At 31.1% G+C, this 72089-nt stretch overlaps 4 protein-coding genes across 4 annotated transcripts in view; 3 read left to right on the forward strand and 1 right to left on the reverse strand.

The window, feature by feature from the left end:
• Positions 1-506: 506 nt before the first annotated feature.
• On the reverse strand, positions 507-3810 carry LOC119608271 (26S proteasome non-ATPase regulatory subunit 11). The gene is made up of 5 exons (XM_037962629.1): positions 3592-3810; positions 3194-3518; positions 1471-1977; positions 1199-1411; positions 507-1125 (listed from the first exon to the last, which is right to left on the reverse strand). The coding sequence occupies exons 2-5, from the start codon at positions 3506-3508 to the stop codon at positions 895-897; spliced, it is 1266 nt and encodes a 421-aa protein (XP_037818557.1). The 5' UTR covers positions 3509-3518; positions 3592-3810; the 3' UTR covers positions 507-894.
• Positions 3811-3891: 81 nt separating this feature from the next.
• Positions 3892-4728, forward strand: LOC119608268 (protein aveugle). The gene is made up of 2 exons (XM_037962622.1): positions 3892-4170; positions 4246-4728. Exons 1-2 carry the CDS (start codon positions 4024-4026, stop codon positions 4450-4452), a joined length of 354 nt encoding a protein of 117 aa, XP_037818550.1. The 5' UTR covers positions 3892-4023; the 3' UTR covers positions 4453-4728.
• A 1673-nt stretch (positions 4729-6401) lies between these two features.
• On the forward strand, positions 6402-49520 carry LOC119608267 (7SK snRNA methylphosphate capping enzyme bin3). Its single transcript, XM_037962621.1, has 8 exons — positions 6402-6794; positions 34621-34963; positions 36147-38493; positions 42312-42501; positions 42564-43900; positions 43971-44117; positions 46359-47083; positions 49414-49520. The coding sequence occupies exons 3-7, from the start codon at positions 36238-36240 to the stop codon at positions 47064-47066; spliced, it is 4638 nt and encodes a 1545-aa protein (XP_037818549.1). The 5' UTR covers positions 6402-6794; positions 34621-34963; positions 36147-36237; the 3' UTR covers positions 47067-47083; positions 49414-49520.
• A 5081-nt stretch (positions 49521-54601) lies between these two features.
• The window catches only part of LOC119608264, a gene marked incomplete at its 3' end in the record, with an annotated part of 31490 nt that continues 14002 nt past the window's right edge, over positions 54602-72089 (forward strand). Inside the window, exons 1-2 of the mRNA XM_037962613.1 lie at positions 54602-54881; positions 57976-58434. The remainder of the gene's footprint in view (positions 54882-57975; positions 58435-72089) is intronic.

The following is a 72089-nucleotide window of genomic DNA, read 5'->3' on the forward strand; positions in this document are numbered from 1 at the left end:
TAAACTTTTTATTATAAATTCCTAATAAATCATCTTTACTTACCTCATAATAGAGATAAATTTATATTTATTAACATAATTATTCATGTTTAATATTTTATGACGGGGTAGTCCCCATATTACTGGCAAATAGAAAAAGTACCTTTAGTTTTAAAACCTCTTATAAGAACAGTATAAAATCTCAGATTAAACACAGATAAGACATCACTATAACTTTAACAACTTTATATAAAGCTACGAAAATGAAATTTAATATTTTAATCATAGTTTCATTAGCTCTCTTAGGAGTTTTAATAGAAGCTTTGCCTCAGAGTGCTTACTATCAAAATTTGCTGTACAATCAAGCACCTACCCTGCCAACGCTATATGTAAGAGTACGTAGAGCGGATTTGGGTGATAAGATATCAACGATTCAGGGTATTGGTACTCCCGGAACATAGGACATTAAAAACACTTTAAATTACGTTTTTTATAAGTTTAGTATTTTTTTATTTATTTTTTTTTTCTTTTTTTAAATGTTAATTTAATTTTATATATAATTTTCTTTTGTAAACACGCCAATTTGCAGAGATGGAATAAATTTCGTATCGTATTTTTAGAAACAGCAGTATTATTTATCAAAAATTGTTTTTCTTTTTTATAATGAAACTAAAATTCCCTTTAACGTTTTGTATAAAAAATAAAGATGATAAAGAAAATAATTAAACAAAAAACAAACTATGGACCAGATAATGATAAAAATTTTGGAATTTTTTTGTTTAATAGTATGATTTGAAGAGAGAAAGTGTTTTAAAACTATAGATTATTGATTTGTTTTTTATAAAAAAAAAAGAAGTTACAATTTTGTTGTTGATTTATAAATGTTTGTTGCTTCTTATTTAAAACGTTTTATATCTATGATAATTTCTTGGCCTTTTGATAGAGAGTATCGACAACTTTGCCCATACTGTGTATGGTTTCTAAAACTCTTTCGTAGGTTTTGTCAACGGGAGTCTCTTCGAAAACGATTAAAACACCTTCACCCTGATCTAAAATGCCACTGAATTTCTTATCCAAAATCATTTGTGACAATTTCTTTTCCACCTGAGGCATGGGCAATTTAATGCATTCGGCAACATGTGAGACCTAAAGCAAAACCAAACATTAAAAATTATAAATTTCTAAATAAAGAATGAAATTTGTTTTTTTTTCAACTTACTTGTACACGTGAGTAGGGTTCAATGATGCGACAAAGATTTTGTTCCAACATTGTGTCATACAAAGTGCCCAAATGTGCCTGAACAATAACATCTTCGGCCAATTCTTTGTGATAATCCTTTAAAGCAGCCTGAAAATCAGCCAAAGATCTTTTGTGTGAAGCCTCGGCCACCGCTTTCATGGCATCTATGTCGCGACCCGAATAAGTAATAGCCTTTAAGTAAACATCATTAATATACTATACAAAACACAATTTTCTTCCCATTTACTTACCAATTTTCCACTGACAATTTGATTGACATCATCCGAATGACCCAACATGATTTTGCACAATAACATATATTTGAGTGCAGTCAAAGCTTTAGCATTATCTGCACTATCGAAACCCTCAAAGGCCTCATAGAAATAGGAGAAGGCGGTTTTGAAATCACGCTCATCGGCTGCATGCAATATGCCCGATTGTAAATCCAAAGATGCCTGCACTTTAGGTGGACAATAGATGGCATTTGCTGTGGTGCGTGCCGATGTGAGAGCAGCCCTAGCTTTTGGCAAATTACTGAGAGCATGATAAGTTTTACTTTCTAATAGTTGCACTTCGACCAAAAGATTTTTATCATCTAGTTTCTTCAGTTCCTTGAGAAGTTGTGAACCCAATTGTAAGGCATCTGTGTACATGCCGGTATCAAAGTAGAGTGCAATCAAACGGGCCTCCAAACTTTGACGCAAGAATGTACGTTTTTCCTGTTTCGACCATTCAATGCAATCTTTGCAGAGTTGGACCTGGTGGAGGGAAAAGAAAAAGAATTGAATTTTTTTAGTTTTAGACAAATATGAAGATTTTGACTTCATATAGACTTTTATATAGTCTGTGATTTAGTCTATAGTCTTGTTTATAACCTAATCAATGGTCTAGTCTATAGATTAAACTGTAGTATAATCTGAATAGTCTAGTCTGTCGTATAGTCTATAGTATAGTCATTAGTCTAGTCTATAATCCAGTCCATAGTCTAGTCTATAATCCAGTCCATAGTCTAGTCTGTCGTATAGTCTATAGTCTAGTCTTTAGTCTAGTCTATAGTCTAGTCAATAGTGTAGTCTATAGTCTAGTATATAGTCTAATCTATTCTATAGTATAGTATAATCTATAGTCTATTCTATAGTATAGTCTAGTCTAGTCAAGTTTATAGTCTAGTCGATAGTCTAGTCTATGGTCTTGTCTTTATTCTGGTCTATAGTCTAGTCTATAGTATAGTCTATAGTATAGTCTATAGTATAGTCTATAGTATAGTCTATAGTCTAGTCTACAGTCTAGTCTACAGTCTAGTCTATAATCTAGTCTATAGTCTAGTCTGTAGTCTAGTCTATAGTCTAGTGTATAACCTAGTCTATAGTCTACTCTATGGCATATTCTAGCCTATAGCTCACCATAATCAATGTCAATCTTTCACCAAAACAAAATTTCACCACGAAACAAATATTTCACCCAGAAACCAATATTCCACCTCAAAATCATTATTCCACATATTTCACCTCAAAATGAAAATTTTGTCTCAAAATCAAAATTTTACCTCAACATTAATATTTCACCACAAAATCAAAATTTCACCAAAAATTAATATTTCCCCACAAAATTCCAATTTTCACAAAAAAATCAATATTTGGCCACTAAAACAATATCAATATTTCATCAAATAATTAAAATTTCACCACAAAATTTAAATTTCGCGAAAAAATTTAATTTTTACCAAAAATTCTAATTAGTACCAAAAAATTCTATAAAAATATATAGTGTTTTTATTACTCGTCGGAAAAAAATTTTGCGGAAGATTCTAGAAATTTTACAAAATTTTGCAAAAATTGTAACAAAAATTATTTAAAATTGTACCAAGTCCCTCTTGCACCTTCTGCAATTGTCCTTCTAAACAAAAATTCTGATTATGATGGCCATTTTTCCATAAAAAAACCTATACCATGACCTCCTTCGCCAAAAACTCACCTCTATACCCGTACCAGCATCCATATCCAGGAACATATCCACCAAAGAACGCACCAATTTTGCCGCTTTAGCCTTGCTTATAAGACTCAAAAACGGGCGGGTTACTTTAATCAAATCGGCCAATTCCTTAGCCTTACCCTCTTGTTTATAGAGTTCACCCAACTGTAAGATGCCCTGTTCCTTGATACGTATAAGTTCTTCATCATTTTCAGCCACCTCCTGTTCGCGTACGATTTTATTTAGCAAAGAAATGCCTTCCTCACGGTTAACATTTGACAAGGCTTGAGCCCGTTCGAATAAAGTTGCTCCGGCCATTTTTCTTTTACTATAAAACAGCAAGACAGCAAAGAATTTAGTTTTCTTTTTTATTAACAAAAACTAATTTTTAACAAACTTACTTTGTTTTAGGGGAACGTTATAAAAAGTAATAATGCTCACTTGCTAAATGTTAACTCAATTTAGTTTATTTATGAATTTAAATTTTATATATTGCGAATTTTCGCGATGATTTGTATAATTTCTTGCTTTTTTACTTTTTCTTTTGTGTTTTACAAATGTCAATTTGTTGTTGTTGCTCTCTGGCTAGTGCCAGTCATGTTATGCAGTGCTGCCAACTATAAAAACAATAAACTAAGAAAACAATCACAATAGTGTAATAAATGAAAATAAATCACAATAGCTTTAATCAAATGTCTATTTTATTATTCTCTTTTTGTTGTGTGTTGTACGTAAACATTGTTGTCATTTTGCATTTTTTAATAGTTATGATGGATTTTTACAAGAATTTATAAATTTTGTTGAAAATTTATTAAAAATAATTAAGAAAAAATATGGTAGAAGAGACCACAACCAGTAATAGGCCCAGATCTAAACCCGATAGACCAAAACCAGTATATCTATGGACAGTGGGTGATGTATTGAAATGGTATCGCAGGCATTGCAGTGAATATTTGGAATACTTGGAATTATTTTCCAAGGTAAGATGACTAAACTGGTTATTTATATAAAAACGAGTAAATAGAACTTATTGATGCATTATTACACTGTTCCAGCATGAAATCACGGGCCGTGCTTTGTTGCGTATCAATGACTCCTCCCTGCAGCGTATGGGTGTTACAAATAATCGTGATAGGGAAGCTATTTGGCGTGAAATTGTCAAACAGCGCCTTAAGACTGATATTATGGAAATACGTGATATGGAACGTATAGTGAATCAACATTCAATGGCCAAAATATCTCATGCTAAAGCTCAAAAGTAATTTGTTATCCCTTAAACAAAAAGGTGCAACGAATTATGTATTTTTTTTTTTCTAAATTAAAATAGATGATATTGTTAGTAAGTTTATTATTATTATAGAAAAACACCAAGTGATTGTGGTTGTACAAACAAAACAAAAATAATTAAAATATAAAATTTAATCTTTAATATTTAGTAAGTAGATTATGAAAACAAATTTAAATTAATTATTATACAAAAAACAAACTTAAATAAATACAATTTTAAAGCAAATATTAAATTAGAAGAATAAATTAATAAAATTAAAAAGAAAATGTGTCTTATTTTTATATGAACGATCCTCCTGCTCATTGTATTTAGAATCGGCAAGCAGACTTTCGGTCTGTCCGCAGTAGACTTGTTCTGAATCAAAAGTTGTACTCTGCATTAATGTTTGCTCCACCGAATATTGCTTGTATAACATTTTTTACATAAAATATTGACAGTATAACAGTATGTTCTATAAAAATATTATGTTTAGTCCTGTCTGTAGTCTAGCTTATAGTCAATTCTATTGTAAATTCTAGATCTATAGCCTATTCTATAGTCAAGAATATAGTTTCGTGTCTAGTCAATAGTTTAGTCTATATCCAAGCATAGTTTGTTATATTATCTAATCTATAGTCTAGTCTACAATCTGGTTTATATTCTAGTCTATAGACTAGGTAAGTGTCTAGTCCATAGTCTAGTCTATAGTATAGTTTATAATCTAATAATACTTAAGACTAGTCTTTAGTGGAGTATATAATCTAAGTATAAGAGTTTACATATTTACACAGTTTTTTTTTCATAAAATGTTCTGTATAAGAGTTTCTTTCACAGATTATTGTTTGTATAACCGTTTTTTACACAAAATTTAGCCTTAATAACAGCATTTTCAGTAGAAAATCGTCCGTTTTCATTTATTTCTATAAAATTGATGTGTATAACAGTTTTATGTAGAAAATAATAGTTTATACAGAACATTTTTATATAAAATTTTGTTTTCTAGCAAATGTTCATAAAAATAACTGTTATAAAAACGTTTTATATTGAAATAACTGTTATAAAGGAAATTTTCTACGGAAAAAGCTTTCGGAGGGAAAGTTTTCTATATAAGAAACTATTATACAGACATATTTCTATATAGAAACTGTTGTTAAGAAGATTTGACACAGTTTGAGTTTAGCCGTAATTTTATCTGTTGATAGTAATTTCTATTACAAGCTAACGCCGTTGAACAAAATAGTCTTGACGCCGTTGTTATTACATCAGCTTTGTTCTCTAAACTCTAGTAGTTGTCAATTTAACTATTCTTTTTATCTTAGTTTGTTTTCTTATTATCTTTCGTATTTCCAATTGTATAAAGAGTTGCCTTTACCTAAACATATAACATTACACATTTCTAGGCAAATTAATAACATGTATTAATCTATAAAATTCTAAATAAATTTTACAATAATTAAACAAATACTAAAAATATATTATGGCTTTAATAATAAAGACAATTAGAAGAAAAATTGTAATTAAAATTATGTCATGATAAAACTGTATTAATGTTTTCTGGCTTTTTAATGGAATTTTCTATTTTTTTTTTTTTCTTCTAAAAGAATGGCAACCATTTCTTTAAATTATCACCAACTATTGACATAGAACTGCAGTCATCTCCCTCTTACTCTTGTACAAAGCTATGCATTAAATGAAGAATACAGCAGTAACTGCAAGTAGAATTCACTAAAAATGTAGTTAGTAAAACAGCTGTTTAATCGTTGCTCCCTTATAAGACTGTCAAACTTTATATATAAAAAAATCCCCTGTAAACGTTACTGTCAAATGACATACATGAAAAAAATCCAACTTTCTGACAAAATTATCCCCTGCTGTCAACTAATACAAATTCTCTTGTTTCTTGTGTAAAGTGTCGAGAACGAAGCAAAATTTTTTCTCAGTTTACTTTTGGACCTCGTAGTGTTTTGTTGTTGAGAAATTTTTCTAGTGCAGTGAAAAAAGGCGCACACGGAAGGAAATTTATTTTTCTTACTTGGCTCATGTGAAAAAAATTAACAATTTATTAAAAGTGTTTTACTAAAAAAAATCCATAAAATATCCCAATAAATTTTAATTAAAGAAAAATTATATAGAAATTAAAATTAACACACAAAAGTTTCAATTTTCTTTTATCCAAAAGAAAATCCAACAATTTTTCGCAATTTTTTTTTCTTCAATTTTCAATCATCTCTCCTTTTAAACGTTTTCAGTGTGTGAAGAAAAGTGTAAAAGAAAAAATAATTGTGTTTGTTTAAATATCCGTAAGCGGAAATGAGTCAAAACTATAGAGTTTAAAAGGTAAGTTGGACTATGGTGATCTCTTTCTTTTTTAAGCAAAGTTTGTGTAAAACAGTTGTTGTTTTTGTGCGCTTATTATGTTGAAGTTTTTGTTTTTATTTTAATTTTTTCTCTCTTCTACTATTCACAATAGGCAGGCTTGCCATGTGGCTAAAAATTGTAAGAGATAAATTTTGACAGCCGTTGTGAGTAAAATGAGAAATATGGCAAGATAAGAAAGTTCAGTTTCAGTTTTCTTATAAAAAACGGAATTTGATTGAAATTGTTAAAGATTTTGAAAAATATTTATTTGTTTTTCTTTAATTAGTTTTTATTTATAATTTAACACCCTGCAGTTGATTTTTTATGCAGGGTTGGGAAAATAGTTTTTTTTAATATTTTTTTTTACTTTTTGTTGAATTAATCATATATAAAAGTTTTGAATGCAAATATTTCCTAACATAGTGAAAATTTCAAATTATTTTTCATTTCGTGTAAAACTTGTTAGACACTATTGTTTTGAAATTCTTTTAAAACACCTGTCATTTGAGAACTATTTATATTAATTATTCGAAATGGTGTAATTTACCCAGTTTACATTTAAAAATTACGTCAAACTATTACATTTTTAATGGCCAATCAATCAGACTTTACATATTGAAATAAGTGAATAAATAATATACTAAAAATTTTAAACGGTTTTCTATATTAAATCAATTATTTGATAAAACTTAATAGATTTTGGTGATTTTATTTAAATTCCTAAATGTTTAGAATATTCAAATATGAAAATTTCCGCTTGAGTAATACATTTTTAATTAAAAAAAAACATTACTTTGTATTTTAAAAATTTTAAAATGTATGGTTTTAATGAGCGATATTATCTCATGTAATCAATTAACTACAGTTTACAGTCTTGATTTTATATCAAACTTGACTATAGATTTAGTATATAGTCTTAACTCTATATAGTCTTGTCTATAGTCTTGACTATAGAACAGTCTATAGTCTTGACTTTAGAACAGTCTATAGTCTTGACTATAGAACAGTCTAAAGTCTTGACTATAGATCAGTCTATAGTCTTGATTATAGATTTGCCTGTAGATCAGTTAATAGTCTTGAATATAGATCACTTTATAGTATTGACAGATCAGTATATAGTTTTGACTAAAATCTTGACAGAAGACTATTTATCTAGTATTTAGATCAGCCTATAGTCTACACTATTGATCGGTTAATAGTCTTGTCTACAGCTTTATAAAAGCCTTGACTACAGATCAGTCTATAGTATTGATTATGACTCAGGTTATAGTGTTGACTTAAACCTAAAGTATTGACTAAAGACTATAGATCAGTATAATGATTATAAATCAGTCTATAATCTTGATTTTAGATCAGTCTATAGTCTTGTCTTTAGATCAGTTTAAAGTTTTAATAGTTCTATTGTCTTATTTATAGATCATACTAAATTCTTAACTAATGACCAATCTATAGTCTATTCTATATTTTATTCTATATTCTCAACTATAGATCAGTAGAGCATTACACAATTCTTTAATAGCGACTGCATTTGTTACTTTATCTTTTTTAATTTCCTTTTTTTTTTTAAGTATTAATAAATTTTTGTAGTTGTTGTTGCTTTTTTCTACTATTTGCTTTGTTTTTATTTGCTTTTTCAATTCTGTTGCTGTTTTTATTATTGTTGTTGTTTAGCACGTCAACAATAAAAAGCTAATATACTTACGCATACATATTTAAAATCAGCTGTTTACTCTGACTGCCACATGAACGAGTTTTTCTTGTTTAACAACGTCACGATACGTTTACGTTATAAACACTTAAGAACGTTTCTATATACGACTGTAATGAATATTAAATAACCAATGAACGATTGAGCAACTATTTTTATATATTTTGATTTAAAATCTTAAATCGGTTCCATGGCATAATAAAAATTTCTCTCTAGTTTTGCTATGATCGGTTCAATCTAAACCTGAAAAATTAAAATTATCTAATTCGCTTCTTTTAGTCGCTATTTTTTAGAAAAATAGACTAAATTTTCAATGTCAAAAATTTCCGACTGACACAGAATTTTTAGGAAAAATTTCATTCTGCTATTTCCTCTCTTCTTGGTCTAAATGCACCCCCAATTAACAGACGAAAATACAAATGATTATAGGTTAATATAAACTCGTTATAAGGCTCCACAATCGCTATTTCAAAATGTGTTACAAAAGGAATGAAAAATTCAATATGTCGAACATAAAAAAGTAAATACTTGTGTGTGCAAGTCAGCCAGCACTTCAATGAACTATGTATGTATTTCAACTTGTCGATCAGCTGATGCATCATCACGTTTACGTTAAAGTTTTAAATAAAAACGTTATCTACACTGTTTCGATAGGCTTAATAAAAACAGTAATTTCCCGAAAGCTATAGAATTTAAAATACAAATACACTTTTTTCGATTAAAAGATATTGACGCAATACTTTTCACTCAAATTTATAATAAAAAGTGGAAATATCTTTGTAAACATATGTTTATGAGATAATTTAAAACATTAAAAAAATTAAAAAGGATGAAACTATTTCGTTACTCAAAATGGAGACAAAAGGTATAATCGTATGTAAATATATTTAAAACATTCAACCCTATTTGAACTCTGTGGTAAAATTTTCATTTTTTAATAGATAAATAAACAAATTTATAAACAATTATTTAAACCATACATGATAAATAGCAGTTCAGTAATATGTAATATAAAATTATATTAAATAAAATTACTATGTACGATATGGACTATCATTTTTAGTTAGTAACTAAACAACCATTCTTTATTTCTAACCATTTCATTTGATACAATTATTTTTAAAAATAACTGTATAAATATGTACAATATTTTAGTCATTTCATTAAACGAGAGTAGACTTAAAAGTCTTTTCAATAAAAAGTACATATATAAGTCTTTACTATAGAAAATTAAACATAGTCTAGTCTATAGAAGGGACAGTAGTTTGAACTATAGAATGAACTATAGTATGGACTATATCATAGACTATATTCTGAATATAGAATAGACTATAGTCTTAATAGGATAGACTATAGTCTGGACTATAGAATAGAATATATTCTGTTCTATAGTCCAGACTATAGTCTATTCTACAGTATAGTTTATTCTCTAGTCCAGACTACAGTTTATTTTATTAAGACTATAGTCTGTTCTATATTCATACTATAGTCTGTTCTATATTCATACTATAGTCTATTCTACAGTCCAGACTGTAGTCTATTCTATAGTCCAGACTATTGTTTATTCTATAGTCCAGACTATTGTTTATTCTATAGTCCAGACAATAGTCTTTTCCATATTTTCCATATTATTATAGACTATAGACTTTTCCATATTTCAGACTACAGTCTATTCTATTGTCCAGACTATAGTCTATTCTATAGTCCAGACCATAGTATATTCTATAGTCCAGACTATAGTATATTCTATAGTCCAGACTTAAGTCTTTTCTATAGTCCAGACTTTAGTCTATTCTATAGTCCAGACTATAGTCTATTCTATAGTCAAGACCATAGTCTATTCTATAGCCCAGACTATAGTTTATTCTATAGTCCAGACTATAGTTTATTCTATAGTCCAGACTATAGTTTATTCTATAGTCCAGACTATAGTCTTTTCCATATTTCAGACTACAGTCTAATCTATAGTCCAGACTTTAGTCTATGCTATTGTCCAGACTATAGTATATTCTATAGTCCAGACTATAGTCTATTCTATAGTCCAGACTACAGTCAATTCTATAGTCCAGACTACAGTCTATTCTATAGTCCAGACTATAGTCTATTATATAGTCCAGACTGTAGACTATGCTATAGTCCAGACTATAGTCTATTCTATAGTCCAGACTTTAGTATATTCTATAGTATGGATTATAGTCTTGACTATAATCTTTACTATAGAATAGACTATGGTATTGACTATATAATAGACTATACTGAATAGAATGGACTATAGTTTTGGCTATAATCCAGACTATAGAATAAACTGTAGTACAGACTATAGAATATACTATTGTCCAGACTAAAGAATAGTCTACCTCTTTTAAAAGAAAATTAAAGCCTACCTTCGTATTTAACTTATTTTCACAAAACAATAGTTTTATTATTTGTTCTCAAGCCATGAAGACTACTAAAACAATAGCAATATAAATATTAAAAAAAAAAAAACATTTATAAATAAAAACAATAACAACAAATATAACAACACACAAAATTGAAAAAAAAAAACTTGTTTTATTTTTAAACATGTTTTTCCATGTTAAACTTATGGAAATTATGCAAATTTATTTTTAACTTTGTAAACGGCATGAAACACAGACAGACAGACGGGCAAGATACAGGGCACAGTTTAGAACGCAAAAAAATATAAAATATACAAAATTAAGTAAAATATAATAATGTTTTAATTATGAATAAAAATTAGGTAAACTTAACAACAACAAACAATTTATAATTAGAAAACATTTTTCAAATAAACAAAAAGCTTTATGGAGGAATTATTAGAAAATGAAAAAGGGTAAAAATGAAAAAAAATATTTTTAAAGTTACTTTTTTATGTGAAATTAAGAGCAGCTGAATTAAATTAAAAGAGATAAAAGGATGAAAAAGGGTAGTTGAGATGTGAAAAAGTTCAGATATTGAGTTAGGATTTTATAGAATATCGAGAGCATTGTCAATCAAGAGCATTGTCAAAACTAAACTATAGACTAGACTACAGACACGACTGTAGACAAAACTATTGATAATAATATAGACTAGACTGTAGACAAGACTATAGACTGGACTATAGATTAGACTAGACTATAGATTGCTCTATAGACTAGACTATAGACTAGACAATAGATTGCTCTATAGACTAGATTTTAGACTAGTCTATAGAATAGTCTATAGACTAGACTATAGACTAGACTATAGACTAGACTATAGACTAGACTATAGACTAGACTATAGACTAGACTATAGACTAAACTATAGACTAAACTATAGACTAGTCTAAAATCTATAGACTGGACTATAGATTAGACTAGACTATAGATTGCTCTATAGACTAGACTATAGACTAGACAATAGATTGCTCTATAGACTAGATTTTAGACTAGTCTATAGAATAGTCTATAGACTAGACTATAGACTAGACTATAGACTAGACTATAGACTAGACTATAGACTAGACTATAGACTAGACTATAGACTAAACTATAGACTAAACTATAGACTAGAAGACTATAGACTAGACTATAGACTAGACTATAGACTAGACTATAGACTAGACTACAGACTAGACTATAGACTAGACTATAGACTAGACTATAGACTAGCCTATAGACTAGACTATAGACTAGACTATATACTAGACTATAGACTAGACTATAGACTAGACTATATACTAGACTATATACTAGACTATAGACTAGACTATAGACTAGACTATGGACTAGACTATAGACTAGACTATAGACTAGACTATAGACTAGACTATAGACTAGACTATAGACTAGACTATAGACTAGACTATAGACTAGACTATAGACTAGACTATAGACTAGACTGTAGACTAGACTATAGATTAGACTATAGACTAGACTATAGACTAGACTATAGACTAGACTATAGACTAGACTATAGACTAGACTATAGACTAGACTATAGACTAGACTATAGACTAGACTATAGACTAGACTATAGACTAGACTATAGACTAGACTATAGACTAGACTATAGACTAGACTATAGACTAGACTATAGACTAGACTATAGACTAGACTATAGACTAGACTATAGACTAGACTACAGACTAGACTATAGACTAGACTATAGACTAGACTATAGACTAGACTATAGACTAGACTATAGACTAGACTATAGACTAGACTATAGACTAGACTATAGACTAGACTATAGACTAGACTATAGACTAGACTATAGACTAGACTATAGACTAGACTATAGACTAGACTATAGATTGGACTATAGACTAGACTATAGACTAGACTATAGACTAGACTATAGACTGGACTAGACTATAGACTAGACTATAGACTAGACTAGACTATAGACTGGACTATAGACTAGACTAGACTATAGACTAGACTATAAACTAGACTATAGACTGGACTATGGACTAGACTATATACTAGACTATAGACTAGACTATAGACTAGACTATAGACTAGACTATAGACTAGACTAGACTATAGACTAGACTAGACTATAGACTAGACTATAGACTAGACTATAGACTAGACTATAGACTAGACTATAGACTAGACTATAGACTAGACTATAGACTAGACTATAGACTAGACTATAGACTAGACTATAGACTAGACTATAGACTAGACTATAGACTAGACTATAGACTAGACTATAGACTAGACTATAGACTAGACTATAGACTAGACTATAGACTAGACTATAGACTAGACTATAGACTAGACTATAGACTAGACTATAGACTAGACTATAGACTAGACTATAGACTAGACTATAGACTAGACTATAGACTAGACTATAGACTAGACTATAGACTAGACTATAGACTAGACTATAGACTAGACTATAGACTAGACTATAGACTAGACTATAGACTAGACTATAGACTAGACTATAGACTAGACTATAGACTAGACTATAGACTAGACTATAGACTAGACTATAGACTAGACTATAGACTAGACTATAGACTAGACTATAGACTAGACTATAGACTAGACTATAGACTAGACTATAGACTAGACTATAGACTAGACTATAGACTAGACTATAGACTAGACTATAGACTAGACTATAGACTAGACTATAGACTAGACTATAGACTAGACTATAGACTAGACTATAGACTAGACTATAGACTAGACTATAGACTAGACTATAGACTAGACTATAGACTAGACTATAGACTAGACTATAGACTAGACTATAGACTAGATTATAGACTAGACTATAGACTAGATTATAGACTAGACTATAGACTAGACTATAGACTAGACTATAGACTAGACTATAGACTAGACTATAGACTAGACTATAGACTAGACTATAGACTAGACTATAGACTAGACTATAGACTAGACTAGACTATAGACTAGACTATAGAATAGACTATAGACTAGATTATAGAATAGACTATAGACTAGATATATATAGACTATAGACTAGACTATAGACTAGACTATAGAATAGATTATAAACTAGACTAGACTATAGACTAGACATTAGAATAGACTATAGATTAGACTAGACTATAGACTAGACATTAGAATAGACTATAGACTAGACTATAGACTAGACTATAGAATAGACTATAGACTAGATTATAAACTAGACTATAGACTAGACATTAGAATAGACTATAGATTAGACTAGACTATAGACTAGACATTAGAATAGACTATAGACTAGATTATAGACTAGACTAGAGTATAGACTAGACTATATATATAGATTAGACTATAATCAAAGCTATAGTCCAGTTTATAACTTAAAGTCATTTATTTATTTTATAGCAAAACTTATCGGCAACACTTAAATTTATCAAAATAAACAAAGAAAAAAATAAATAAATAAATGTTTAGTGTTGTTGTTGTTGTTATTGTAACATTTTTTTCTCTCTATGAAAAAATCTATAGGCATGTGTGCGAGAGCAGGAAAGAAAGAAAAGTTTACGAATGTTTGAATGTTTCTAAAAGTCATTTGTGACATAAATGTCATAACTTTAAAATATAGTTGTGATTTTTGATAAAAATTTATCAGTTTTACAAAGATATATAGCATTTCCTCTAAAAATTTGTAATAATAAATAAGAAAATGAGTCATTACTTTAGTGTCTCCTAGTAATCTAGCAAGAAGACTATAATCACTTTTTTGACCGTAAGTGATATTTAACCACTCAAAAGAAAATTTATATATAGTAAAGTTAAGTGAAAATATTAAATAATGTGAAATGCCTACCTATCTTAAAACGTACCGTGAACTATTTTGTAGGTTATGTTTGGCCTAAAAAAACGAACATTTCAACTTAAGACAGTTTTTCTGCAAGTTTAGGTGATTTTATATTCAGTGGCTCTTTAACATTTTTTACTACCTCAATTAACATTGTTACATACATACACATGTAGATATGTAAATATGTGTGTATTTATGTGCTACGTAGTATGCAAATAAGAAATGAATTTTGTAGGTCAAAGTCGAAATGTTTACACGCTATTCTTAGGTAAATAAATAACAAGTGTTATCGGATAAAGAGACACTTTTCTAACAGGGCGAATTGGTATACATAAGTTATATGTTTTAGGCGAATGAAATAATCAAGGTAAATTTTTAATAAGTTAACAGCTGATTGGTTTTTTGGTTATGAAAATTTATTTCAAAACTGTCAAACTCCATATATTGAAAACTCTTGTAATAAATTCGTCCCATTTTCTTAAATCAGTGATTTTTAGACTATAGACTATAATATAGAATAGACTATAGACTAAACTATAGACTAAGTAAAGACTATTCTTTAAACTAGACTATAGACCAGACTTTCGACTAGAATATCGACTAAACTGAAGACTAGACTATAAACTTGAGAGTAGACACTAGACTATAGACTACATTATAGACTAGACTGTAGACAAGACTTTATATTAGACTATAGACTAGAGTATAGACAAGACTATAGACTAAACTATAGACTAGGCTATAGACTGTACTATAAACTAGACTAGATATTAGTCTATCAACTAATCTATAAACTAGATTACAGACTAGAATATAGACTAGACTGTAAACTAAAGAAGTTTTTAAAGGATGATTTGAGGTTTAAATTTTCGAGTCTAAATGAACCAATATCTTTATCTGATTGAAATATTTGATTTTGCGAGTTGTTACAAATCTTTCGTAAAACCCCATAATACGGTTTCCATAAAGAAGAATGAGTTATGTATTTTGTTGTTGGAATTAAAAATCCAACAAACGTTTTAGTTTGCCTTCTTTTTGTATTGTTTTCACAGGGCAGGGGTTAATTTAATCGTGTTGTCGATGACGATGTTTTTACACTAAAAACCATACACATACGATGGATTATTATTTTAAACTTTACAGCGTAAAAACCCCGACAGTACGGGGAGAGTTTAAACGATTGTTAATTTATCAATGTTAATTTCTTAAGAGCTGAACCAAACAAAATGTTTCAAATTGTCTCTTTTATAGATTACTTGGGGACACAAATGTGGCCGATTGACAGTTTGATTGTAAATTGATTTCGTATTTTGTCTATAAAATCGCTTATTTTTGGCTTATTTCTTACAAGATAATCGACAATTCCACATTTTTAGTATAAAATAGTCGACTTAAATTTTTTCCATATGAAGTCGATTCTTCGAAAGTCGTTTCTTAGAACCCTACTCTAAATATATAAATATTTTTATGGGCAATATACTGTTTTAAAATTGATTAATTGTGTCACAACAAAACTGCCGGTTATTACTGGTTATTTGTGTGTACGCTTGCCTGTGCATGCTGCTGCATGTTTATGAGAATATGTGTTTTGATTGTGCTTGTGTTTTCTTTTTGAGTATTTTTTTTTGCACGTTTTTTAATTTGATTTTTATTTTTGAAAATTAAACCATATTCACATTTTTTTTAAATGTTCATCTTTTCGTTAAAAGAGAAGGTATGCTAAGGGTAATGACATTGTGTAATTTGAAAAAAAAAAAATACATACAGTCATACAGATACAAATTTTATTATAAAATATGAGAAATATTTAAGGAATTGTATGTTTTTTTTTGTTAATTTTATATTGTTGTTTACTTTTTGAAATGCGTTTTAATTAAATTTTTAAATCTTAGGTAACTTTCAGAGCTGTCAATCTTAAATGTTTTCTACAAACTGTAAATGTCGAAAGCTGTTAAATAATATAACGAATTTAGAATCTAATCAAGGGGAATATATGCAGAATGAAGTCTATGGCGAATTTTAGGAAATATTGACGATTTCGTTAAGTTTTGTATATATGGAGTTTGACAGCTTCGGTTGTGAGAGTTTTGTCATATATAGATTTTGGAAGCATAAAAATAACTTTTCTGGAGCTTGTTAATCAAGGCAAATTTATAGGGTAAAGCCATTCAAACAGCTGATTGTTTTTGTTTTGAAAATTTATACCAAAACTGTCAAACTCTATATAACTGTGTAAAATAAAACTTTTATGACAGACACTTTCTAACTCTTTGGTAACCTTCCCCCTCTCTGGTCTTTTCATATGGCTTTGTTTTTGTAGTAGTTGTTGTTGCTTTTTATATTATATTTTCTGTAAACACTCTTCTCTACTCCCATTGAATGCTAAAATCTTGATACGTACTCTACTACTGCTGCTGCAGATGATGATGATAACGACGATGATGATGATGATGATGTTTACAATTTATTAATCATTTTAAATAATTTATTACAAACAATTTAAAATAACGTTTAGAGTAAATGATTTCATTTGAAAACAATAGTAGTTTTTATTTCATTTCAAAAAAAAAAGTACGCTACAATTGGTTTAGTAACACAGGTCAACAAATTTTTAACCCACAGACCATAAAATACTTTTCTAAATGATTTTGAAGCGCTAAATCTAAATCCGGCCTCCATCATATCAGGTTTTTGCGATATCATGTTCTAAAAACTGAAAATCCCCCTTATTCGTTATATATTTCTCGTTATAACAACAATCGACTGTTCGAAAGTCGGCTTACAGCTGGTTGACCGTCTCACAACCAAATCTTGTCAAACTGCATAAAAAACCTAAAGAATTCGCCCCATTTTCTGAAATCACCAATCATTTGGATGTGACCAATGACTTCAGTTTATTTAGATTCCTCTTGGAATTCACCTTATATAGATTCTCCCTGTTGTTGACATTTCCTTTTTTCTCCGTTTATTTCATGTTGCCATATTTTTTAGAATAAAAACAACATATTTGTTAGAGTGAAAAAACCTAGAGTATATGTTTAGTCGTCATTTATCAACTTTTTTTTTTAAAAATCTTTTTCCTCACTATAATTAGTGTCAGTTTTACACTTAAATTATAAATGACTTCTTATTATCTATAATTTACACATGAGAGCACTTCTTTAATATAGAAAAAAAAAATATAATAATAAAATGATTTAACCGAAACAAATAAAATCTGTTTCATACAGTAATTTAATTTATTGAAAAAATTCTTTAAATACGTATGTATATTTTTAAAAGAAATTATATGTTTATACGTTTAAGTACTTGACGTGTTTTTAAAGATCTTTTGTAGTTGATAACTGTACATTTTTATAAATATACATATTTTTAAAAGTAAATGTTAATTTAATCTTAAATTATGCAATTTTTATTTCATTTTATTTTTTGCGAATAGTTTTTTTTATGAATCACAGAGAAATATATATACATATAAATTTAGCTAATAAATCAATAGATTAGGCAGAGGTGGGTAAACATTTTAGTAGCAATATAGAATGGAATTGAAAATAGTTTCAAAAATTCAATAAAAATTTTAATAAAATTTTATTCCGAAACTTTGTTGTTTAAAGAGAAGTCTAGAGCGAGCGAGCGCTAGCGAGCGAGCGAGAGCGAGCGAGCGAGCGAGCGAGCGAGCGAGCGAGCGAGGAGCGAGCGGGAAGCGAGCGGGAGAGCGAGCGGGAGGCAGCGAGCGAGCGAGCGAGCGAGCGAGCGAGCGAGCGAGCGAGCGAGCGAGCGAGCGAGCGAGCGAGCGAGCGAGCGAGCGAGCGAGCGAGCGAGAGAGAGCGAGCGAGCGAGAGAGCGAGCGAGCGAGCGAGCGAGCGAGCGAGCGAGCGAGCGAGCGAGCGAGCGAGCGAGCGAGCGAGCGAGCGAGAGCGAGCGAGCGAGCGAGCGAGCGAGACGAGCGAGAGAGAGAGAGGAGCGAGCGAGCGAGCGAGCGCGAGCGAGCGAGCGAGGCGAGCGAGGAGCGAGCGAGCGAGCGAGCGAGCGACAGCGAGCGACGAGCGAGCGAGCGAGCGAGCGAGCGAGCGAGCGAAGCGAGAGAGCGAGCGATCGATAGAGCTAGCGAGAAGCGAGCGATCTATCTATCTATCTATCTATCTATCTATCTATCTATCTATCTATCTATTATTTATCTATCTATCTATCTATCTATCTATCTTATCTATCTATCTATCTATCTATCTATCTATCTATCTATCTATCTATCTATCTATCTATCTATCTATCTATCTATCTATCTATCTATCTATCTATCTATCTATCTATCTATCTATCTATCTATCTATCTATCTATCTATCTATCTATCTATCTATCTATCTATCTATCTATCTATCTATCTATCTATCTATCTATCTATCTATCTATCTATCTATCTATCTATCTACCAACGTTAAGGCCAGTAACCCGGACCAGGTTCAGCATTTTGACATATTTATTTCCAAATTAAACATTTATTTTTCTAAAATTTTTCTTTTTATTTCCTTTTAAAATTTTTCCATTTTCCCAAAAAACTTTACTATATTGTGCAAATTTTAATATCTCTAACAAACTATTTTCCATGTTTTATTCTTTATTAACTAACAGATGTTGAGGTAATAAAATATTATTGTCAAAAACATTTATTAACATATTTTCTCAAACACATTTCATTTAGAATGCAATAATATAAATTGTTTATGGGGGAAATAAACAGACATTTTAAAGAATTTATTTAACTATTTTGCACACAAAAAAATCTTAAATTTCCTCTGATTTACTATGATTTCAAATACATTAAAGTTGAGAGCTAATTTAAAAGTGAAAGAGAAATTTATTTAAAACAATAACTAAAAGAAAAAATTATACAAAAATTGTTTACACGCTAATATTTAGTGTAAATAAATATTTATATTAAAAAAAATCCTAATAGGAAATTTATAAATTCCTGAAAATGTTCCTAAATATTTTTGGTAACTTTCATTGTTTTCATTTCATCGACATTTATAGCGAAACTGTCATGACACTCACATGACAATAAGTTATTAAAATGACTTCACCTTTTAAACAATTCGCCTTGTTATAGTATTTTGTATAAATTCGCTTTGGTTTAAACTTTCAAACAAACGCAAAAAAGCTTTAAAAATAAACTAATTTTGACATTTTCAACAAATAAAAATAGATTGTTGTATTTGTTATAATTCTGTCATAATCAATTCGCCTTGCTTCCTAATGTCTGTGACATTTCCAATTGGGCTACCGTCATCATATTTATCTAAAATATAAACAGTTTATTTTTACAACAATAACACAAATATATAGGTATGCATGAATTACAATAATAAAACATAAATATGCATGAAAGTAAGGCAGGAGGCAAATAATGAAAGAAAACAAAAACAAAAAATAAAAACAAAAACAAAGTAAATCAAATAAAATTAACGGGACAATAATAAAAATAAAACGTGTTGCCGTATGTATAAAAAATATTTGCGAAATATAGAGGATGGGACTAGCTCTGGGGTCTCAATTCCATCCCTCTCCCAAGTAAAGGAGAGAATGTTTGCATATTACAGCTCAAACGTTTTGCGTTCCTCATTACTATTAATAGTGTCTATTATGGACGGTGAGCTATCTTCAACTACGACATTCATACGTTATTCTGAGACCGCGGAATTGATGACTTTTCTATGAATGTCTGATCTATTCGATCCTGTACATAAGTACGTATGTTATCTTAGTATATACGAAGGTTTTTTCCTTGACATGCTTCGGTGAAGCATCCAACTGTTTGATGTTAAAGTTGGAAAGACTTTAGCGGTGACAAGGAGGAACTGTTTAGTCAACATGGCGTTGTGTTCTTTGACTGTGACGGTGATGTTCCGATGTAATATGTAAGCAGCTCGTTTCAATCCTTAGGGCTGCATTTTGACAGTTTTGAATATTTTTCCACTGGGTATTACAGAGCGAAGGTTCAGCATAATTAACCACTGACGGATTAATTGGAGTTGGATTGCAACTGCATTGGAGAATATTACATACATATGACATAAATAATGACAGAGTTCGGAACAATTCCTGACAACAGCCCAAACAAAATCCTAATTGTGTAAAGATTACAAATTTTCTAATTTGAGGGGAGAGGGACTTTTGCATTTCTGTAGGTGGCAATACTAAACACAAAACAAACAAATAAAAACCAAAAAAAAAAAAAACCAAAACAATTTACAACCAAAAATAATCTTGGCCAAAAGCCAAACTATGCACAAAAAGAAAAACAAAAATAAAATGCGGTTATAAATGAAGAAAAATCAAAAATTTTCCAATTTCACTACTATTTTCCACTACTCTATGAATATTTTGATAAAACAATAACAAACAACACAAAAACAGTATTAGTAGTGTATATTTTGTGTTGGTACCGTTATAAAAATGTCAAAAGATGTCTTAAACTAAACGATAAAGAAAGCAAAAGGAGTTTAAAATAAAAACAAATAAATAAAACCATACGTTAGTGTGTGTGTATGACACAATTGTCAATGAAGGTCAAAGTATTTTTAGTTGCCTGATAAAAACAAAACCCAAACCTGTGAAAAAAATACACCCAAACCTGTCTACAAATGTTTGCACCCTTAGCAGGTATATAGACGAATTTTTTCCCCACTTGATTTGCATAAAATGAATTTCAATTTATGCAAAACTTTTTAATAACTAATAGTACAACATTGCAACCACAGAAACGACAACAACAACAAAACAGCATTTTACTTTTCATTTTAATTCAGTTGTTGCTTTTTTTTATAGCTTTTGTATTTTAGTTGGTGCAGGGTTGGAAAAACTATTAAAGAAACTTTACCTAAAAGTAGTCAAAGCTTAATATAAAAAAAATTAATAGCCTATAGAATAGACTAGACTATAGACTAGATTATAGACTAGACTAGAGTATAGTCTAGACTATAGACTAGACTATAGACTAGACTATAGACTGACAATAGACTAGACTATAGACTAGACTATAGACTATACTATAGACTAGACTATAGACTATACTATAGACTAGACTATAGACTAGACTATAGACTAGACTATAGACTAGACTATAGACTAGACTATAGACTAGACTATAGACTAGACTATAGACTAGACTGTAGACTAGACTACAGACTAGACTATAGACTAGACTATAGACTAGACTATAGACTAGACTATAGACTAGACTATAGACTAGACTATAGACTAGACTATAGACTAGACTATAGACTAGACTATAGACTAGACTATAGACTAGACTATAGACTAGACTATAGACTAGACAATAGACTAGACTATAGACTAGACTATAGACTAGACTATAGACTAGACTATAGACTAGACTATAGACTAGACTATAGACTAGACTATAGACTAGACTATAGACTGGACTATAGACTAGACTATAGACTAGACTATAGACTAGACTATAGACTAGACTATAGACTAGACTATAGACTAGACTATAGACTAGACTATAGACTAGACTATAGACTAGACTATAGACTAGACTATAGACTAGACTATAGACTAGACTATAGACTAGACTATAGACTAGACTATAGACTAGACTATAGACTAGACTATAGACTGGACTATAGACTAGACTATAGACTGGACTATAGACTAGACTATAGACTAGACTATAGACTAGACTATAGACTAGACTATAGACAAGACTATAGACTAGACTATAGACTAGACTATAGACTAGACTATAGACTAGACTATAGACTAGACTATAGACTAGACTATAGACTAGACTATAGACTAGACTATAGACTAGACTATAGACTAGACTATAGACTAGACTATAGACTAGACTATAGACTAGACTATAGACTAGACTATAGACTAGACTATAGACTAGACTATAGACTAGACTATAGACTAGACTATAGACTAGACTATAGACTAGACTATAGACTAGACTATAGACTAGACTATAGACTAGACTATAGACTAGACTATAGACTAGACTATAGACTAGACTATAGACTAGACTATAGACTAGACTATAGACTAGACTATAGACTAGACTATAGACTAGACTATAGACTAGACTATAGACTAGACTATAGACTAGACTATAGACTAGACTATAGACTAGACTATAGACTAGACTATAGACTAGACTATAGACTAGACTATAGACTAGACTATAGACTAGACTATAGACTAGACTATAGACTAGACTAGACTATAGACTAGACTAGACTATAGACTAGACTATAGACTAGACTATAGACTAGACTATAGACTTGACTATAGACTAGACTAGACTATAGACTAGACTATAGACTAGACTATAGACTTGACTATAGACTAGCCTATAGACTATAGACTAGACTATAGACTAGACTATAGACTTGACTATAGACTAGCCTATAGACTATAGACTAGACTATAGACTAGACTATAGACTAGACTATAGACTAGCCTATAGACTATAGACTAGACTATAGACTAGACTATAGACTAGACTATAGACTAGACTATAGACTAGACTATAGACTAGACTATAGACTAGACTATAGACTAGACTAAAGACTAGACTATAGACTAGACTATAGACTAGACTATAGACTAGACTAGAGACTAGACTAATAGACTAGACTATAGACTTGACTATAGACTTGACTATAGACTAGACTATAGACTAGACTATAGACTAGACTATAGACTAGACTATAGACTAGACTATAGACTAGACTATAGACTAGACTATAGACTAGACTATAGACTAGACTATAGACTAGACTATAGACTAGACTATAGACTAGACTATAGACTAGACTATAGACTAGACTATAGACTAGACTATAGACTAGACTATAGACTAGACTATAGACTAGACTATAGACTAGACTATAGACTAGACTATAGACTAGACTATAGACTAGACTATAGACTAGACTATAGACTAGACTATAGACTAGACTATAGACTAGACTATAGACTAGACTATAGACTAGACTATAGACTAGACTATAGACTAGACTATAGACTAGACTATAGACTAGACTATAGACTAGACTATAGACTAGACTATAGACTAGACTATAGACTAGACTATAGACTAGACTATAGACTAGACTATAGACTAGACTATAGACTAGACTATAGACTAGACTATAGACTAGACTATAGACTAGACTATAGATAGACTAGACTATAGACTAGACTATAGACTAGACTATAGACTAGACTATAGACTAGACTACGGACTAGACTATAGACTAGACTATAGACTAGACTATAGACTAGACTATAGTCTAGACTATAGACTATAGTCTAGACTATAGACTATAGAATAGACTATAAACTAGACTACAGACGAGAATATTGACTTGACTATAGACTATACTATAGACTAGACTGGACTATAGATTAGACTATAGACTAGACTATAGACTGGACTGTAGACTAGACTACAGAAAAAGTAGAATATAGACTCGATTTTTTTGTTAACTTTATGGTTGCTAATGACTTTTCCATCTCTGCCTTAACAAAATATTTTGCAATCATCAATGGTCGTCGACCTCTCTTTCTTTTATATGTTTCTCTTTTGCTCTTTATCAATATTTTCAAACAGTGTTGTCACTATTACGAATTGAGCAAAACGCAACAAGATAAAAATAACGTTGAAATACTATTAAAAAAACGATTAATCTACATTATTCATGTTCATTTGTAAACACACGCTGAATAAATGTTTTTTAAATTATTTTTTCTTTTTAATGTAATCAAAATAAAATTAGAAAAATGAAATGTAATTCTTTCTACTATTTTTTTTAGATTTCAATATTTTTACTCTTGACTCTAGCTTAGTTTATTATCTATTCTATAATCTAGTCTTTAGTCTAGTCTATAGTCTAGTCTATAGTCTAGTCTATAGTCTAGTCTATAGTCTAGTCTAGTCTATAGTCTAGTCTATAGTCTAGTCTATACTCTAGTCTAGTCTATAGTCTAGTCTATAGTCTAGTCTATAGTCTAGTCTATAGTCTAGTCTGTAGTCTAGTCTATAGTCTAGTCTGTAGTCTAGTCTATAGTCTAGTCTATAGTCTAGTCTATAGTCTAGTCTATAGTCTAGTCTAGTCTAGTCTATAGTCTAGTCTATAGTCTAGTCTATAGTCTAGTCTATAGTCTAGTTTTAGTCTAGTCTATAGTCTAGTCTATAGTCTAGTCTTTAGTCTAGTCTATAGTCTAGTGTATAGTCTAGTCTATAGTCTAGTCTATAGTCTAGTCTTTAGTCTAGTCTATAGTCTAGTCTTTAGTCTAGTCTATAGTCTAGTCTATAGTCTAGTCTACAGTTTAGTCTACACTCTCGTATAGTCTATATTCATGTTTATATTCTAGTCAATAGTCCCGTCTATAGTCTAGTCTACAATTATTCATAGTTTAGTCTACATGCGAGTCTAGTCTATAGTCTAGTCAATAGTCTAGTTTATTGTATAGACTGGAATATATTATAATCTATCTTGTCTAGTTTATAGTCTTGACTATATTCTGGTCTATAGTATGATCTTCGGTTTTGTTTTTGTCTTCCTAAACTTGACAACACTGATTTTACACCATTTTTATACTAATACTAAAATGTACTACTAACATAAAAAGCAACAAATACTAAACCCCCCACTGCTCCATGGGGCCCAATTACTTGGAGCAAGTTTTTCCTTTTATTTTTTTTTTTTACTTTTTTTATGAATGAAGAAGAGTAAAGAAAGACAGATTTGCCACAAGAAAAATTTGTCTTGTGTAAACGTAGACGAAGTAGCAACAACAAAATGATAGAAAACACTTTTATAATAAAACTATAGTATCTCTGTAATATTGCCTTTTCTATCTCCCTCCCACTTTGTTTCGATTATTTGTTTTTGTATATTACATGCCAATTAATAAATGATGGTTGCAATTTAATGATGATTTTTGTTTAAAAATAAAGTAACTGATTTTTACTAAACTTCCGTAGTTTTTTCATTAATTTGTTTTTTTGACATTATTAAACACAAACCAATCGATATTAGGAGAATTTTAGTGGTACATATTTTCTACAACAATTGAGTGAATTGAGTTGGTGGATAATTAGCACCAAAAAATTAAAGAGTATTAAAAAAAAATTCGATAAAAAAACAAAAATATTTTTTGTTGTGTATTATGTTTTAGCTACAATGTTCAGTACAACAACAAAAACTATATAACTTAACATTATTTTGCGATAAGACATAAACGTGTAGCTTGGGAGTGACATGTCATGGTATGACATGCGTATTTTAACAGTGGAGAGCAAAAATTTGGTTAATTGATATTTAATGGTCTATTCTATAGTTAACTCTATAGTCTAGTGTATAGTCGAATCAATAGTCTAGTGTATAGTCTAGTCTATAGTTTATCTATAGTTTAGTCTATAGTTTAGTCTATAGTCTAGACTATAGTCTAGTCTATAGTCTTGTCTATAGTCTTGTCTATAGTCTTGTCTATAGTCTTGTCTATAGTCTTGTCTATAGTCTAGTCTATAGTCTAGTCTATAGTCTAGTCTATAGTCTAGTCTATAGTCTAGTCTAGTCTATAGTCTAGTCTAGTCTAGTCTATAGTCTAGTCTAGTCTAGTCTATAGTCTAGTCTAGTCTATAGTCTAGTCTAGTCTATAGTCTAGTCTATAGTCTAGTCTATAGTCTAGTCTAATAGTATAGTCTATAGTCTAGTCTATAGTGTAGTCTATATCTAGCTATAGTCTAGTCTATAGTCCTAGTCTATAGTCTAGTCTATAGTCTAGTCTTAGTCTAGTCTATAGTCTAGTCTATAGTCTAGTCTATAGTCTAGGTCTATAGTCTAGTCTATAGTCTAGTCTATAGTCTAGTCTATAGTCTAGTCTATAGTCTAGTCTATAGTCTAGTCTAGAGTTAGTCTATAGTCTAGTCTATAGTCTAGTCTATAGTCAGTCTATAGTCTAGTCTATAGTCTAGTCTATAGTCTAGTCTTATAGTCTAGTCTATAGTCTAGTCTATAGTCTAGTCTATAGTTCTAGTCTATAGGCTAGTCTATAGTCTAGTCTATAGTCTAGTCTATAGTCAGTCTATAGGTCTAGTCTATAGTCTAGTCTATAGTCTAGTCTATAGTCTAGTCTATAGTCTAGTCTATAGTCTAGTCTATAGTCTAGTCTATAGTCTAGTCTATAGTCTAGTCTATAGTCTAGTCTATAGTCTAGTCTATAGTCTAGTCTATAGTCTAGTCTATAGTCTATAGTCTAGTCTATAGTCTAGTCTATAGTCTAGTCTATAGTCTAGTCTATAGTCTAGTCTATAGTCTAGTCTATAGTCTAGTCTATAGTCTAGTCTATAGTCTAGTCTATAGTCTAGTCTATAGTCTAGTCTATAGTCTAGTCTATAGTCTAGTCTATAGTCTAGTCTATAGTCTAGTCTATAGTCTAGTCTATAGTCTAGTCTATAGTCTAGTCTATAGTCTAGTCTATAGTCTAGTCTAGTAGTCTATAGTCTAGTCTATAGTCTAGTCTATAGTCTAGTCTATAGTCTAGTCTATAGTCTAGTCTATAGTCTAGTCTAGTAGTCTATAGTCTAGTCTATAGTCTAGTCTATAGTCTAGTCTATAGTCTAGTCTATAGTCTAGTCTATAGTCTAGTCTATAGTCTAGTCTATAGTCTAGTCTATAGTCTAGTCTATAGTCTAGTCTATAGTCTAGTCTATAGTCTAGTCTATAGTCTAGTCTATAGTCTAGTCTATAGTCTAGTCTATAGTCTAGTCTATAGTCTAGTCTATAGTCTAGTCTATAGTCTAGTCTATAGTCTAGTCTATAGTCTAGTCTATAGTCTAGTCTATAGTCTAGTCTATAGTCTAGTCTATAGTCTAGTCTATAGTCTAGTCTATAGTCTAGTCTATAGTCTAGTCTATAGTCTAGTCTATAGTCTAGTCTATAGTCTAGTCTATAGTCTAGTCTATAGTCTAGTCTAGTCTAGTCTATAGTCTAGTCTATAGTCTAGTCTATAGTCTAGTCTATAGTCTAGTCTATAGTCTAGTCTATAGTCTAGTCTATAGTCTAGTCTATAGTCTAGTCTATAGTCTAGTCTATAGTCTAGTCTATAGTCTAGTCTATAGTCTAGTCTATAGTCTAGTCTATAGTCTAGTCTATAGTCTAGTCTATAGTCTATAGTCTAGTCTATAGTCTAGTCTAGTCTAGTCTATAGTCTAGTCTATAGTCTAGTCTATAGTCTAGTCTATAGTCTAGTCTATAGTCTAGTCTATAGTCTAGTCTATAGTCTAGTCTATAGTCTAGTCTATAGTCTAGTCTATAGTCTAATCTATAGTCTAGTCTATAGTCTAGTCTATAGTCGAGTCTATAGTCGAGTCTATAGTCTAGTCTATAGTCTAGTCTATAGTCTAGTCTATAGTCTAGTCTATAGTCTAGTCTATAGTCTAGTCTATAGTCTAGTCTATAGTCTAGTCTATAGTCTAGTCTATAGCCTAGTCTATAGCCTAGTCTATAGTCTAGTCTATAGTCTAGTCTATAGCCTAGTCTATAGCCTAGTCTATAGTCTAGTCTATAATCTAGGCTATGGTCTATTCTATAGTCTAATCTCTAGCCTAGTCTATAGTCTAGTCTACAGTCTAGTCTAAAGTCTAAACTACAGTTTATTCTATAGTCTAGTTTTAAGTCTAGTTACTGATCTAGTATATAGGCTTGTTTATAGTGTAGTCTAGTCTATAGTATAGTCTAGTACTTAGTCTTGTTTGTAGTCTATTAGTACAATTAAAAAAATTCCAAATAGTCATTTTTATTTAACTATACAAAAGAGTGGAAGAAAGAAATAGTGAAACCAAGAGTGTGTAACTTACAATTAAAAAAAACGTTAATCAAGCGTTGCGTATCTTTGGTTTATTTGTTTTACTACTTTTTGTTGTTTGTTTATTTTTCGTATTTAAAATGCAACATTTCAACATTGAACTTAAAAATTGTTTAACCCACAATTTGTTTGCTCATTTTATGAGATAACGTTAAAATGTTTATCAATTAAAATTTAAGGTTTCGTAAGTAAATAAGTATAAACACAAAAAACATATGAACCCATTTGAAGGAATAAAAACGCGAACCAAACTTTTAAATACAGGTATAACTATTAGTTCTTAAATTATATTAGTCTTATAATAAAGAATAGTCTATAATACAAATTATAGAGTAGTCTATAGTCCAGACTATAACTTTCGGTATACTATCGAAACAGGTAAATTCACTTTTATTTTCATTCCCTTCTCCTATATCTGTTGTCTGAATTGTTATAAGTGTCATGCTATTTGTTTAATTTATTTATCTTCTATTTGTTGCTGTTGTCATTTGCAACATAATGTTGAATTTAATGTAGTTTTTTTTTTTTACACACAACTGAATATTGTACATACAAATAAATATGACTGTAATGTGTTTTGGTTCTGTAGACATGAGTACATTTGAGAAACCACAAGTAGAAATAGACATCAGGAAAGACAGGAGCGCAGTTTAGGCAGGCAGTAAAAGTTAGGTTACCTCTTGTGCCCTCTTTGCACCTCAGAAACAAACAAGCATATTTGTTATTAAAACTAAAGCTTTTGAACTTCTAAAGAAATAAAAATACTAGGTAATATGACTAAATCCTCCGTGGATCCACCCCTTTTTTGTTAGAGATAATATATATAATAAAAAGTTGCCGTGGAAATTGCTATGGATGATACGCATTTCATTTCTTTGAATACCTGCCGTTTTTTATACAACTGTTGTTGTGTTTACCAAACACTTCAAAAGCAAATAACTGAACAGATGTACATGGATGTTGAAGGTTTTGTTGTATCCCAAGTCCCAAGTAGATATGTTGTTCATTCATATACATATACGTACATATAGAGAAATATTAAGGCTTTTCGGATTGATAGGGATTTTTAAAGAAAAGTATTTGTGAACTAAAACTGAACTATAACTAAACTAGAACTGAACTAGCACAGAACTGAACTATAACTAAACTAGAACTGAAATAAAACTGAACTAAAACTGAACTATAACTAAACTAGAACTGAACTAGTACAGAACTGAACTATAACTAAACTAGAACTGAAATAAAACTGAACTAAAACTGAACTAAAACTGAACTAGAACTGAACTAGAACTGAACTAGAACTGAACTGGAACTGAACTGAACTAGAACTGAACTAGAACTGAACTAGAACTGAACTAGAACTGAACTAGAACTGAACTAGAACTAAACTAGAACTGAACTAGAACTGAACTAGAACTGAACTAGAACTGAACTAGAACTGAACTAGAACTGAACTAGAACTGAACTAGAACTGAACTAGAACTGAACTAGAACTGAACTAGAACTGAACTACAACTGAACTAGAACTGAACTAGAACTGAACTAGAACTGAACTAGAACTGAACTAGAACTGAACTAGAACTGAACTAGAACTGAACTAGAACTGAACTAGAACTGAACTAGAACTGAACTAGAACTGAACTAGAACTGAACTAGAACTGAACTAGAACTGAACTAGAACTGAAGTAGAACTGAACTAGAACTGAACTAGAAATGAACTAGAACTGAACTAGAACTGAACTAGAACTGAACTAGAACTGAACTAGAACTGAACTGAACTAGAACTGAACTAGAACTGAACTGAACTAGAACTGAACTGAACTAGAACTGAACTAGAATTGAACTAGAACTGAACTAGAACTGAACTAGAACTGAACTAGAACTGAACTAGAACTGAACTAGAACTGAACTAGAACTGAACTAGAACTGAACTAGAACTGAACTAGAACTGAACTAGAACTGAACTAGAACTGAACTAGAACTGAACTAGAACTGAACTAGAACTGAACTAGAACTGAACTAGAACTGAACTAGAACTGAACTAGAACTGAACTAGAACTGAACTAGAACTGAACTAGAACGGAACTAGAACTGAACTAGAACTGAACTAGAACTGAACTAGAACTGAACTAGAACTGAACTAGAACTGAACTAGAACTGAACTAGAACTGAACTAGAACTGAACTAGAACTGAACTAAAACTGAACCATAACTGAACTAGAACTGAACTAGAACTGAACAAGAACTGAACTAGAACTGAACTAGAACTGAACTAGAACTGAACTAGAACGGAACTAGAACTGAACTAGAACTGAACTAGAACTGAACTAGAAACTGACTAGACTGAACTAGAACTGAACTAGAACTGAACTAGAACTGAACTAGACTAAACTAGAACTGAACTAGAACTGAACTAGAACTGAACTAGAACTGAACTAGAACTGAACTAGAACTGAACTAGAACTGAACTAGAACTGAACTAGAACTGAACTAGAACTGAACTAGAACTGAACTAGAACTGAACTAGAACTGAACTAGAACTGAACTAGACTGAACTAGAACTGAACTAGAACTGAACTAGAACTGAACTAGAACTGAACTAGAACTGACTAGAACTGAACTAGAACTGAACTAGAACTGAACTAGAACTGAACTAGAACTGAACTAGAACTGAACTAGAACTGAACTAGAACCGAACTAGAACTGATCTAGAACTGAACTAGAACTGAACTAGAACTAAACTAGAACTGAAGTAGAACTGAACTGGAACTTATTCTAGTTCAGATAATGCTTTTATTGAGTCCACTTTTAAAAGATTTCACTGTATGTTTTCCACAAAATTATTTATAATAAAGTGTTAGAGTTTCAACATTTCCGAAGGAGTCATAAAGTTGGTTTTTGTGGTTTTGCGGTTTTCACTTTCAAATTTGTTTTAAAATTTATTCCGAAATTAAACTACAAAAATGTTGTTATTTCTTTTAAAATAATATTTTTATCTTTTAAATCTTATGTAAACATAAAAAATAAATGCAAACATCATGATGCTACTGCTGCTAAAGAAATTTAAAATAAACATGAAAATTTTATTACATCATTTACTCTTGCACAGAATCTTTAATGTTTGGGACATAAGGATGTGACAATGATGTTCAATGTTTTCATATCATATTCATATTGCTGCTGTTGCTGCTGCTGGTGTCTATGACAGCAGTTGAAACTCAAGGAAATTTTGTTCAAAAATAAGTTTAAAATTTCACACTTTTTGACAATAATGAAATAAGTATTTTATTATTTTTTTTATTTAAAATAGAATTGAAGTCGTGTCAAAAGTTGTTAAAGTAAAGAAAAAATTTCTTCTTTTTAATGGGAATATTGGTAGAAATTGATACGTGTTGAAAGTATTTTTTTAGGTTATCACATTTTGTTCTTTGTTTATGAAAGAATGAACATTAAATTTGTTCGAAATATTGCTTGATTAGAGTTTAAATTTTATTGAAAATCGGTGAAAGTTCCAAATATCGATAATGTAGAATTAGGACTATAGATTGTTGCACAGTCTGAACTATTAATTATTGCCTGGACTATAGAATAGTCTATTGTCTGGACTATAGAATAGTCTATTGTCTGGACTATAGAATAGTCTATTGTCTGGACTAAAGAATAGTCAATAGTTTGGACTATAGAATAGTCTATAGTTTGGACTATAGAATAGTCTATAGCCTGGATAGAATAAAATAGTCTATATAAAACAGTCTGGAGTATAGAATAGTCTATAGTCTGACCTATACAATTTGTTATAGTCTGGACTATAGAATAGTCTATAGTCTGGACTATAGAATAGTCTATAGTCTGGACTATAAAATAGTCAATAGTCTGCACTATAGAATAGTCTATAGTCTGGACTATAGAATAGTCTATAGTCTGGACTATAGAATAGTCTGTAGTCTGGACTATAGAATAGTCTATAATTTGGACTATAGAATAGTCTATAGTCTGATCTATAGTCTGGACTATAGAATAGTCTGTTGTCTGGACTATAGAATAGTCTATAGTCTGCACTATAGAATAGTCTATAGTCTGGACTATAGAATAGTCTATAGTCTGGACTATAGAATAGTCTGTAGTCTGGACTATAGAATAGTCCATAGTCTGGACTATAGAATTGTCTGGACTATAGAATAGTCTATAATTTGGACTATAGAATAGTCTATAGTCTGATCTATAGTCTGGACTATAGAATAGTCAATTGCCTGGACTATAGAGTAGTCTATAGTTTGGACTATAGAATAGTCTATAGTCTGGACTATAGAATAGTCTGTTGTCTGGACTATAGAATAGTTTGTTGTCTGGACTATAGAGTAGTCTATAGTCTGGACTATAGAATAGTCTATAGTCTGGACTATAGAATAGTCTATAGTCTGGACTATAGAATAGTCTATAGTTTGAGCTATAGAATAGTCTATAGTTTGGACAATAGAATAGTCTTTAGTCCGGACTATATAATAGTCTATTGCCTGGATTATAGAATAGTCTATCGTCTGGACTATAGAATAGTCTATAGCGTGGACTATAGAATAGTCTATAGTTTGGACTATAGAATAGTCTATAGTCTGATCTATAGTCTGGACTATAGAATAGTCTGGACTATATAATAGTCTCTACTATATAATAGTCCGGACTATATAATAGTCTATTGCCTGGACTATAGAGTAGTCTATAGTCTGGACTATAGAATAGTCTATAGTCTGCACTATAGGATAGTCTATAGTCTGGACTATAGAATAGTCTGCTGTCTGGACTATAGAATAGTCTGTTGTCTGGACTATAGAATAGTCTGTTGTCTGGACTATAGAATAGTCTGTTCTCTGGAGTATAGAGTAGTCTATAGTCTGGAATAGTCAATAGTCTGGACTATAGAATAGTCTATAGTCTGGACTATAGAATAGTCTATAGTCTGGACTATAGAATAGTCTATAGTTTGGGCTATGTAATAATTTATAGTTTGGACAATAGAATAGTCTTTAGTCCGGACTATATAATAGTCTGGACTATAGAATAGTCTATTGCCTGGACTATAGAATAGTCTATCGTCTGGACTATAGAATAGCCTATAGTTGGACTATAGAATAGTCTATTGCCTGGACTATAGAGTAGTCTATAGTCTGGATTATAGAATAGTCTATAGTCTGGACTATAGAATAGTCTATAGTCTGGACAATAGATTAGTATATAGTCTGGACTACAGATTACTCTATAATCTGGACTATAGATTACTCTAAAGTCTGAACTATAGATTACTCTATAGTCTGGACTATAGATTGCTCTATTTTCTGGACTATAGAGTACTCTATAGTCTGTACTATAGTTTACTCTATAGTCTGGACTATAGATTACTCTATAGTCTGGACTATAGATTACTCTATAATCTGGACTATAGATTACTCTATAATCTGGACTATAGATTACTCTATAGTCTGGACTATAGATTACTGTATAGTCTGGACTATACGTTACTCTATAGTCTGGACTGTAAATTAGTCTATAATATGGGCTATAAATTAGTCTATAGACTGGACTTAAAATTAGTCTATAGTCTAAATTATAGCCTTTAATTTGGACTATAGATAGATCTATAGGCTGGTGTATATATTATTCTATAATCCAAATCAAAGATTTATTCTTTTCCTTTACAAAATATTGATTTTTTTTTCTTATTTTAAAAATAAAAACAACCTTCTTTAAAAAATTGATGTGTTTTACCTCTCTTTTATGTTAATTTTCGTATGCATGTTTAAAAAACATTACAAGCAGCTATTTTATTATTTAAATTATTGTTAAGTTTAAACAAGATTGTGTTTTTATAAATAATATACAATGTAATATATTGAATTTTCAATTTTCTTCTTCTTTTCCTTTCTTTCTAGATGACTGTGTTTTTGCCACAAGGAGTTTTTTTTCCGTTTACCTGCTCGACAGGAGGCTATATTTTGCCTGAGAATAAATAAATAAAAGAAAATGTTTATTAATGGAATGTTAAATAGTGAAAAAATCGCTTAAAAGTTTAAAATTTTGTAAACTCCAAAGTGAAAATATGTTAAAAAAGTGCTAAAAACAAATAAATATTAAAATAAAGGTTTATAAAATATGAATAAAGGAAATTGCTTAAAAGAAAGCAAAAAGAAAATAAACAAATAAAACTTTTATGAAGAAAAAAAAAACGTAATAATAAAGTGAATGAATCAACAAATAAATTGAGAATAAAAAGAAGTAAGTGGAAAAGAAAACACATAAATCAATTTTGATAAATGTATTGAACGAATATTGAAAAGTGGGAAATTATTAATGTAAAACGATTATAGATTTACATCATACAATCGGGATTATAGATTATAAAGTAGACTATAGTTTAGTTTATATACTGGGCTTTAGTTTGGTCCACAGCCGTTACTATAGTTTAGTATATAAAGTGGATTATAGTTTAGCCTATTGTCTGAACTATATACCGGTTTATTATTTAGTTTTTAGATTGTTGTTTAGAATATAGCTTTGTCTCTAGTGTGGACTATAATTTCATCTATAGTCTAAACTATAGTTTAGAGTATAGTCTGGGCTACAGTTTAGTCTTCAGTCTTGACTATAATTTAGTCTATAGTCTGGTCTATAGATTAGTCTGAATCATAGTTTAGATAATAATCTGAACTATAGTTTAGACTATAGTGTGAACTATAGTTTATTCCATAATCAGTACTATAATTTAGACTATATTCTGATTTATAGTTTAGTCTATAGTCTGGTCTATAGATTAGACTATAGTCTGGGATAAAGTTTATTTTATAGACTGGACTATAGTGTAGTCAGTCTAGGATTTATTTTAGACTATAGTCTAGACTATAGCCTGGACTACAGTTTATAGTCTGGTCTATAGTTTAGTCTATAGTCTGGTTTATAATGGGTTTGGACAATAGTTTGAACTATATTTTAGTCTGTAGTCTGGCTATAGTTTAGTCAGTATAGACTTTAGTTTAGACTATAGTCTGGGGTATAGTTTAGTCTATAGTTTTGGCTGCAATTTAGTCTATACTATGGCCTTTAGTTTAGTACATATTCTTGCTATTGTTTAAACTAGTCTAGTTCTATAGGCTATAGTTTAGTTAATATAGAGTTTAGACTATAGTCTGGGGTATAGTTTATTCTAAAGTTTGGACTACAATTTAGTCTATAGTCTGGACTATAGTTTAGTACATATTCTGGCTGTAGTTTAGACTATAGTCTGGGCTATACTATAGTCTAAAGTATATTCTAAAGTTTAGTCTATAGTCTGGGTTATAGCTAAGTCTATAGTTTTGGTAATAGTTTAGACTATAATCTTGATTTTAGTCTGTAGTTTGGACTATAGTTTAGTTTTAAAAGTATTTAATTTTAATCATATCAAATTTTGCTTAATTTTTAGAAAACTCTATTGATAAAAAGGAAATTAATTAAAATAAATGATATTTAAAAGTTATGCATGCCAATGCCATGATAAATATTGAAAAAATATAATGGAAACTTTAAAGAAATTTGATAATCCTGGTGATTGTCAAACAACCGGTACAATTTTAATCGAAACGGTTAATAAAAATAAAACATTAAATAATGAAAATCAAAATATTCAACATATGATGGATAGTGCAACAGCAACAACAAATGCAGCCACAACAATTATTGTTAAACATGCTACAACAACAACACCAACGCCCACGGCAACAAATAAATTAAAATCCCAACAGCAACAACATCAATTTCGTGCACCACAACAATTTGTTAAACATAAGAAATCATCAGCGGCTGGCAGCAGCAACAATAATAGTACGGCTAACACAACCACCAGTGCCGCCAGTTCTAGTCTAAATAATAATAAAAAGAATAAATGTTGGAATAAACGTCAACATAGAACAGCCAAACAAAACAATAGCAACAACATCACAAACACCAGCGCCCTAGCTAAGAAGACAACCTCCTCCTCCTCCACGAATCCAACAACGGCAACAACAGCAGCAGCACCAGCAAATGTTTTAACCGCAACAGCAGCGGCCACAACAACAATACTAAATGATGGCCCAGATAATGAAAATGAAACAACGAAAACAAATCTATCAGCCACATCAAAAGCCGATTTGGAAAATATACAAAATCTTAAAAATCAAGTAGGAGGTCATTACCACCATCATCATCACCACCAACATCCACATCATGCTCATCATCATTATCATAATCAACAGCATGGTGCTTCTTCCAATACCCTTAATAGCATTGATTTACGTATGTCAGCCGGTGGTCAAGGCGCTGGTGGTGTTGGTTTTCCACCATTAGCTTTATCGGCCATGGCTTCGGAGAAATTAGGTTATGGCCATGGCCACTGCAAGCAAAACCAACAGCCCATGCATAAAAAACCTTTGCCACCACACCGCTCTAGTGGTGGTTTGAGTGGTAATCATCATCATATTTTATGTGCCGGCTCGGCTCACAATACTTTGGGCTCAGTGGGTCCGGTAGCCGGTAATGCCGGAGCTGTTTCGGCCACAAATCTAACTTGCTGCCACATTAATGGTTGTCCCTCTCACAATACCAAAGACGCCAGTTCAGCCAATAATTCCACCGCCTCCAGTGCGGCCTCAGCTCTACATATTTGCTGCTTACGTTCCAAATTCTTTTTGCCGGACAAAAGACCACGTAAGGGCAATTTTATACCGCCTACGAAATTTCTACTGGGCGGCAATATCTCAGATCCCTTAAATCTAAGCTCTTTGCAAAATGAGGCCTCAAATGCCTCCTCCAACAATAATACGCCGGCCACCACACCCCGGCAATCGCCCATAACCACACCACCCAAAGTGGAAGTCATTATACCGCCTAATATACATGATCCCCTACATCTATTGGATCCTGTAGATTCTATGGAATATGAAAAGCAATTAACTTCACCCATGAAGCGGGGCATCAGCCTGCAAGCCTCTCTAGCTTTAGGCCTACGTGGTGGTCAAACTAAATCGCACAAGCACAGGCATCGCAAAAATCGTAAACCCAAAAGACGTCGTTATGATTCATTAAATTCTACCACCAGCACTACCACCACCATCGATTCATTGGATGAACCCACAACTAATCTCTTAAGCAACACCTTAAGTACTGAAAAGGGCGTCTCAATGGATGTAGAAAATATTTGCCACAGACAAGATTCCCTCATCTCCGCCAATTCGGCGGGTAGCGATGATGAAGAGTTAACAGAAAATGAGTTACATTCACCACAGGAAAAACTCTCAATAACTGAAAACATAAATAATTCTATCGCCATTAACATGGCCAACAATCTTAATACAACAGCTAACGCTGCTTCCGTAACTACTAGCACTGTTGCCCATGCTGCCACAACCAACACTGCCACCGAAGACAATTGTAATAAAATCAAAGTAACAGATCAACAAACTATACAAAATCCTCCTATTCCTACATTACCAGCACAACAACTTCAGGAACTACAACAAAAACAGGAAATTACCAGCACAGTTGAGTTGTCCATTTCTAACAGCAACAGCAACAATAATGCCGCTGCTTCGTCTGCTGCTACTGCTGTACTCTCAGATGTAGCTGTGGCTAGAGAACGCGCATGTCGTGATTTACGCTTGGATTTAGTATCCACCACAACTTGTAGTGGTGGTAGTGCCAGTGCCACTTCATGTGGTAGTTCGGTTGTAAGTGCTGGTGGTGGCGGTGGTAGAAAACGTAAAATAAGTGAGAGTAATTCTCAGAAAGGAAAGGTGAGTAGAGTAAACAGAACAGTGTTTTATGTGAACACAAAAATTGGAACTAAACCTAAAGTGTAGACTAGACTATAGACTAGACTATAGACTAGACTATAGACTAGACTATAGACTAGACTATAGACTAGACTGTAGACTAGACTATATACTAGATTATAGACTAGACTAGACTATAGACTAGACTATAGACTAGACTATAGACTAGACTATAGACTAGACTATAGACTAGACTATAGACTAGACTATAGACTAGACTATAGACTAGACTATAGACTAGACTATAGACTAGACTATAGACTAGACTATAGACTAGACTATAGACTAGACTATAGACTAGACTATAGACTAGACTATAGACTAGACTATAGACTAGACTATAGACTAGACTATAGACTAGACTATAGACTAGACTATAGACTAGACTATATAGACTAGACTATAGACTAGACTATAGACTAGACTATAGACTAGACTATAGACTAGACTATAGACTAGACTATAGACTAGACTATAGACTAGACTGTAGACTGGACTATAGACTAGATTATAGACTAGACTATATACTAGACTATAGACTAGACTATAGACTAGACTAGACTATAGACTAGACTATAGACTAGACTATAGACTAGATTATAGACTAGACTATATACTAGACTAGACTAGACTATACTAGACTAGACTATAGACTAGACTATAGACTAGACTATAGACTAGACTATAGACTAGACTATAGACTACTAGACTAGACTATAGACTAGACTATAGACTAGACTATAGACTAGACTATAGACTAGACTATAGACTAGACTATTGACTAGACTAAAGACTAGACTATAGACTAGACTAGACTATAGACTAGACTATAGACTAGACTATAGACTAGACTATAGACTAGACTATAGACTAGACTATAGACTAGACTATAGACTAGACTATAGACTAGACTATAGACTAGACTATAGACTAGACTATAGACTAGACTATAGACTAGACTATAGACTAGACTATAGACTAGACTATAGACTAGACTATAGACTAGACTATAGACTAGACTATAGACTAGACTATAGACTAGACTATAGACTAGACTATAGACTAGACTATAGACTAGACTATAGACTAGACTATAGACTAGACTATAGACTAGACTATAGACTAGACTGTGGACTAGACTATAGACTAGACTATAGTCTAGACTATAGACTAGACTATAGACTAGACTATAGACTAGACTATAGACTAGACTATAGACTAGACTATAGACTAGACTATAGACTAGACTATAGACTAGACTATAGACTAGACTATAGACTAGACTATAGACTAGGCTATAGACTAGACTATAGACTAGACTATAGACTAGACTATAGACTAGACTATAGACTAGACTATAGACTAGACTATAGACTAGACTATAGACTAGACTATAGACTAGACTATAGACTAGACTATAGACTAGACTATAGACTAGACTATAGACTAGACTATAGACTAGACTATAGACTAGACTATAGACTAGACTATAGACTAGACTATAGACTAGACTATAGACTAGACTATAGACTAGACTATAGACTAGACTATAGACTAGACTATAGACCTAGACTATAGACTAGACTATAGACTAGACTATAGACTAGACTATAGACTAGAACTATAGACTAGACTATAGACTAGACTATAGACTAGACTATAGACTATACTATAGACTAGACTATAGACCAGACTATAGACTAGACTATAGACTAGACTATAGACTAGACTATAGACTAGACTTTAGACTAGACTTTAGACTAGACTTTAGACTAGACTATAGACTAGACTATAGACTAGACTATAGACTAGACGATAGACTAGAATATAGACCTAGACTATAGACTAGACTATAGACTAGACTATAGATTAGACTATAGACTAGACTATAGACTAGACTATAGACTAGACTATAGACTAGACTAGACTAGACTATAGACTAGACTAGACTATAGACTAGACTATAGACTAGACTATAGACTAGACTATAGACTAGACTATAGACTAGACTATAGACTAGACTATAGACTAGACTATAGACTAGACTATAGACTAGACTATAGACTAGACTATAGACAAGACTATAGACTAGACTATAGACTAGACTATAGACTAGACTATAGACTAGACTATAGACTAGACTATAGACTAGACTATAGACTAGACTATAGACTAGACTATAGACTAGGACTATAGACTAGACTATAGACTAGACTATAGACTAGACTATAGACTAGACTATAGACTAGACTATAGACTAGACTATAGACTAGACTATAGACTAGACTATAGACTAGACTATAGACTAGACTATAGACTAGACTATAGACTAGACTATAGACTAGACTAGACTAGACTATAGACTAGACTATAGACTAGACTATAGACTAGACTATAGACTAGACTATAGACTAGACTATAGACTAGACTATAGACTAGACTATAGACTAGACTAGACTATAGACTAGACTATAGACTAGACTATAGACTAGACTATAGACTAGACTATAGACTAGACTATAGACTAGACTATAGACTAGACTATAGACTAGACTATAGACTAGACTATAGACTAGACTATAGACTAGACTATAGACTAGACTATAGACTAGACTATAGACTAGACTATAGACTAGACTATAGACTAGACTATAGACTAGACTATAGACTAGACTATAGACTAGACTATAGACTAGACTATAGACTAGACTATAGACTAGACTATAGACTAGACTATAGACTAGACTATAGACTAGACTATAGACTAGACTATAGACTAGAGTATAGACTACTATAGACTAGACTATAGACTAGACTATAGACTAGACTATAGACTAGACTATAGACTAGACTATAGACTAGACTATAGACTAGACTATAGACTAGACTATAGACTAGACTATAGACTAGACTATAGACTAGACTATAGACTAGACTATAGACATGACTATAGACTAGACTATAGACTAGACTATAGACTAGACTATAGACTAGACTATAGACTAGACTATAGACTAGACTATAGACAAGACTATAGACTAGACTATAGACTAGACTATAGACTAGACAGCATCCACAACAACTAGACTATAGACTAGACAATAAACTAGACTATAGACTAGACTATAGACTAGACTATAGACTAGACTATAGACTAGACTATAGACTAGACTATAGACTAGACTATAGACTAGACTATAGACTAGACTATAGACTAGACTATAGACTAGACTGTAGACTAGACTATAGACTAGACTATAGACTAGACTATAGACTAGACTATAGACTAGACTATAGACTAGACTATAGACTAGACTATAGACTAGACTATAGACTAGACTATAGACTAGACTAGACTATAGACTAGACTATAGACTAGACTATAGACTAGACTATAGACTAGACTATAGACTAGACTATAGACTAGACTATAGACTAGACTATAGACTAGACTAGACTATAGACTAGACTATAGACTAGACTATAGACTAGACTATAGACTAGACTATAGACTAGACTATAGACTAGACTATAGACTAGACTATAGACTAGACTATAGACTAGACTATAGACTAGACTATAGACTAGACTATAGACTAGACTATAGACTAGACTATAGACTAGACTATAGACTAGACTATAGACTAGACTATAGACTTGACTATAGACTAGATTATAGACTAGACTATACTCTATACATTCGACTAGTCGAGACTATATATTAGACTTCTTTTAATAAAAGTTTTTTATGAAATGAGTTTTCTTATTAAAATTTCCAGAAATATTTCCGCATGGATTCCATGGATAAAATTGTTAGCCCAGTGGTGCCACAGCCAGGTGCTTGGAAGCGACCACCACGAACCACCGCTACTGGAGCGAGGAAATCTCAACGCCGTTCCACTTCGATCAGTGAAAGTGTCCAGACAGATCTAAGTCCCATAGAAGAAGCAAGCAAACAGCTAGTGGAGGGTAACTTTTAGGTAATTAAGAAGATTAGAACATTTTTTAAGAAAAATATTAAAATTTTATAGAAATACCGCGTGATGATACACCCGAATTGCCGAAAGTGGAAATATTTGCAGAAACTGGTGTTCTGTTGGGCAGTCCTTTAAGTACTGCCTCTGTAGCCACTTCCACGACCACCGCCGCCGAGCCGGAAACCACAAGCGAACTAACCAGCGAAGCTGTCGATACCAAAAATGCTTTAATTTTAGCGGAAACGGTTAAAAAGGAAATGATTTCATCCAACATTTCCATTAAATCTCTACCCAAATTCCCAGCGGATGGCAAACAGTACCGCTATGGCAATTATGATCGTTATGCTGGCCTTAGGCATCTTAATGAATTTATGGACATACGTTTGCAGGTGTTTTTACAGTATCCAGAGCTGTTTAAGAACAAGGATATTTTAGATATAGGCTGTAATGTGGGTCACATGACCATAACGGTGGCTAGAAAGCTGGCACCTAAATCTATTTTGGGCATAGACATAGACAAGGAATTGATTGCCAGAGCAAGACGCAATTTAGCCATGTATGTGCGAATACCACAGGAGATGATAAAGAAAGAGTTAATGGAAGCTACAGACAGCATGGACAACACAAACAATATGAGCGATGTTAAGCAAAAGAAGGGACGTAGACGACGTAAAAAGAAAAAACAACTGCAACAACAGCAGCAGCATCCACAACAAGCCCACAATCATCATCACCATCATGGCCACGGCCATGGCAATCACTATGAAAATTGGCAACAATTCCAACATCATTTACTGCACTATCATCTGCTGCATCATCATCACCACCACCATCATCATCATCACTTGTATTTGCAGCAGGAGAATTCCAATGTTGATGCCTCCGATTTCTTTCCTATATCATTTCCACTCACTTATGGTGGCATAACCACCACCACTACCCCACCACACTCCTCTGCCACCAATTACACTTCCAACAAAGCCTCTACTAGTCCCCAAAATATTGAATCTCAATCACCTGCTTCAACATCCACCACCACCCGCAGCACACCCGGTCATCCGGCCACCTCAACGGCCAGTCACAAGGCCAATACCACACACTCAACATCAACGCATAAGCTTAATCAGTCCAAAGCGAAAAATGATTTTCCCCACAATGTCTTCTTTCGTCAAACGAATTATGTGCTAAAAGATGAATCACTGTTGGCCAATGATACCCAGCAGTATGATCTCATTTTATGTTTGTCCATTACCAAATGGATTCATTTGAATTTCGGTGATGCCGGTCTTAAGTTGGCCTTTAAGCGTATGTTTAATCAATTGAGACCGGGTGGTAAATTGATATTGGAGGCTCAAAATTGGGCTAGTTATAAGAAAAAGAAGAACTTAACGGTATGTATTACTTTGGAAGGGATATTTTAATGTTGTTTTAACTAATGATGTTCCATTTTTTTCTTTGCAGGAGGAAATTTACAATAATTATCACAATATTGAATTCTATCCAAATAAATTTCATGAATATCTGCTAAGTTCCGAAGTGGGCTTTAGTCATAGTTACACTTTGGGCATTCCAAAACATTTGAGTAAAGGTTTTAGTCGTCCTATACAGGTAAGTTCGTAGATAACAAAGACTAATAACTGTCCAGGCTATAGACTATTATTGAGACCAGATACACCAGACTATAGACTGTTTTATAATCTAGATTATAGAATCTTCTATAGTCCAAACTATAGACTATTCTATATTCCAGACTATTGACTTTTCTATACACCAGACTATAGACCATTCTATAGTCCAGACTATAGACTATTCTATAGTCCAGACTATAGACTATTCTATAGTCCAGACTATAGACTATTCTATAGTCCTGACTACAGACTATTCTATAGTCCTGACTATAGACTATTCTAAAGTCCAGACTGTAGACTATTCTATAGTCCCGACTGTAAACTATAAGTACAATAGTCTATAGTCTAGACTATGTCCTGTAGTCTATAGTCCAGACTATGTCCTATAGTCTATAGTCCAGACTATAGACTATTCTATAGTCCAGACTATAGACTATTCTATAGTCCAGACTATAGACTATTCTATAGTCCAGACTATAGACTATTCTATAGTCCAGACTATAGACTATTCTATAGTCCAGACTATAGACTATTCTATAGTCCAGACTATAGACTATTCTATAGTCCAGACTATAGACTATTCTATAGTCCAGACTATAGACTATTCTATAGTCCAGACTATAGACTATTCTATAGTCCAGACTATAGACTATTCTATAGTCCAGACTATAGACTATTCTATAGTCCAGACTATAGACTATTCTATAGTCCAGACTATAGACTATTCTATAGTCCAGATTACAGACTATTCTATAGTCCAGATTACAGACTATTCTATAGTCTATACTACAGACTATTCTATAGTCCAGACTATAGACTATTCTATAATCCAGACAATAATCTATTCTATAGTCCAGACTATAGACTATTCTATAGTCCAGACTATAGACTATTCTATAGTCCAGACTATAGACTATTCTATAGTCCAGACTATAGACTATTCTATAGTCCAGACTATGTCCTATAGTCTATAGTCCAGACTATAGACTATTCTATAGTCCAGACTATAGACTATTCTATAGTCCAGACTATTGACTATTCTATAGTCCAGACTATAGACTATTCTATAGTCCAGACTATAGACTATTCTATAGTCCAGACTATAGACTATTCTATAGTCCAGACTATAGACTATTCTATAGTCCAGACTATAGACTATTCTATAGTCCAGACAATAGACTATTCTATAGTCCAGACTATAGACTATTCTATAGTCCAGACTATAGACTATTCTATAGTCCAGACTATAGACTATTCTATAGTCCAGACTACAGACTATTCTATAGTCTATACTACAGACTATTCTATAGTCCAGACTATAGACTATTCTATAATCCAGACAATAATCTATTCTATAGTCCAGACTATAGACTATTCTATAGTCCAGACTATAGACTATTCTATAGTCCAGACTATAGACTATTCTATAGTTCAGACTATAGACTATTCTATAGTCCAGACTATAGACTATTCTATAGTCCAGACTATAGACTATTCTATAGTCCAGACTATAGACTATTCTATAGTCTAGAGTATAGACTATTCTATAGTCCAGACTATAGACTATTCTATAGTCCAGACTATAGACTATTCTATAGTCCAGACTATAGACTATTCTACAGTCCAGACTACAGACTATTCTATAGTCTATACTACAGACTATTCTATAGTCCAGACTATAGACTATTCTATAATCCAGACAATAATCTATTCTATAGTCCAGACAATAATCTATTCTATAGTCCAGACTATAGACTATTCTATAGTCCAGACTATAGACTATTCTATAGTCCAGACTATAGACTATTCTATAGTCCAGACTATAGACTATTCTATAGTCCAGACTACAGACTATTCTATAGTCTATACTACAGACTATTCTATAGTCCAGACTATAGACTATTCTATAATCCAGACAATAATCTATTCTATAGTCCAGACTATAGACTATTTTATAGTCCAGACTAGAGACTATTCTATAGTCCAGACTAGAGACTATTCTATAGTCCAGACTATAGACTCTTCTATAGTACAGACTATAGACTATTCTAAAGTCCAGACTATAGACTATTCTAAAGTCCAGACTATAGACTATTCTAAAGTCCAGACTATAGACTATTCTATAGTCCAGACTATAGACTATTTTATAGTCTCTCCAGACTGTGTAGTTTATACTAGACTCTAGCTCTGTCATTACAATTTTGCCCTTTCTCTCTTTTAGCTCTATGCCAAAGGTGATTATACACCGAATCATGTGCGCTGGTCTGATGCCTACTATCCACAGACACCATTCGAAGCATACCGTGGCATTTATGCCACAATGCCACCACGTCCTACAGGAATGCAATCATCCTATCCTCTAATCTCTTCCACAAGATCACAAAACTATGATACACCACATTATTCAGGAGGTGGTGGTACATCGGGACCCTATAGTTGCCGTCAAACACCCATGCATCAGCCATCAACATCACAATATTATAATCCCCTTGAATCGGATTCGTATCAACCTTCATACGATATGGAATATCTAAATCACATGTATGTCTTCGCTTCACCACTCTATCAAACTGTTTGGTCACCACCGACCAGTATGCGTAAAAGTTCTTCACATACGCCCGCTTTTGGTAGTGTACGAGATGCTGAATTCGAAGGTGATGGTAATGTTATGACCGGTGGCAGCTATCATCGTCATGTCTATCCACCCAATGAAGACACCTCATCACCAAATGCCAATGCTATTAATGCTTTCAATTCTATACGTGATCCCGATACGGACGATTCGAATCAGCAGCGACCACATGTCTATGCCACAAATTGTGGTGAAAGTTCTTCATCACCTCATCCAACTTCGAATCCAAATGATGCAGAAGCTATAGAGGAGAGTTTAATGTTAGACGATGATCGATGTGATTTAAGCGAAGCTTAAACTTTTTATGTATGAGTGTAAGTTCTAGAGCGCAAAGGGTTTTAAACTTTTAAAGTTATATACAAATGATTAGCCAGAAAGAATACATTTTTAACAGACGGTTTATAAACTGCCAATTTCAGTTGCTAAATTAAACAAAAAAAAAAAGAAGAAACTTGGTGAATGGTAATGCACACTTATTAGGTCTGAAAAATATAATAGAAAAAGGGAATTTTGTCATTCATTTTCCAGGAATAGCTAAACACAGTTACCAGCTTTTAAAATAAAGATTTCAAAACAACCAGATTTTAACTTAAAAACGCTTATTAGTATTTTTGTAATAAGGAATTTTGTTGTTTTTTTTTTAATTTGAAATTAATTTGGGCAGAGTCATAGGCGAGAAGCAGAGTTAATTACTTGGGCTATAATCAAGACCATAGACTTGTCAAGACCATAGACTAGTATATAGTCAAGACCATAGACTAGTTTATAATCAAGACCATAGACTAGTCTATAGTCGCGACTATAGACCAGTATATAGAAAAAACAATAGACTAGTCTATAGTCGAAACAATGGACTAGTCTATAGTCGAGACAATGGACTAGTCTATAGTCGAGACAAAATACTATTTTGTAGTGCTGCCAATAGTTTATTCTAAAGTCGAGACAATAGACTATTCTTTAGTCGGGACAATAGACTTTGCTATGGTCGAGACTACAGACTATTTTATAGTCGAGACAATAGACTGGTCTATAGTAAACACAGTAGACTAGTCTATAGTCGAGCTGATAGACTGTTCTATAGTCAAGCCTGTAGACTATTCTATAGTCGAGACAATAGACTATTGTATAGTCGAGACAATAGACTATTCTATAGTCGAGACATAAGACTATTTTAGAATCGAGACAACAGTCCAGTCTATAGCCAAGACAATAGATCAGTATATAGTCGAGACTATAGACCAGTCTATTGTCAAGACAATAGACCAGTCTAGACTATAGACTATAGACCAGTCCAGACTATAGACTATTCTATAGTCCAGACTATTCTATAGTCCAGACTATAGACTATTCTATAGTCCAGACTATAGACTATTCTATAGTCCAGACAATAGACTATTCTATAGTCCAGACTATAGACAATTCTATAGTCCAGACTATAGACTATTCTATAGTCCAATAGACAATAGACCAGTCTATATTCAAGACAATTGATCAGTCTATAGACAAGACAGTAGATCAGTCTATAGTCAAGACAATAGCCCAGTCTATAGTCAAGACAATAGACCAGTCTGTAGTTAAGACAATAGACCAGTCTATAGTTAAGACAATAGTCTATAGTCAAGACAATAGCCCAGTCTATAGTCAAGACAATAGACCAGTCTATAGTCAAGACAATAGACCAGTCTATAGTCAAGACAATAGACCAGTCTATAGTCAAGACAATAGACCATTCTATAGTCAAGACAATAGGCCAGTCTATAGTCAAGACAATAGACCATTCTATAGTCAAGACAATAGATCAGTCTATAGTCAAGACAATAGACCAGTCTATAGTTAAGACAATAGACCAGTCTATAGTCAAGACAATAGACCAGTCTATAGTCAAGACAATAGACCATTCTATAGTCGAGACAATAGGTCAGTCTATAGTCAAGACAATAGACCATTCTATAGTCAAGACAATAGATCAGTCTATAGTCAAGACAATAGACCAGTCTATAGTCAAGACAATAGACCAGTCTATAGTTAAGACAATAGACGAGTCTATAGTCAAGACCGTAGACCAGTCTATAGTCAAGTAAATAGTCCAGTCTATAGTCAATTCTATAGTCGAGCAATAGCCTATTCTATAGTCGAGTCTATAGACCAATCTATAGTCGAGACTGTAGACCAATCTATAGTCAAGACAATAGACTAATCTATAGTCCAGACAGTAGACTATTCTGTATTCGAGACTATAGACTAGTCTAAAGTCGAGACTATAGACCAGTCTATTGTCAAGACAATAGACCATAGTCCAGCCTATAGTCAAGACAATAGTACAGTCTATAGTCAATTCTATAGTCGAGACAATAGACCAATCTATAGTAGAGACAATAGACCAATCTATAGTCGAGACTATAGACAAATCTATAGTTGAGATCATAGACCAATCTATAGTCAAGGCAATAGACCGACCAGTCAGTAGTCAAGATAATGGACTATTCTATAGTCGAGACATTTGACTAATCTATAGTTGAGACTATAGTCTAGACAATCGAGAGTTATCTGTACTTTAGTCACAGGACTTAACCTTAGACACGCTAACAAATCCTTCTTATTATTGAAAATTCTATTTAAAATATATTTTTCTTTACAAAAATAGATTTTCCTCAAGATATGCCTAAATAGTTAAACACATCATCATCATCATCATTACAAATTTATTTAGTAGATTTTGCAAAGCAGATTATGTATAAAAAGAAAACTGTATAAAAATCATTAAAAGAAAATCACATAAGTTTAGCAATATTTATATATAAATATTAACGTAATTTTTAATTTTTATGAATATTTTTTTTATTTATGTTAACAAAGGAAAGCCGGGGTTTAAAAACAAACAACAAAAAATATTTTATATAAACATATGTATTTATTTGTTTCTATATACATTGAAATATATATACAAGAAAAACTATATATTATATACAAATTCAAAATAAATGTAATTGAAACCTTAAGGCTATTATACAAAACATATTTGTAATATGACAAAAACAAAAACAAAACAATCGCCAGATTAAAAAAAAAAAACAATTCAAAAGAAAAACAAACCTTTTAGAAACACTTTCAAAATTTGTTAAAATTGTTTAATTTTATTATGAGTTTCTTTAACAAAAATAAAATTTTAAAAATGACACACAAAAAAAAGCATAAATAATTTTATAAAAAAATGAAATTTATTTAATTTTATTAAAATTTTTATATAATTAAATAAAATTCCATTTATTTAATTTTTTAACCTTATCTTGTGTATTTTATGGCTAATATTAATTAATCATTTTTTTAAAACATTTATATATACTACCTACTGCGTACATTTAAACATAAATATATATATTTTTATTTAAATTTATTGTGTATTTATAGCAGAGCTTCGAATTAATCAATTCAATTTGAGCTTAATTCACCAAAATCTTAATTCAGAAATATAAAATTTAATCTACCAATCCTTATTTTAATTCTCAGGAATTAATTCAATAGCTTAATTCAAAGGCTTTCAGTTTATTTTAAATCATTCATATACTGAATTCATTCATGTTTGAATTACATTTCGCTTTGAATGATTCAATTTTTCTTTAATTCAAATCTACTCCAAATTGAATTACGAAATTTTTCTTAAATTCAATTTGTAGTAGACTGAATGAAAACGCTTTCGTTTGCAGCCAGAGTGTTGTATCTCAAAAACTAAAATTTCAACTTTCAAGGTTTTTAAAATTTTAAGTTTTTTATCTCTATATAAAAGAGTGTATGCGTATAAGTTTTAAATAACTAATTTTACAGCTGATATTTGTAAGTTTGTATAATAAGAATGATAATTCTGACTAATAATAAACACAAATTCTGTGCACAAGAACATTTTTCTATTTTTAAGTTATAACATTATTGCTGCAAATAAAGATACATAACATTTATGTACAATATACAAACAAACATACATACATAGTATGTGACCATGAGTTTATGATCGTAAAACATAACAAGTCCGTTGATGTTTGCTTAAAACAGAATCGGTCCCTAACACAAAAGAATCAGCCAATGAACGCCTTTTATAGTGCTAGATTTTCCTTCTGAATAATGTACTTTTTAACTATAGGAACTCTGATTAATCATAGTATTTAAGTATTTTATTGTATTTACTGCAGCATAAGGATTTATCCGCTAATCAGAATTTCTGTAATGAAAACATACATTCCATCCATATCCAATACATAGTACATTTGAAAATTTGAATTACAAACAAATAAATTATAATTTATATGACAAATATTAAAGCATGTGTGTATATTAGGATTGTTCAAATAAATGTTTAATTTGAAAATAGTTCTTAAATAATATATCATTTGTTATATTTGGTTTCGTATAAACCTTTCTTGTTTCCTTTTGCCTAGGAACCGCATAACTTTTATCAATGGTTGATCTACATATTAGATGAAAATTCTAATTCACTCATGATAGCAATTATTTTGGAAAAATAATCTTAAATTTGAAAAATAATTTAAAATTTATTTCAAATTTGAAATATTTATAATTCTGTTTATACGTATGTATATGTTCAAACTTTTTTCGAATGGAAGTTATATTTGGAAAATATTATTAAAAGGCGCACAATAATAACGTTTAAAAAACTTTATAAATAATATGCTTCGAACAAGATTTGTCATTTATGTAAAATTAAATAGGGGCTATATTTATTTTACTTTAATTTCATCTATAATATAGTTTTTATTTATATAATATAGTGCATATTTAATTAGCTGAAATTAAAATAAAATTAAAATTAATAAAATTAAAAACTAAAAACAAAAGACCCCCTAATGTATATACATTTTTATTTAAAAAATTTTCATTAATCCCCTACAAAATGAATGAAGAAAAAACGATTAAAGCTATTTTGTAATAGATTTGAATTCGAAAAAATTTAAATCATTCAGCAAGGAATTAAGCCTTTAAAGAATGAATTATACAAGTAATGAATTCAACATTTTTAAAGTCCTAAGGAATTCAGCTTATGAATTAATTCGAATGAATGATTTTATAGAATGGTGAAGTAATAAATTTTAATTTGATTTAAAAAATTGAATTAAGGCTTAACAATTTTAAACCTTTGATTTATAGTTTATTCTTTTTATGAATTTGTTTCTTTTATTAATTTACTTCTTTTTTTTTCTTATAAATATTTAACAAATATGTTTTATAATTTAATTATTATTAGATTTTTAATGAATTATTATTATTATTATAAAAATAACAAAACACAAAGATATGAAATAATAAAGTTAAAGTGAAATTTAAAAAAAATGATAAAATAAAATGAAATCAAATAAAAAAATATTTAGAAAATTTTGGTATATTATTAAAAGAAAATATTTATTTATAGATAACGTTTAAGTTTTATCTATTTAACAGGTTTTTGGTCAGCTTTGTCGGTGTTTTTTTTTATTGATTATTTTTGTTAAAAAAATTTACAGTTTATGCAGGAAATCGTAGTGCCAAGCAGCAGAGGCGTTTATGTTTTTGACTTTTCAGCTATGTTTGTTGATAAGTCCAAACTATAGACTAATCTATAGAACGGACTATGGACTGTTTTATAGTCCAGACTATAGACTGTTCCATAGTTCAAACTATGGACTATTCTATAGTGCAGTCTATAGACTATTCTATTGTCCAGACTATAGACTATTCTATAGTCCACACTATAGACTAATCTATAGTCCACACTATAGACTATTCTATAGTCCAGACTATAGACTATTCTATAATCCAGACTGTAGACTATTCTATAGTACAGACTACAGACTATTCTATAGTCCAGACAATAGACTATTATATAGTCCAGACTATAGACTATTCTATAGTCCAGACTATAGACTATTCTATAGTCCAGACTATAGACTATTCTATAGTCCAGACTATAGACTATTCTATAGTCCAGACTATAGACTATTCTATAGTCCAGACTATAGACTATTCTATAGTCCAGACTATAGACTATTCTATAGTCCAGACTATAGACTATTCTATAGTCCAGACTATAGACTATTCTATAGTCCAGACTATAGACTATTCTATAGTCCAGACTATAGATTATTCTATAGTCCAGACTATAGACTATTCTATAGTCCAGACTATAGACTATTCTATAGTCCAGACTATAGACTATTCTATAGTCCAGACTATAGACTATTCTATAGTCCAGACTATAGACTATTCTATAGTCCAGACTATAGACAATTCTATAGTCCAGACAATAGACTAATCTATAGTCCAGACTATAGACTATTCCATAGTCCAGACTATAGACTAATCTATAGTCCCGACTATAGACTAATCTATAGTCCAGACTATAGACTAATCTATAGTCCAGACTATAGACTAATCTATAGTCCAGACTATAGACTAATCTATAGTCCAGACTATAGACTAATCTATAGTCCAGACTATAGACTAATCTATAGTCCAGACTACAGACTAATCTATAGTCCAGACTATAGACTATTCTATAGTCCAGACTATAGACTAATCTATAGTCCAGACTATAGACTATTCTATAGTCCAGACTTTAGACTAATCTATAGTCCAGATTTTAGACTATTCTATAGTCCAGACTATAGACTAATCTATAGTCCAGACTATAGACTATTCCATAGTCCAGACTATAGACTATTCTATAGTCCAGACTATAGACTATTCTATAGTCCAGACTATAGACTATTCTATAGTCCAGACTATAGACTATTCTATAGTCCAAACAATAGACTATTCTATAGTCCAGACTATAGACTATTCTATAGTCCAGACAATAGACTATTCTATAGTCCAGACTATAGACTATTTTATAGTCCAGACTATAGACTATTCTATAGTCCAGACTATAGACTATTCTATAGTCCAGACTATAGACTATTCTATAGTCCAGACTATAGACTAATCTATAGTCCAGACTATAGACTAATCTATAGTCCAGACTATAGACTAATCTATAGTCCAGACTATAGACTAATCTATAGTCCAGACTATAGACTAATCTATAGACCAGACTATAGACTAATCTATAGACCAGACTATAGACTATTCTATAGGCCAGACTATAGACTATTCTATAGTCCAGACTATAGACTATTCTATAGTCCAGACTATAGACTATTCTATAGTCCAGACTATAGACTATTCTATAGTCCAGACTGTAGACTATTCTATAGTCCAGACTGTAGACTATTCTATAGTCCAGAATGTAGACTATTCTATAGTCCAGACTGTAGACTATTCTATAGTCCAGACTACAGACTATTCTATAGTCCAGACAATAGACTATTACATAGTCCAGACTACAGGCTATTCTGTAGTCCAGACTATAGACTATTCTATAGTCCAGACTATAGACTAATCTCTAGTCCATAGTCCAGATTACAGCCTATTCTATAGTCTAATTCTATAAACTAATTTATCTCTTTAAATTCCTTAAATGTATTACGACGCCCCTGTTCTTATCTAAAATTTATCATAATTATGTATTACTCATTATTTTTACCCGATATTTTTTAATTTTATTTACATATTTAAAAATCCCTGTCAGTCATAAAACCGTTAAAGTACTGATTGGTTGTCATTTCTTTAATAAATACAAACTTTATGCTGGCAATACCCTAACAAAACATAAACAAAAGCTTTTGTTTGTCAAACTGTCAAATAAGCTGGACTTATGTGAAGAAAACAACAATAAAAAAACTGACATTAAAATTTAAACTTCATTATTGTTGTTGTTAGTTTCGTGATCATGTTGTTTTGATTGTCGTTATGTTGTTTTGTTGTCTGACTGTCTTACAATTTTCATTGTTGGATAGACAATTGTTGCGAGAAGAAGCTGAGAAAAGCGCAAAGAAAAGAGGAATTGTATATAAAAGAAAACAACAATTTTAATAGAATTGAAGTGTGTGTGTGTGTGTTTGTGGTTAAAAATTTATGATGAAAAATAAAAGAAATCTAATCTAATAATAACTAAATTATTAAACAAATAAACTAAATAGTGTTGTTAATAAACAAATAATAATGAAATAACTACATACATATAAAGTGAGTAATTAAAAAAATGCAAAGAAAGAAATTAATATTGGTTTGAAGTTTTTTCTACAAGTGTTTTTTTTTAAGACAAAAATAAAAACAAGTGTTAATAATAATAATAATAATTAACTACAACAAAAAATATTTAATATGTATCGCAAAGATTTCATTTATAAAGTGGAATGCCTAAAAATTGTCTAACTTTTAGTAAATTTCATAATTTTTTCCTTAATTTAATCTTTGATTTTTTTCTGGGCTAGTTTAACAGATAACAGAGACAGACAGGTCTCATCTTGTTTTCAAATTGCTTTGTATTCTGTGCACATTTTTTTTTCATTCCTAAATTTACAAATAAATTAATATTTATTTATTTTTTTAATTATATTAATTTATTTTGTATCTGAGAGTCACACAGCCTCATTAAGCGAACATACACATTCCAACAAACAAGAGCATTAACTTTTGTTCAAACCAAGTTTGGTCTTCGACAGCTATTGAAACATAATGAAAGCGACAGGCAGCAGACGAAATGCTTTTTATACTGTTATCGATTTATTTATAGTCTGGTTTATAGATTCGCCTCTATTCTGAATTATAGAGTAATCAACATTCTGGACTTCAGATTTACCTGGACTATGGATAAGTCTTTAGTCTGAAATTTTGATTAGTCTCTAGTCTGAACTATACATTAGGAAATAGTTTGGACTGAAGATTATTTAATAATCTGGACTATAGATAGGTCTATAGTCTGGACTGTAGATAAGTCTATAGTCTGGTCTATAGTTTGAACTATAGATTAGGCTATAGTCTGGACTATAGATAAGAATATAGCCTGGACTATAAATAATATTATAGTCTGAACTATAGATTAGTCTACAGATTAGTCACTTTTATAGAATAGTCCATAGTGTGGCCTATAGAATAGTTTATAGTCTGGACTATATAATAGTCTATAGTCTGGACTATAGAATAGTCTATAGTCTGGACTATATAGTATAGACTATAGACTATTCTATAGTCCAGACTATAGAATAGTCTATAGTCTGGACTATAGAATAATCTATAGTCCGGACTATGGAATAGTCTATAGTCTGGACTATAGAATAGAATAGTCTATAGTCTGGACTATAGAATAGAATAGTCTATAGTCTGGAATATAGAATAGAATAGAATAGTCTATATTCTGTACAATAGAATACTCTATAGTCTGGACTATAGATTAGTCTACAGATTAGTCTCTTCTATAGAATAGTCTATAGTCTGGACTATAGAATAGTCAATAGACGGGACTATAGAATAGTCTATAGTCTGGACTATAGACTAATCTATAGTCCAGACTATAGACTATTCTATAGTCCAGACTTTAGACTAATCTATAGTCCAGACTATAGACTATTATATAGTCCAGACTATAGACTATTCTATAGTCCAGACTATAGACTATTCTATAGTCCAGACTATAGACTATTCTATAGTCCAGACTATAGACTATTCTATAGTCCAGACTATAGACTATTCTATAGTTCAGACTATAGACTATTCTATAGTCCAGACTATAGACTATTCTATAGTCCAGACTATAGACTATTCTATAGTCCAGAATATAGACTATTCTATAGTCCAGACTATGGAATAGTATATAGTCCAGACTGTAGACTATTCTATAGTCCAGATTGTAGACTATTCTATAGTCCAGATTGTAGACTATTCTATAGTCCAGATTGTAGACTATTCTATAGTCCAGATTGTAGACTATTCTATAGTCCAGACTATAGACTATTCTATTGTTCTGACTGTAGCCTATTCTATAGTCCAGACTTATAGTCAATAGACGGGACTATAGAATAGTCTATAGTCTGGACTATAGATTAGTCTACAGATTAGTCTCTTCTGTAGAATAGTCTATAGTCTGGGCTATAGAATAGTCTATAGTCTGGACTATAGAACAGTCTATAGTCTGGACTATAGATAAGTCTATAGCCTGGACTATAGATTAGTTTATAGTCTGGACTATAGATTTCTCTATAGAATAGTTTATAGTCTGGACTATAGATTAGTCTATAGTCTGGGCTATGGAATAGTCAATAGTCTGGACTATGGAATAGTCAATAGTCTGGACTATAGAATAGTCAATAGTCTGGACTATAGAATAGTCTATAGTCTGGACTATAGAATTGTCTATAGTCTGGACTATAGAATAGTCTATAGTCTGGACTATAGAATAGTCTATAGTCTGGACTATAGAATAGTCTATAGTCTGGACTATAGAATAGTCTATAGTCTGTACAATAGAATAGCCTATAGTCTGGACTATAGATTAGTCTACAGATTAGTCTCTTCTATAGAATAGTCTATAGTCTGGACTATAGATTAGTCTATAGTCTGGACTATAAACTAGTCTATAGTTGGACTATAGATTAGTCTATAATCTGGACTATAGATTAGTCTATAGTCTGGACTATAGAGTAGTCTATAGTCTGGACTATAGATTAGTCTATAGTCTGGACTATAGATTAGTCTATAGTCTGGACTATAGAACAGTCTATAGTCTGGACTATAGAACAGTCTATAGTCTGGACTATAGAACAGTCTATAGTCTGGACTATAGAATAGTCTATAGTCTGGACTATAGAATAGTCTATAGTCTGGACTATAGAACAGTCTATAGTCTGGACTATAGAACAGTCTATAGTCTGGACTATAGAACAGTCTATAGTCTGGACTATAGAACAGTCTATAGTCTGGACTATAGAACAGTCTATAGTCTGGACTATAGAACAGTCTATAGTCTGGACTATAGAACAGTCTATAGTCTGGACTATAGAACAGTCTATAGTCTGGACTATAGAACAGTCTATAGTCTGGACTATAGAACAGTCTATAGTCTGGACTATAGAACAGTCTATAGTCTGGACTATAGAACAGTCTATAGTCTGGACTATAGAGTAGTCTATAGTCTGGACTATAGAGTAGTCTATAGTCTGGACTATAGAACAGTCAATAGTCTGTACTATAGAACAGTCTATAGTCTGGACTATAGAGCAGTCTATAGTCTGGACTATAGAGTAGTCTTGGCCATAGAGCAATTATAGCTTGATTCATATAGTAAAATTTTTCTGAACGTCGTCGCTTTAATGCTACAATTACAAATTCTTATTTGTTTCATACAATTTGAAATCCACTACTATTTTATGATCAACTCATTTATTTTTGCCATTGTTGAGTGATTCAAACTTGTTGAAAGTCGAATAATGAGCTTTAAGCAAACAACAGCAGCAGCAATTTTAAACAACATTTTCTAAATTATTGGAAAAAAACCAACAACAATTAATTCCTAGCAAATTAAAGTATAAAAAAATTATTCAAAATTGTGTAAAAAAATAAGAAAATAATTTATTAATAATAAGTTAATTGAGTTCAAAAAAGAGAATCTAAACTAAAGTTTACATTCTTAGTTAAATCAATAAAAAATAGTGCAAATTTAAATAACGAAATCTAAACAAATTTCATATTCAACTTTAATTGCCGCCTAGAGGACATAACTTTTCATAAAAATTTGCTTAAGGTAAGTGAAAAATAAACTATACATATTTAATATGATTTTTGCTTTCATAATATGTAATTTATAAGTTTTAATAAACGCGGTCAAGATCAACTTTATTTAAATTATAGAAATAATAGCCTTAAATAGAATTACATTCTTACTAGACAGGTTTTTGGTGTCGGTTTCTACGAAACGGAAAGTTTCTACCAGTTAGAAGAACACAAGTAATTTAATGTTATAAAACACTGTGTTATATTCCGCGTGTGCTTGTATAAATATTAATGTAATTAATAGGTCTGTTCGTGATGTTTATTTAGTTTAAACTATAGATTAATCTATGTTTCAGATTATAGATCAGTTCACAATCTAGGCTGGAGTCTATAATCCGCACTATAGAACACCACATAGTCCACACATATATCATTACATAGTCACAATTAAACATCATTATCAACTAGGCCATAGTAGTCCAGGATAAAGAACATTTTATAGTCAAAGCTATAGATCAGTATATAGTCTACGCTACATCAGTCAAAAGTCCAGATTAAAGATTCGTCTATAATCAAGACTATAGATCAGTCTTCACTATAGACTCTATAGTCAAAACTATAGATCAGTCTATAGTCCAGACCATAGATCAGCCTATAGTCAAGACAATAGATTTGTCTATAGCCAAGACTATAGATCAGTCTATAGTCAAGACTACAGATTAGTCTATAGTAAATCAAGATTATAGATCAGTCTTGACTATAGACTCTATAGTCAAAACTATAGATCATTCTATATTCAGGCTTTAGATCAATCTACACTCAAGGCTATATATCAATCTATAGTCAAAACTTTAGATCAGCCTATACTCCAGACTATACACCAGTCTACACTCAAGACTATAGATCAATCTATAGTCATGACTATAGATCAGTCAATAGTCAAGACTATAGATCAGTCTATACTCCAGACAATAGATTAGTCTATACTCCAGACAATAGATTAGTCTATACTGCAGACTATAGATTAGTCTATACTCCAGACTATAGATTAGTCTGTAGTCCAGTTTATAGATTAGTCTATAGTCCAGACTATAGATCAGTCTATAGTCCAGACTATAGATCAGTCTATAGTCCAGACTATAAATCAGTCTATAATCAAGACTATAGATCAGTCTATACTCCAGACGATAGATTAGTCTATACTCCAGACTATAGATTAGTCTATACTCCAGACTATAGATTAGTCTATAGTCCAGACTATAGAGCAGACTATAGTCAGGACTATAGAGCAGTCTATAGTCAGGACTATAGAGTAGTCTATAGTCAGGACTATAGAGCAGTCTATAGTCAGGACTATAGATCAGTCTATAGTCAGGACTATAGATCAGTCTATAGTCAGGACTATAGATCAGTCTATAGTTAGGACTATAGAACAGCCTATAGTCCAGACTATAGATCAGTCTATAGTCCAGACTATAGATCAGTCTATAGTCCAGACTATAGATCAGTCTATAGTCCAGACTATAGATCAGTCTATAGTCCAGACTATAGATCAGTCTATAGTCCCCACTATAGATTAGTCTATAGTCCACACTTTAGATTAATCTATAGTCCAGACTATAGATCACTCTATAGTCCAGACTATAGATCACTCTATAGTCCAGACTATAGATCACTCTATAGTCCAGACTATAGATCAGTCTATAGTCCAGACTATAGACCAGTCTATAGTCCAGACTATAGACCAGTCTATAGTCCAGACTATAGACCAGTCTATAGTCCAGACTATAGACCAGTCTATAGTCCAGATAAGAGATCAGTCTATAGTCCAGATAAGAGATCAGTCTATAGTCCAAACAATAGATCAGTCTATAGTCCAGACAATAATTCAGTCTATGGTCCAGACAATAGATCAGTCTATAGTCAAGACTATAGATCGGTATGCGTGGATCTAAAAATAAAACAATTTGTTTTCCAATGATGTGTTTCCTAGTCCATCAATTTGATCTAACATTGTGGATCATAAAGTAGACTGATTATTACAATTTGATCATTAATTGTGAATCTTAAAGTAGATCAATTTAATCTTTAATGATTGTTTTCATAGAAGGACTATTTGATCTTTAATTATCGATTGTCAAACAAGAAAATTTGATCTTAAGTCAAATCTTTAAGAATGTAATTTCTCTACATTAAACTTTTCTAAATGTTAATTACTAAAATAATTTACAACATTAATAATAATAATAAAATTACAAATTATTACTTCCAAAACTATTACAATAACAAGTCCTAACCTAACTATATGTATGTATATAATTGCAGCAAATTTCTATTAAACTGATAACAAAATTTATTTGTTTTATTACTGTTTAGTTATTATTTTTTAAGTTTATTTAGTTATTTTTATTACAGGGTGTGTAAATTAATTGTTTGTTGACATTTGTTTATACACATCCGTCACGTGTTAAAGAAATATAAAATGCTCATGATGAAAGCAATTAAATCTACTTGACTCTGTTTAGTTTAAGTGAACAATAAGAGTCAAGGTTTTCTTTTTGTGTTCAATTTAAATCAAATAAATCACTTTTTTATTATTATTATTATTATTTAATTTGATTTACCTATCCACCCTGTAAGTGTAATCATAGTTTGTTGATTGTTATAATGTTTAATATTTCATTCATTATGTCAATTTGTATTGACCAATAATCAGTCAGTGGATAAATTGTCGTTTTTTTGGGGGAGGGGAGGGCATGGGAGGGGGAGTATGTTTTACTATGTGATGGCCAGTAACGGTAGTTTTTTTGTTAATTGAAGCGTGAGTTTTTGTGTATTGTTATTATTTTTTATTCCTCTATTAAAGTATTTACATTTTAATATATTAAGGGTATTCACTTAATACGTTACATGTTTGAAAAGATCTGATCGTGCTAGCAGTAACTCTGGAGGATTATTGATCTTCAAGACAATACATTATGATATTCTATAGTGCAGACTGAAGATCATTTTATAGTTCTGACTATTGATTAGTTTATAGTTCAGTCCTCAGTTTATACTATAGATCAGTCTATAGTCCAGACTATAGATCAGTCTATAATGCAGACTATAGATCATTCTATAGTCAGGCTTTAGATCATTCTATAGTCCTTCATTCTATAGTCCAGACTATAGTCCTTCATTCTATAGTCCATTCTATAGATCGTTCTATGGTCCAGACTATAGATCATTATACATTTCAGACTATAGATCATTCTATAGTGCAGACTAAAGATCATTCTATGGTCCAGATTATAGATCATTCTATAGTCCAGACTATAGTTCATTCTATGGTCCAGACTATAGATCATTCTGTGGTCCAGACTATAGATCATTCTGTAGTTTACACTACAGATCAGTCTATAGTCCTGATTATAGATCAGTGTACAGTCAAGACTATAGATCATTCCATAGTCCAGACTATAGATCATTCTATGGTCCAGACTATAGATCATTCTGTAGTTTACACTACAGATCAGCCTATAGTCCTGATTATAGATCAGTGTACAGTCAAGACTATAGATCATTCTATAGTCCAGACTATAGATCATTCTATAGTCTAGACTATAGATCATTCTATAGTCCAGACTATAGATCATTCTATAGTCCAGACTATAGATCATTCTATAGTCCAGACTATATATCATTCTATGGATCATTCTATAGTTTACACTACAGATCAGTCTATAGTCCAGATTATAGATCAGTGTAAAGTCCTGACTATAAATCAGTCTATAGTCCATATTATAGATCAGTGTACAGTCCAGACTATAGATCATTCTATAGTCCACACTATAGATCATTCTATGCTCCAGACTATAGATCATTCTACGGTCCAGACTATAGATCGTTCTATAGTCCTGACTATAGATTATTCTATAGTCCAGACTATAGATCATTCTATGGTCCAGACTATAGATCAGTCTATAGTCCTACCTAGATATGGTCCAGTCTAGAGATCAGTCTATAGTCCAGACTATAGATCAGTTTATAGTTAATACTGCAGATCATTGCTATGAATACCTCTACTAAAATACTCTCTTATTATACCAATTACAATTTAAGCTGCTCTTTCTCTCTTTTGACGTTTGTATACATTTGGCATACTTCCGTTTTCTTGTCATTTTCTTATGTTTATTTCTTTTACAATAATATCGTGTAAAATTCATATTTCCAGTAAAATGTAAAAGAAAGAAAAATACAAAATTCTTTAAATTTTTTTATTATTATTAAAGAAACATTAAATAGTACCTTTTCTTTCGACTAACTTTACATTTCATGGTATTATTGCTATTTTTTTAAAAAAACATGTTTAAATTTTTTATTGTTAAAATAATTTTTATCTTTACTTTTGTTTTATATGTATTATTAACAGTATTTTTTTTAATATTTTGCTAAACTTTTGAAGTGTGAGTAATTGAAGGTGCGTGTATATGTGTTTGTGTGTGAGAGAGAGAGAGAGAGAGAACGGTAAAAGAATGCGCTCTTTTTTCTATTTTGGTATAGGGTATAATAGGTTCGTCTCTATGTTTGTATTGTACTAGTCGTTCGTTCAGACTATAGATCAGTCAATAATCCAGGCTATAGGTCACTATATGGACCAGGCTATATATCATTCTATAGTCCAGGCTATAGATCACTCTATAGTCCAGACTGTAGATCACTTTATCACTCTATAGTCAGACTATTGATCACTCTATAGTAAGACTATTGATCACTCTATAGTTCAGAGTATAGATCACCCCATAGTCCAGACTATAGGTCACTATATAGACCAGGCTATAGATCATTCTATAGTCCAGGCTATAGATCACTCTATAGTCCAGACTATAGATCACTTAATAGTCCAGACTATAGATCACTCTATAGTCGAGACTATAGAACACTTTATAGTCCAGGCTATAGATCACTATATAGTCCAGGCTATAGATCACTCTGTAGTCCAGTCTATAGATCACTCTATTGTCCAGACTATAGATCATACTATAGTCCAGACTATAGATCACTCTAGAGTCCAGAGTATACATCAATCTATAGTCCAGCTTATACATCACTCTATAGTCCAGCCTATAGATCACTTTGTTGTCCAAACTATAGAGCAGTCTACAGTTTAGACTATAGATTAGTCTATGGTTTAGATTATGGGTCAGTCTATAGTACAAACTATAGACTATACACCAGTCTATAGTCTTGCCTATAGTCCAGACTATAGATCAGTTTATAGTCCGGACTGTAGTCCAGCCTATAGTCCGAAATGCGGATCAGTCTATAGTCCGGACTGTTAACCAGTCTATAATCCAGACCGTAGATCAATCTTTAGTCCAAACTATAGATCTGTCAATAGTTCAGAATATAGGTCAGTCCAGATTATAGATCAGTCTATAGTCTAGATTATAGATCAGTCTATAGTCGAGACTATACGTCAGTCGATAGTCCAGACTATAGATCAGTCTATAGTCCGGTCTGTAGATCAGCCTATAGTTCGGACTGTGGATCAGTCTATAGTTCGGATTGTAGATCAGTCTATAGTTCAAACCATAGACATATCAATAGTCCAAACTTTGCATTAACAGCAGGGTACAACTGAGCCGGCGCTACTAAACATATCGCTCTCATTTAATATTTTATTGTCTTTAATTTAGCTACACTTTGTTTTTTATTTGCCATTGTTTATGTGAGAGTGTATGTGTTTGTTTAAATTTACTTAATATTATTAACAAAACGTAGTTCTTTTTGGAGTGATTGAGTGTTTGGTCGATTGTTGGCGAAGTTGGTGGTGAATCGCGTACGGACGGATCGTTAAGTTCAAAATTTTGTTAATTTTGTCGCTGCTGCTGACGTTTGTTCTTCATATGCGTTTAATATGAAGAGCAATTGTTGTTGTTGTTGTTTGGTTTTCATATAAAAATAACGCTAAAATAAAACGGCAACAGCAACAACAATACTGCTTTAAGGTTGGCAACGGAAAAAAGTAGAACGTCTACAAATACTAATCGTACACAATGTGTGTAACCAATATTCGTGACGTTTTTAAAAATAAAATGTTGCTTTAAAATGGGTTTTTTTGCGAAAAAAAAGAAAAAAAAAATATCAAACAAAATTTGTTAAGTGTTGAAAATAAAAGTGTTCAAAACAAAGAAGAAGAATAATTAGTCATAAAAAGAAATTTTTAGCAAAAAACTGAAAATATTTTGCTAAAATTATTATAATTTTTATTTTTGTAGAAGAAATGTTTTAGAAATTTGAAGGAAATTAAAATAATTTAATGAAATTATAATTAATTAATATTGAGAGGCAAAGTTTGGAAATATTAATAAATTATAGAAAAGTGATTAAATATGTTAAATTGTGGTAGAAATTTAAAGGAAATTTTATAAAAGTTTTAAAAATTATTCAAAAATATTAAACAAAATTTCGAAAAATGCTATTTTTGCCAAAAAGTGATAAAAAAGAAGTTGAAAATTATAATAATTTTTAAAAAAGTAAATAAAAAAGTGAAAAAATTAATTTAAAAATATATTTTAATAAAATAGAGAAATTAGTAAAAATTTTATAAAAAAAAAAAATAATTTGAAAATTTATTTAAATAAATTCTATATAAAATTGTTATAAACTTTTAATAATGAATTACTAAAAACAAAAAAAAAAATATAAAAGTGTAAAAATCTAAAAAAAAAATAAAATTAATATTGATAAATGTTCTTAAAACTATAAAAAAAAACAAATTTGTTTTAAAAAATTAATAATATATAAAAATTTTAATAAAATAAATAAAAAATTAATTACCTATAAAAAGTTTTACTAATTTTTATTCCAATAATAACAGAAACCAAAATATAAGTCTTTAATGCAGACTATAGATCAGTATATATGTATGTAGACCAGACTATAGATGACTTCATAGTCCTGTCCAGTATATACTCCTATACTTTAGACTATAGATAATTCCATAGACCAATCTATAGATCACTCTATATAGACCAGTCTATAGTCCAGACTATAGATCAGTCAATAGTCCAGACTATAGATCAGTCTATAGGTCAGACTATAGATTAGTCTATAGTTCAGACTATAGGTTAGTCTATAGTCCACACTATAGATCAGTCTATAGTCCAGATTATTGATCAGTATATAGTCCAGACTATAGATCAGTTTATCGATCCATACTATAATCAGTCTATAGACCAGGCTATAGATCATTCTATAGTTCAGAATGTAAATCAGTTTATAGTCCAGACTATAGATCAGTATATATTCCAGACTATGGATCAGTCTATAGTTCAGACTATAGATCAATCTTTAGTCCAGACTATAGATCAGTCTATAGTATAGACTACAGATTAGTGTATAGTAGAGGCTATAGATCAGTCTATAGTTCAGATTATAGTTCAGTCTATAGTCCAGACTATAGATCAGTATAAAGTCGAGACTACAGATCAGTCTATAGTCCAGACTATAGATCAGTCTATACTCCAGACTATAGTTCAGTCTATAGTCCTGACTATAGATCAGTCTATAGTCCAAACTATAGATCAGTCTATAGTCCAGAGTATAGATAAGTCTATAGTCCAGGATATAGATAAGTCTACAGTCCAGAATATAGATGAGGCAATATAAATTAGTCTATAATCCAGACTATAGATTAGTCTATAGCCCAGACAATATATTACTCTATACTATAGATTAGTCTATGGCCCAGACTATAGATCAGTCTATATTCCAAACTACAGATTAGTCTATAGTCCAGACTATAGATTAGTCTATAGTCTACACTATAGATTATTCTACAGTTCAAACTATAGATCAGTCTATAGTCAAGACTATAGATCAGTCTATAGTCCAGACTATAGATCAGTCTATAGTCCAGACTATAGATCAGTCTATAGTCCAGAGTATAGATAAGTCTATAGTCCAGAATATAGATAAGTCTATAGTCCAGAATATAGATAAGTCTATAGTCCAGACTATACATTAGTCTATAGTCCAGACTATATATTAGTCTATAGTCCAGACTATAGATCAGTCTTCAGTCCAGGCTATAGATCAGTCTATAGTTCAGACTATAGATCAGTCTATATATCAGACTATATATCAGTCTAAAATCCAGACTATGTATATAGACCAACCTATAGTCCAGACTATAGATCAGTCTATAATCCAGACTATATATAGATCAGCCTATAGTCCAGACTATAGATCATTCTATAGTCCAGACTATAGATCATTCTATAGTCCAGACTATAGATCATTCTATAGTCCAGACTATAGATCATTCTATAGTCCAGACTATAGATCATTCTATAGTCCAGACTATAGATCATTCTATAGTCCAGACTATAGATCATTCTATAGCCCAGACTATACATCATTCTATAGTAGAGACTATAGACTAGTCTATAGTCCAGACTACAGATCAGTCTATAGTCCAGACAATAGATCAATCTTTAGTTTAGACAATATATCAGCCTATAGTCCAGACTATAGATCAGTCTATAGCCCAGACTGTAAATTAATCATTAGTTCAGACTGTAGATCAATCTATAGTTCAGTCTGTAGTACAGAATATAAAGTATTCTGTAGTCAAGACTGAGGACCATTTTCTAGTCCAGTCTATAGTTCAGACTATGGATCACTTTATAGTCCAGTCGTCTGATTTAGTTTTTATAAAAGTATATTTAATGGAAAAAAGTTTTTTAAATTATTTAAAATTATTAAAACGTTTTCTTGGTAAATTCTTTTAACATAAATTTTGTGTTGTTGTTTTAAGCAGAAGTGAAATTTTTCGGGTTTTTTTCTTCGTTTTTGTTGACCAAAAGAAATAACCATTAAGGCCAAATTTAAACCAAAATATCATATATGAAAATTATAAAAGAAATTTGTAAAAGTATTAAGAAATGTTGTGCATAAGTGTTTAAAAAAATACCAAAAAAAAAGTTAACCAAAAATTTAAAGAAATATCTTTAAAAAAAAACAAGAATGGCGAATAATAATAATAATTATGATAACGAGGCCGATAATGATGGCTGCCGCCTGCGCGAATTACCACGACATAGACGCAGTATTTCTCAACTTATATACAATTTAGGTAAAAAATTATTTTAAGTTTTAAGTGAAATCATAAAGAATTTATTGAAAACAAGAATTTTTGTTATTTTATGCAATCCCGGGGTTCTGCTGGATATCTCGGGAAATTTTTGATATGGAGTTCTGATTTGAAACTAGATTTTCTTTGTTGTTTTTTGTTCCTACCTTGAAATACTTTTAAAGTTTCTTTTGTTATAAAATTTTGCTCTCTTAACTTGTCTTTAAGTCAGCAGCAAGTTGTGATAAGAAAATGAGTGATAAATAAAGGGTGACAAAGAATATCAAGTTAACTTAGATAAGGTAAAATTCAGTTCAAGGACAAAGTACATAAAAAACAAAAAGAAAATAAAAAGAAAGAAATACATTTAACTGTTTGTTATGTTGTCGATTATGTTTTGACAGCTGCTGTCAGTTAACCAATAGTTGTAGGTAAATGACTATAATTGAGTCATTTTAATTAAATTCAGCTTAGCTGAATCAGTTTTTTATAAAATAAATTTTAATAAAACTTAAGAATTTCGTTAAGATGCTTTAAAACAATTAACTCAAAAGTAATTCAGCTTAGCTGAATAGAATTTTTATGCTTGAATTATTAATAAATATTAATAATTTATTACAATCCAAGAGATATATTCAATAAAAATACAATTCAGCTCAGCTGAATAGAGTTTTTATGTTAGAATTATTAATAAAATTTACAAATTTGGTCAAATCTTAAATAAACATTTCAAATAAATGTTATTCAGCCTAGCTGAATTAAGCTACAATGCAATTTCGCTAATGCTTTATTAAAAAATTGCTTCAAAATACAATTCAGCTTAGCTGAATAGAGCTCTATTAATGGAATTATTAATAAATTTAAGGAATGTAGTAAACATTTTGGAAAAAAAAATCGTAAAAACGTAATTCAGCTTAGCTGAATTGGGTTAAAAGATAATTTGTAAATGTTTTAATCAATAATTATTTTTCAAATATAATTCGGCTAAGCTGTATAGAGTTTTTATGCTAGACTTATTAATAATTAGTAATGATATAAAGAAATTTTAGAGAAATATCTAAAATAAATACAATTCAGCTTAGCTGAATATAATTTTTATTAAAGAAATTTGCATAAATTTTAACAATTTAGATAATTTGATTTGCTGAAAATAAGACTAATGCTATTCAGCTTAGCTGAATAGAGTTTTTAAGCTAAAATTATTAATAAATAACACTAAATTAGGAAAATATTTAATAAAAAATATAATTCAGCTAAGCTGAATTGGCTCCTCCAATATAATAAACAGAAACCATTTTCAACGGTCCCTTCCTTAAAGAACCCAACCTTTAGTTGACCACTTTTAGGGTTATGGTTTAAATTATGTAAAAATTATATGTTCATAAACTCATGACCTTTTTACACAATTTAAACAAAAAGACTAATTTAGAAGGGGGTTTCAATTTTAAACAACAATTACATAAATACTTTATGGCCGGTGAGGTTTGGTGAGGCAATAGCAGTCAAATTAATAGACAAGACGACGGTTTAGTAAAATTTTACTCAGCTACACTTGAACTTGTAGATCATGAACGAATGTATTGTCTGACGAAATTGTTTAAACATTAACATGCTCAATTTTTAGTTTAACTTAAACAATTAAAATATTTTATTAATATTAAAGGTTGTTGTTTATTTTTTTGTTACAAAATACAGTCGCAAGTTGGCACCTCTCGACTGATAAGTCGAAACTATAGAATATTTGGTAAACGAAATTATAAAATATTCTGTGGTACAGATTACAGACTGTTTTGTAATGTAGATATAATACTATTATATAGTACAAACTATAGGCTATTCTATAGTGCAAACTATAGATCATTCTATAGTCCAGACTATAGACTATTCTATAGTCCAGACCAGAGACTATTCTATAGTCCAGACAATAGACTTTTCTATAGTCCAGACTATTCTATAGTCCAGACTACAGACTATTTTATAGTCCATACTATAGACTATTATATAGTTCAGACTATAGACTATTCTATGGTCCAGACCATAGACTATTCTATAGTCCAGACTATAGACTATTCTATAGTTCAGACTATAGACTATTCTATAGTTCAGACTACAGACTATTCTATAGTTCAGACTATAGACTATTCTATAGTCCAGACTATAGATTCTATAGTCCAGACTATAGACTATTCTATAGTCCAGACTATAGACTGTTCTATAGTCCAGACTATAGACTGTTCTATAGTCCAGACTATAGGCTACTCTATAGTCCAGACTATAGACTGTTCTATAGTCCAGACTATAGGCTACTCTATAGTCCAGACTATACACTATTCTATAGTCCAGACTATAGACTATTCTATAGCCCAGACTATAGGCTATTATATAGTCCAGACTATAGACTATTCTATAGTCCAGACTATAGACTATTCTATAGACCAGACTATACACTATTCTATAGTCCAGACTATAGACTATTCTATAGTCCAGACTATAGACTATTATATAGTCCAGACTATTGAATATTCTATAGTCCAGACTATAGTCCATACTATAGACTATTATATAGTTCAGACTATAGACTATTCTATGGTCCAGACCATAGACTATTCTATAGTCCAGACTATAGACTATTCTATAGTTCAGACTATAGACTATTCTATAGTTCAGACTACAGACTATTCTATAGTTCAGACTATAGACTATTCTATAGTCCAGACTATAGACTATTCTATAGTCCAGACTATAGACTATTCTATAGTCCAGACTATAGACTATTGACTATTCTATAGTCCAGACTATAAACGATTCTATAGTCCAGACTATAAACGATTCTATAGTCCAGACTATAGACTGTTCTATAGTCCAGACTAGAGGCTATTCTATAGTCCAGACTGTACACTATTCTATAGTCCAGACGATAGACTATTCTATAGTCCACACTATAGAGTATTCTATAGTCCAGACTATAGAGTATTCTATAGTCCAGACTATAAACTATTCTATAGTCCAGACTGTAGACTATTCTATAGTCCAGACTATAGACTGTTCTATAGTCCAGACTATAGACTATTCTATAGTCCAGACTATAGACTATTCTATAGTCCAGACTATAGACTATTCTATAGTCCAGACTATAGACTATTCTATAGTCCAGACTATAGACTATTCTATAGTCCAGACTATAGACTATTCTATAGTCCAGACTATAGACTATTCTATAGTCCAGACTATAGACTAATCTATAGTTCAGACCATAGACTAATCTATAGTCCAGACTATAGACTATTCTATAGTTCAGACTAGAGACTATTCTATAGTCCAGGCTATAGACTATTTTATACTCAAGACTATAGACTTTTCTATAGTCCAGACTATAGACTATTCTATAGTCCAGGATATAGACTATTTTATACTCAAGGCTATATATTATTCTATTGTCCAGACTATATATTAATCTATATTCTATACAGTAGACTTTCGAGACTGCAAGCTGTTTTGCAATCATATCTATAATTAGACTTATTTTTACGTTCGTGTATCGCTCGATAACATATTTCTAATCTAATTTATAGTTTATCATCAGAGTTATTAGTACTTGTACGAAGTATATTTGTATATTTGGGACACATGGCAGATGTTAAATCAAAAAATAAATATAGTTATAACATATGTTGATAAATCTCTTGTTTTATTAAATATAAATTGAAAATTATTTATTACTTAACTACAAGCTACTACATGTTTTGTTGCATATCAGTCATATTAAAAGGGGTACAAGTGACAATGTTATGGGCCAACAACAGAATTCACATTGTCATTCGTCATCAGAATGTTTAACCACTAACGAGACCCTGATTATATTGTTAGATTATTAAATGATTAATTTGAAAATATTTTGGTTTGGTTTTAAGAGGCGAAAAAAATTACTATATAAAAGTTTGGAATATCGAATAGTTTATAATCGAAACAATAGAATAGTCTATAATGTGGACCATAGAATAGTCTATAGTGTAGACTATAGATTAGTCTATACTCTGGACTATAGATTAGTCTATACTCTGGACTATAGAGTAATCTATAGTCTGGACTATAGAGTAGCCTATAGTCTGCACTATAGAGTAGCCTATAGTCTGGACTATAGAGTAGTCTATAGTCTGGACTATAGAGTAGCCTATAGTCTGGACTATAGAGTACCCTATAGTCTGGACTATAGAGTAGTCTATAGTCTGGACTATAGAGTAGTCTATAATCTGGACTATAGAGTAGTCTATAGTCTGGACTATAGAATAGTCTATAGTCTGGACTGTATAATAGTCTATAGTCTGAACAATAGAATAGTCTATAGTCTGGACTGTATAATAGTCTATAGTCTGAACAATAGAATAGTCTATAGTCTGGACTATAGAATAGTCTATAGTCTGGACTATAGAATAGTCTATAGTCTGGACTATAGAATATTCTATAGCCTGGACTATAGAATGCTCTATAGTCTGGACTATAGAATAGTCTATATTCTGGACTATAGAATAGTCTATATTCCTGACTATAGAATAGTCTATAGTCTG

Source organism: Lucilia sericata, unplaced genomic scaffold (genome assembly GCF_015586225.1).
Source record: "Lucilia sericata isolate MDLA Ls3-8-SP2 unplaced genomic scaffold, ASM1558622v1 Contig000816F_arrow, whole genome shotgun sequence".
NCBI classification, from domain to species: domain Eukaryota; kingdom Metazoa; phylum Arthropoda; class Insecta; order Diptera; family Calliphoridae; genus Lucilia; species Lucilia sericata.

Bases quoted from the DNA above. Each gene is read 5' to 3' on its own strand.
- LOC119608267 (XM_037962621.1), top strand. From the start codon at position 36,238: ATGGAAACTTTAAAGAAATTTGATAATCCTGGTGATTGTCAAACAACC. The intron at 38,494-42,311 runs GTGAGTAGAGTA...TAAAATTTCCAG, and splicing joins GTAATTCTCAGAAAGGAAAG to AAATATTTCCGCATGGATTC. The intron at 44,118-46,358 runs GTAAGTTCGTAG...TCTCTCTTTTAG, and splicing joins GTTTTAGTCGTCCTATACAG to CTCTATGCCAAAGGTGATTA.
- LOC119608271 (XM_037962629.1), bottom strand. From the start codon at position 3,508: ATGGCCGGAGCAACTTTATTCGAACGGGCTCAAGCCTTGTCAAATGTT. The intron at 1,412-1,470 runs GTAAGTAAATGG...GTTTACTTAAAG, and splicing joins AAATTGTCAGTGGAAAATTG to GCTATTACTTATTCGGGTCG. The intron at 1,126-1,198 runs GTAAGTTGAAAA...GTTTTGCTTTAG, and splicing joins AACCCTACTCACGTGTACAA to GTCTCACATGTTGCCGAATG.
- LOC119608268 (XM_037962622.1), top strand. From the start codon at position 4,024: ATGGTAGAAGAGACCACAACCAGTAATAGGCCCAGATCTAAACCCGAT. The intron at 4,171-4,245 runs GTAAGATGACTA...ACACTGTTCCAG, and splicing joins ACTTGGAATTATTTTCCAAG to CATGAAATCACGGGCCGTGC.